Below are 56,307 nucleotides of genomic sequence, written 5' to 3'. Positions count from 1 at the left end.
TGTAGAAGAATAGATTTGGATGTTTGATCAGTAACAACAAATTCTCTTCTATTTTCCCTTGCCTACGACAAATGTCACAAAGGTCTAATCTCGGGAATTATGTACATAAACTTCTAAGGAAAATCAATAAACTCTTCTATTGTGTGTTTCAAATAAACAAACATGGCAATGATGGTAATGATGCATCACATATAAACATCAGAGTTCTTACTTCTTGGTGAAAAATCAGAACCAGGAAAGCTTTCAATTAGACGTCTCAACACTTGCTCATTCAGAGGTCTCACATGTTTGGATATAGAAGCATTGGAATCCAGCAACTAAAACTAGGCCGACCTTTGTATTTCTAATAGGTACTAACATTACTTGGTTCACAATCAGAGGAAGCTGCAGCCTGCAACTATAGGAGGATGACCTGATCAACGCATTGCCATCTTTTTCGTCCTAATGTTTGGAAGGGTAGAAACTTTCTCCGACGAGCTTATGACACTACGTTGAGATAGCTTTGATCTAGAGTTTGAGTTGAGTGTTGAGTTTGAAATCCCAAGAATTAGAGATTCTAGGTCAAACTCAAATCTCATTTTAACGTTTTTAGCTTATTAGATTCCATCCCTCCCTGTTTTACAAGTAAAATAAAATATAACTTAGTTTGAGAAATATTTATGTACCAAGCAACTAAATGCAGCACCATGAAAGCCAAAACCATATTAAGAATACAATTTGGAAATTTGAAAGCTGAAGCTTGATAAAATTTACTATGTATCTAACAGCTAATTTTTTTCCCCTCCTCTTCTAATAACTAATCATATCAGGGACCCTCAAAGTATCTTCTTTGTATATGAGCACTTAAATTTCAATTACTGGTTTTGGTAATTGCATTCTCTAAATTTTGTTGTTTTGGATTTGTTATGCTTTATTTTTTTTTATTCCTTTTTGGTATTTTCTTATGCTTTGATGCTTCTTGCAAATCCTTGTGCATATGACGTATAATTTGCCAAAGGTACAAAAGTGTTCTAAATAAAAATTTGTGTATCCTATCAATTTTGAGCAAGAAACTTGAGAACTCGTCCCACAAAAACAAAAAGTTTAACAAACAAAAAAAATAAAAAAGAAAAGCGAAAAAGAACATCTCAAATGGTCCAATCAATATCTTATGCATTTGTTTTGTGAATTGTCAATTACTTGAACCTAAATGAGATCAATCTTATCAAGAAATGATACTTAGTCAAATTCCTCACTTATATTAATTGGAAACTCTGGCATATATAGACACACACATATCTATCTATTACTTTATAAAAAACACGATGAGTCTTTAGTGTGAGTGCAAGTAAAAACTGATCTTAATCTTTGTAATACTAATATTGCCCCTAACACTAATAAATGGACAGATTACATTGCATTTCGTTAATAATAATTAATAAGAATTATGCTAACAGTTACAAAGAATATTCCTTGAATTGTGGTGATTCTGGTGAATTAAACTAAAACAAGAACAATCAATTCATTGCATTTCATCAATAATTAATATCAATTATGCCAACAATTACAAGAATGAAAAACGTTCCCGTGAGTTATAGTAAATTAAATTGAAAAAGAGAACAAATTTAATTTATAAATTATTAAAAAAATGGTGAATCGTAGTTGTTAATAGTGTAAGCAAAAAATGATATTAGTTTTTATGATGCCAAAACTACACTCCTCTCTAATAAATGGACGAATTGCATTGCATTGTCATTAATAAATAATATCAAACATGCTAGCACAAGTTTAGATTTCTTTCTTTTTTAAACATGAAAGATTTTTAAATAATATCAAACATGAAAGATTTCTTACTTTTTAATTTACCAAAAGAAAGAAGAACAAATTTTATTTACAAAATCCAAGTTTAGAGAGTACATCAAACATGAATCAAAACATAATAAATTGGTACTATGAGCCTTTTAAAAAGTACCAAGAGTCTTTTTGTTTTTTGAATACAAGTAAATTAAGCCTTAAGAGCACCTTTTTAATATGTGTGTATTAGTATTGAGTAAAAAAACCTTTAATTAAAAATATTATAGGAAAGAGGTATCGAGGTAGGCAAAGAGTTTTATGTTGAAAATTTATTTATTTAAATTGCAATACAGATTAAATTTAATGAGCATTATCAATCATGTTCTTGTAACAACTAACAGTATTAAACTACAACTAATGAATAATATTATATTCATCAATGCCAATCATAATACTAATTACAAAGGTGAAACATCCTTTTGAATTAAGGTGAATTAAGCCAAAAAACATTTTTTTTATAAAATATCAATTTCAAGGAGTACTTCAAAGGTGAATAAAAATATATCCAAGTTCAGTTTGACTATTATATAATGAATAATCTTAATATCTTACAATTCTTAATCATATAAACGCTATAATCATAAAGCATGTCATCAGTCAGAAATAAAAATAAATTTCTCCAAATGAAAACAATTCTTTTCAAAGTTAAGCTATTTAATTTTGAACAATGGAATTTCAATATATTTAGATACTATTATGATTACAATAACACTATAGATCATTTTACAATTCACCATTAGCAAAAAATAATAATAATAATTAGAAAATTTCACTAAAACTAATAAACAATTCATAGAATGACTTAAAAAGGAGCAACAAATTATTCAAAAAGTTAAAAATTTAAACTCAAATGGCATAAAAAAGAACATTTAGGTCATCTAAATTTAACCAAAAGATGCAAATATTGATATTGTTATAAAATAAAAGTACTCTTGGAATAAAAAATAATTTGTTGCTTGTGCATTTATATTGGTTAGGGCAAACTAAGTTCAAAAAAATATAAAATAATATAACTATTAAATATCACATTTTTTGTCTCAATTACATTTATTCCTTCAAAATAATTGATTTTCTAAAAATTTTAAAGAAAAAAATCTAAAAGCATCATGTTCATGTGCAAAATACGTGCTCCATTACTAGTGTGTGTATATGTATATATATGTACACACACATTATATATACTTTTCTTTGGGGACCTATTCTGAAAGTATCGGGATGGATAAAAACAAAATTCTAGTGGAATTCCATCTTTCATGTAATAATACCCTTACCAATCAAATTCTACAATCTTGTAGGAGAATTGAGCAGAGGTTGACTACCATTTTCTCAGTCATAATCAGCTTTCGAGTTCCACTACTGACGAAATTGGGCATCTCACTTTCCTTGTAGACCTGTATTTTAATTTGTCACGTAGCAATGATTTAATGTTTTAGGACCCATTCCTGAAGAAGTTGGAATGCTTGCATCAGTTGTGCACCTCAAACTGTCAAGTACCATCAACTTTTGACGATCAAATTCCTCATTGCATTTCGAACTTGATCAGCCACTTGACCATTCATACCTATATGGCATAACTTCCTCCACTGGATACTCAATGAATAGCGTTTTCATGAAAGCCAAATCAACGAAGCTCTCCCTCGGGATTCAAATCTCGGTAGCTTCATTGATTTTCCTGAGTTGGAATTTATCTAAGATTAATTTCTATAATAAGTGTGATCTGGTCTTTCTTTCCCCTGCCTTATAGCAAGAACAATCATTTGTCTCTATAAATACATATTTAGTTTCTGAATGGCTGACAATATTAGGAGTTAAGGTAGGAAGGGGCATCCGAATGCAAGTATTTTGCACGGCAAGAGAACATGTTGAAGTAATTAAGATATCTTGGAAGAAGAAAACGAGAGGAGTGCAAAGAAAGAAAGAAAAAAAAAACTGTGGAAAAGTTGACACGCTCAAGTGTTTGGCTGTTCGGCCCTTCAACTTAATTGAAACGTCAGGGCTCAGAACTTGACTTTGGTTGGCTTGACTCTTGATGTTGAGACTTTAGTCTTGTGTAGAAAAGAACCAGTAACATATAAATTCCATGGAAATTGACGCCATCTCGATTGATTGCCGTGGTAGAAGGGATAAAGTCCTGTTTAATTGAGCTTTTTATTTTTCTAAAACACGAGTAGTGTATAGGTCTATCTGTTGTTGCAGTAAATGAATGAGTTTGAGGCCCGTTCTTTTAGTGTTTCCGATTCATCGTACGACTGCTAACCAAAACAACACGCACAAAACATAAACATGGAAAATCCTATCTACATCACCTTGTGAATTTGTCTGTAGTTGTTCTAGAAAGGGGAAGGAAAACAACGACTGTAATTGCACTGCTGTTCTAAACCAAGCACTAAGAAAAATCAAGCAAAATGAACAGGTATTATCGCAAAATACCCTCCAGAAAACAACAGAAAGCAATATGCCTGGAGTAATGACACAGAATTTACTTCCCTCCCAACATGAGTGCATGTGTTAGTGTGTATAAACATACATAGTCAAAAATTATCCCTTAAAACCAACTCTCGATTGCAACTTCATTACTGAATCATAAAGGAAAACATGAAGAATAGTGCCTTGCAAAGTTTTCCTCAGAAATAGGCCATTTCCAAAGACTTACGAGTGTTCATTTGGAAACTTATTAGGAGGGCAGATCCAACCAAATATAAACATGGTGACACATCACCAACTTAACGCACTAATTCTCAGGCCCCAATCCGACATCGTCCTGCACGGAAGTGGGGTAAAGAATGGAACCTAAATATGGTCCACGGCTTACTAAATAACTTAGATTTAAATATTTTCAACTCGTGATTCTACTCAAAAGTTAGTGGGCAATCCTTGAATCTGAGACGTTGCATTTGGTATCAAAGTGAATCTTGTGTGTAGTTTTTGTACAAGGTGAATTTGGACCAATGGTGTAATGGTTCATATTATATAAAGGAGTGCATGAGATAATTCAGGATCGATGATGTTATGATTCTGAATAAGCAAAAAAGTGCAGGAGCTAAGTGTTGTGCAGGACAAAGTATTAACATTTAGTGACAGCCACTTCTAGAACCAAATGATTGTAAATATTTAATGGTTTTCTTATTTATTTATTTATTTTGTATTTCACTTCCTTCTTCTTTATATTTGAAAAAATTTAAGATTTATTAAGATTTAGTAGGTCAAAGTACAATTTTTTAAAATCATCTCTTCTCTTCCTAAAGGAATAAGAAAAAGAGAAAGAAAATTATGAAAATGTGAGTTTGAAAATTTATTAGTTTGATTTTGACTTGTTAATACTTTAGCCCTAAACCATAAACTGGTTATACATAGATTTTTAAATTGTAAGGGAACCAAATTACAGAAAGGTAATTTACCCAAGATTTTATCCAGACAAGAAGGCCAAAGCCAAAGACTTCAAGTCTTCTTACCAAAATGTAAAGACTTCCAAGTCTGCAATCATATCCATATACTTCTCAAGAGATGGTGAATCTGGTCAAAGTATATACATAGTCAACAATTACCACTTGAGGATTAACTGTTGATCAAAAATCAATTACTGCATTATATTTAATGGAAAACAGTGATATCTGAAACCTATAATGCACTAATTCTTTCTTCCAAATTTCCAACTAGTTAACAATATAATTACCACTTAAGCACTATCGGAAACTCATGAAGCACTTATCTTTCTTCCAAATAACCGAACAAGTGAACAGTATAATTACTACTTAAGCCCTAACTGTTAATTGCAAGTTAATTATTCCATTGTAAAAGGAAACCGTGGAAGCTTAAACTTATGCGTTAATACTTCCTCTCCCCCCCCCCCCCAAAACAACACCAAAACAAAAGAAATTTCTTTTTGTTAATGCTTTAGTATCCAAAAGCACTGCCAAAAAAATTTCTAAAAAACCTTTCCAGATATCTTCCTTCCTTTTAGTCCTCAAGAAAATTAATGAAATTAAAATATATTCCTAAAACAAAATGTCAATGTCAAGCATTAAATAAATAGTCTCAACAATTACAAAAAATGCATTCAATGTTTGGAAAGAAAATGTAAACATGCCCATGTCAAGTTAATTGATTAAGCAGGACTTGAGTCATTATCCAAGCAACTTCATTGCAATCCATTTTTGGATCTACAGCTCTATAAATACTTGCATATGGGCGATGAAGGCCGTCAGCTTCTCAGCAACAAGTTTCTCTCGAGGATTTTGCGGTGACATATATATCCAGTAAATATGTTAATCGTGAACAATTCCATCGTTCAACTTCGTTTATCTTTTGCATCCATGGCCATCCTCCTGCTACTCTTCACTTCTGGGATAAATGCTGCATCTTATCAAATGCATGCAGTATTCGGTAATGGAAGTGAAGGGAGAGCCCTCTTAACATGGAAAGCCAGTCTTGACAATCACAGCCAAACCCAGTTGTCATCATGGTCGTCCTCTGCCAATCCTTGCAGCAGTTGGGTTGGAATTCGATGCAACAAAGCTGGAAGAATATCGGCTATGAACATCACCAGTTCAGGCATCAAAGGTACACTTGATCATCTCAATTTCTCCTCTCTACCCCATCTAACTAGCATTGATCTTATTGATAATGCACTCTATGGGACCATCCCACCCAACATTGGGAACCTTTCCAGGCTTACCTTTCTTCGCTTGGAGTCAAATCATTTCTCTGGTTCCATCCTAACTCAAATCAGCCAACTAGCCCATCTTAGGTTCTTGTACCTTTACAATAACTCATTCCATGGCTCCATCCCTGAAGAACTTATGTCTCTCAGGTCTCTTGTTGAACTCGATTTGGTACAGAATGAGTTTACAGGCTCAATCCCGACTGCTGTGAGAAATTTAACCAACCTAAACCTTCTAGCCCTACGCGCCAACAAACTTTCAGGACGTATTCCTGTGGGGATTGGAAACTTGACAAAACTCAATCTATTATCTCTTGAAACTAACCAGCTATCAGGTTCCATTCCAGAAGAAATTCTGAAACTCGGGTCTCTTAGTGCATTCACTGTAGCCAAGAACATGCTCACTGGTCCCATTTCGCAGTCTATTGGAAACTTAGGAAACTTGACTTTGCTCTATCTCTACAATAATTTTCTGTCTGGACCTATTCCTGAAGAGATTGGAAATCTCACATCTCTTGAGGATCTTGCACTTGATAATAACAAGCTCACGGGTAATATTCCCAATTCCATTGCTAATTTGAAAAAGTTAACTTCTTTATCCCTTCTTGGAAACAATCTTACAGGACATATTCCATCCTCCATTGGAAATTTAACCAATCTCATTGAATTGCTACTTTATGAAAACTACTTAGAGGGGACCATCCCTCCTGAATTGGGAAAGTTGAAGTTGCTAGTTGACATTTTTCTTTTCACAAACCAACTAAGCGGTGTTCTTCCAGATGTTTTTACTAATCTCACCCATTTAAAAATGCTAGCAGTATCTCAAAACCGTCTTACTGGTCATTTACCACAAAGTCTTTGCAGTGGTGGCTCACTAACATGGTTAGTGATATATGAGAATGACTTTGTAGGTGCTATGCCTAGAAGCCTAAAAAACTGTTCTAGCCTACAAGCTATCGATGCCCAAAGAAACCAACTATCAGGAAACATAACTGAAGATTTTGGTGATTACCAACATGTGGACCATATTGATTTAAGCGATAATTTGTTTTATGGCACGCTGTCTTGGAATTGGAGCGCCTTTCTGAATTTGACAAAGCTGAAGATCTCCAACAATAATCTTTCTGGCAGAATACCAACAGGGCTTGGCAAAGTATCTCGCCTACAACAACTTCACCTTTTTTCTAATCGCTTACATGGGAACATTCCAAGAAGTCTGGGGAAGTTGAATTTGTTGCTTGAGCTTAAGCTGGACAACAACCATCTATCAGGCAATATACCATCAGAAATTGGTCAGATGTCTAGACTTTTAAATCTAAGTTTGTCGGCCAATAATCTTAGTGGCTCCATTCCAGAAAAATTAGGCCATTGCACACAGCTATTGGAACTGAATTTGAGCCACAATGCACTCATTGAAGGCATACCTTCTCAAGTAGGAATTCTTCCCTCGCTAGAAACTCTTGATCTCAGTCAAAACATGTTGGAATCCAAAATGCCACCAGAACTAGGAGATTTGAAAAGCATCGAGAAGATGAACCTTTCACATAATAGGATACCATCCTCCAGCTTTGATCATTGCTTCAGTCTGATATCTATTGATATATCCTACAATCAAATGGAAGGTCCTCTTCCCAACATTACTGCATTTCAAAAAGCTCCATTTGATGCCCTGAGAAACAATAAAGGTTTATGTGGCAGAGTTGTCGGATTGAAGCCTTGCCCTCAATCAACTCAAAACGAAACCAGTAGAAGGACAAATAAAAGGATTATTTTCCTAATTGTGCTTCCAATATTAGGAACCATGTTTCTTTTGACAGTGGTTGTGGGCATTTTAATCCTTTCACGGTCACATACTAGACATGTGGAGAATAAACCTCTGGAATTAACAGAAAATTTATTCACTATCTGGAGCTTTGATGGGAAAATGGTCTATGAAAACATCATTGATGCAACAGAAAATTTTGACGCCAAGTATTGCATTGGAGTGGGTGGATGTGGAAGGGTTTTTAGAGCAGAGCTGCCAAATGGTCAAGTTGTTGCTGTCAAGAAACTTCATGCAACAGATGGTGATGCCTTGAGAAGGTTGAAAGATTTCACCAATGAGATCCAGGCGCTAACAAATATTAGGCATCGTAACATTGTGAAGCTCTATGGCTTCTGTTCACATACACAACACACTTTCTTGGTGTATGAATTCTTGGAAGGTGGAAGCTTGATGCAGTTATTGAGCAATGATGAAACAGCATCCATGTTCGATTGGATCAAGAGGGTAAACATGGTCAAAGATGTGGCAAAAGCATTGTCCTACATTCATCAAGATTGTTTGCCTTCTATTGTTCATCGAGATATATCTAGCAAAAACATTTTGTTAGATTCCGAGTATCAAGCTCGCATCTCTGACTTTGGCACTGCAAGACTCATCAGGCCTGATTCATCTTGTTGGACGTCATTTGCAGGAACTTATGGATATGCTGCTCCAGGTATACTACTCTTTGCTCAAAGGAATCTAGCTTTTATCTTTAGATTCCCTTTTTCAATTAATCGATATGTACTTAAAACTAAAATCAGCTAAACAGTTTTGCTTCTTGAATATAATTAAAATATTTGAAGGGGTTCATCTTCACAATAGTCTGAAGTGATTTCTGATTTGGTGAATTGCAGAACTTGCTTATACCTTGGAAGTAAATGAAAAATGTGATGTTTATAGTTTTGGAGTATTGGCTTTAGAAGTGATCATGGGCAAGCATCCAGGTGATTTCATATCAGCACCATTATCAACAGCATATAATGTATTACTGAAAGATCTTGTGGACCCTCGACTTTCTTTTCCAAGTAATCAAGAGTCAAAACAATTGGTGTTGGTGGCAAAGCTGGCATTGTCATGTATAAAACCAAATCCCCAGTTAAGGCCAACCATGAAACAAGTGTCTGTCCAACTATTGAAGGAAACACCATCTCAATTCGACATATTCCCAATGGTCACAATCGGACAACTTCTTGATCTGAAAATCACGAATTTTAGAGCTTCTGCGTGTACGTATCTTTCCTTTTCTTTATCCAAAATTTCTTGTTCTTGTGGTTTGCAACTGATTACGTTTTGGCTAAATTTTGCTTGGACCCGTTGGTTTAAGTATGTAATGAAATGTAAGTGCAAAAGCAGGGATAAATATCTAGTTAGAGTGTTACTGCGCACGAATTTCACTCTCAAAACTTGACTCCAAGGTACACGCATCCCTATGACTGCTAATCTTCTAATTTTTGGATCTGATACTTTGAACAGCTTGAGCCAGGGTCTTGGAAATGGAGCACTAAAGAAAGTACCTGCGTTACCCGGTCCGTGGTAGAAAAGTTTAGTAGAGTTTTGTGCATCAGGAAAGGAGTAATGTTAAAGATGTGACTTGGCTGAGCATATGCTTGTAGGGATATAGATTTGGATATCCCATCAGTTACACCAAATTTTCTTGTCCTTCGCTTGGGACAAACGTCACAAAGGTTCAATAGCGGGAAGTATGTATATAAACTTCTAAGGAAAATCAATAAAGTTTTGTGTTGTGTGTGTCAAAAAATCAAACATGGCAACGATAATAATGATGCATCATATATATACAGTGTTCTTGCTTCTTGGTTAAAAATCAGAATTAGGAAAGCTTTCAACTAGATTTCTCAACACACATTCATCATTCAAATGTCTCACACGTTTGGATCTGGAAGCATTAGAGCCTCCAGCAACTAAAACTAGAACGATCTTTCTTCTTTATAGCAAGTATTAAAGCACTAAAATTAATTGGTCCACAATCGGAAGAGGCTACAAATATAGGAGGATAACCTGATTAGCAATACCTGATGGAAGCAACTAAATGCTGCACAATGAATAACCAAAAGCATATTAACAGCACAATTTGGAAATCGTTGTGTGACGAGTAATTTGCTCTAAAGTAAAGAAACGTTTTACAATACAGCTTTTTGTTTCCTATTGATCTTGAGCAAGAAATTTAAGAACTCAGACGATGAAATTCGAAAACAAAAATAAGCAAACCAACAAGCATACGAAGGTGGGGTGGGGGAGGAGGACTTCTCCGGGCAAATTTAGGCCACTGGATATTATTTTCAGCGAGAATTATGTACCAAAGTCCAGACTTATGCATGTGTTTAGTGAATTGTTGAAAACCCGAATTTATCAAAACACTAATGAGAAGCAGAGAATTCCTGTGGATCAATCTATCAGGAAACAATCTCCTCAGTCAAATTCCTCACTTGTTTTAATTGGAAACTCTGGCGACTTCACTTTGTTGCTGCTTTCTTTTTTTTAAATGACTTTCTTTGGGGACCTGTTCTGTAGAAATCGAGATGGTTAAAATTCTTGTGGAATTTGATCTTTCACACAATACCTTACCAATCAAATTCCACAATCTGTTGCAGAATTGAGCAACTCGACCACCTTTTTTTCCCTTTAGTCAAAATCAGCCTTCAAGTTTCACTACTGACGAAATTGGGAACCCACGTCTCTTGACCAACTTGGCATTCAACTTTAAGCTCAAATCTCTGTTAAATTAATATAATGACAACCTTACCAATTATTCAAGTTCCCGATTTTATTCGGAGGTGGGGCAAAAGAAGTGAATTATATGCCTTTAGATAAAGTAAATTCAACAGGACGTATTCCTGCCACCATTGGAAACTTAACAGGACTCAATGAATAGATATTTCATGAAAATCAAATAAGTGAAGCTTTCCCTCAGGATTCAAATCCTGGTAGCTTCATTGCTTTTCCTAATTTGGAATTCATGTAGATTAATTTCTATAATCATTTATCATAAATATATGTTTAGTTTCTTGATGGTCGATAAAATCAGGAGTTAAAGGTGGGGAGGGACATCCAAATGCGTGTATTTTGCCATTTTTTTTTTTATAGTAGAGAAGAAATAACTAATTAGAACTTTACAAATTTATCTACGAAAAGGAGTGGTCCTAATCCAACAAGACGTTGGTCACATTAACAAAGTGATGGCCGAATTTCACTTTCAAATTTGCCAAAAAAATTAGCACATTTGTTTCTCCCTCTATAACTGTGTTAGATCAGTACTTGCATATTCTGGCATAATGGCCGACAATCTTTCACCAAGGCATTAGTGTACGGTGGAGCCTCATACTTAGAGTTCATGATGTCTACAACAATGTTCAGAGGCGGATTCAACAAATGACGCGGCAAGAGAATGTTGAACTAATTAAGATGGAGTATCTTAGAAGAAGAAAAAGAAAGGAGCACAAAAGAAAGAAAAACTATGGAACTGAACTATTTGGCTATTTGCCCTTCAACTTAATCGAAACCTCAGACTTGACTTTGGTTGACTTGATCACGTCTGAAGCCCAAACACTGTGACTTTTTGATATTGCTTGTGTTTTAGTTCTAGAACAGTAATGTTTTTACAACTGGTTCTGTACTAAGAGGAAGGGGAGTAAATTGAAGTAAAAGATACCATCTCAATTGTCATCATAATAGGGATAAAGACCTATGCAATTGAGCATGTTATTTTTATATGAATTCAGTAAATACGGGCTATCTGTAGTAGTAAGTTAATGAGATTGAGACCTGTTCTGTTATTTTTGATTCATCTATTACCCCAAAATACCCGTACCGAGAAAGTATTGATTTAGTGATTAAGGTTGAAATTTTAAGACTTTAAGGTATTAAGTTTAAATTCCTTCCTTGTTCTTCTACACTTCTTAAATCCCATCCCTTTGCTACTAGGAAAAAAATTAAAAAGAAAACTGACATAAATACAGGCACAAAACAAAAACACGAAAGACAAGTAAGGTACTGCTTAGTGCGCTAGATAATGTGATGAAAGAATTTGTAAGGTACTGCTAATCTTCTCTTAATTTTAATTTTTTTTTTTTCCCGAAACGATATATGGTTGTATTCCTTTTCAAAAGATGTACAAGTACGAGCAAAGGTTCGATGAAACTTTACAAACGGTCATTTAACCACTAAGGAAACAAAATTTCCTCATCAAAAGTAATGCCTAAAGCATAAGAACTAAGCTTGGAGCTTAGATGATAGTTATCATTTTGAACTAGACAAAAGGAGCACATATGAAACAAAAGTCTAAGTTGGTCAATATCCTCCACCACAGTTGCTAATCTGATATCCCGTGGTTGTTTGGATTGAATAAGGTTGAGAAGCTGCTGATTCTGCACTTGGTGGATTTGTAACTTGATGGATTTGTACGTCTCTGATTCATAATTTGATCATATCTTCTTCTTCAAAACCCTGCTTTATAATGATTTCATCAGGAACTGGATGTCCTAGCACCAATACGTATGTTTACCAAATTAGAAGACATGGAAATGCAAATATAATACTTTGACTGGACTTGGAATTCCCCCCACACGAATGCACGCATTAGTGGGTATAGACAGAGTCAAAAGTTACAATTTTTCTTTTTGTCAATAATTACCGTGTAATCACTAATTTTCATTAACTATTATTGTCCTCCTCCTTTGTATTTAGACACTTTCTCAATTTAACTTTATTTTTCAAGACAATTAACACATGAATGACCCTACAATAATAACTTCAGTTCAACCACTATTGATATCTTACTTGCAAAATTTCAACAATTAATGCATTAGAAAGAAAGAACAAGAATAGTCATTTACGCCAAGTCCACTCATAGGTGGTGGCAATCTAATCAATTATAAACATGGACTAATTCCACTTTGCATTCACTTGTATCACTTTTCTACTTTGCACCTTAAATTTTAATTTTGAACACTTTATACCTTAAACTCTTAAATTTGGATACTTTACACGTTAGATTTTTAGTTTATCCTATTTAAATCTAATCAATTACAATGTCATCAAGATTAACAAGATAAATGGTAGTGCAAATTATTGAAAATATATCATTTTGTTGTAGCTAGTTGCGATTGCTTGGCTCCTTTGACTGTTTTGAGCACATTTTTCTTGATATCTATGATCCAAATCGCTATTATTGTTAGCAAAATGAATGAAATAAAATACGCAAATTAACAGCAATGTATTGTTTCATTCTAGTTAAGATACCTTAACTCCTTTTCACCACTTTCAGCAAATTATCACTAATTTGCAGGGTACCTTATGATGTTAATTTTGCTAATGTTATCATTGATTAGACTTAAATATGACAAACTTGAGAATTTATAGCACAAAGTGTCCAAAATTAAAATTTAGAGCGCAAAGTAGAAAAATAGTATAAGTTTAAAAGCGCAAAGTGGAGTTAATTATTATAAACATATTCAAGAATTACCATCTAAGCAGTAATTCTTAATTACAACTTAATCACTCCATTATGAAGTAAAACATGGATCAGCTTAAAGTTTCGCACCAACCATATCTTCCAACTAAATTATTCCAACTATTCCAATTGAATAACATTTACACGGAACGGAAGGGCCAAATCCAAAGACTTCAATTGAAACTTCGTAGGCGATGATGTATCCAATCAACTTCCAAGCTTAGCATCAAGCCTAGGATTTAGAGATCTTGAATTTCAATCTTCCTACCCTTTCCTGCTTCTTAAATCATACCCTTTCCTTGTTAGGAAAAAATAAATAAACTGAACATATCATCAAATGGATTGTTGAACTCAACATGTAGATTGATTTTGAACTGCAACGGATCTTCTATCTTATTTTCTGTGTCACTTTCTATCTCACTTTTATTATATTGTTATTTCTCCTTCATATTTTAGTTCTTTTTTTTTCCTTAAGATCCAATGACTATTAATTGAATAAAAAATAAATACAACAGTTTCAAAAAGGTAATATATAATAAAAAATTAAAAATGCAGCAGAAAATTCATAAAAAATCTCATTTTTTATTCATTTTGATATTTTGAGTTTGTTAAATTTTGTATATTACTCAGTTAATAGTTAATGGATCTCAAGGAAACAAAAAAGAACTAAAATATAATGTTTATAAAGGAGAAATAGCAATATAATAAAAAATAGGTAAAGAGTGTGCCACAGGAGGTGGGACAAAAAATCCGTTGTGGTTTTGAACCATCTAGTTTTCTTTTTCAAATTATTTTATTTTTAGGGATAATATCAGAAACCTCCCTTGAGGTTTCTCTTAATATCACTTAGCACCCTTGAGATTTTAGAAATATCACTTACCTCCCCTAATAATTGTAAAAAGACTATACTAACCCTCACTTAACACATAATTTACAACATATTAAATAAATGAAGCTCAAAATTTAAAAAAAAAAGAAAAGAAATGGAAGTCACTTTCTTCTTTTTTTCCCTTTTCTCCATCATTCTCTCTTACTCATATTTTTTGGATGAATATGCAATATTACATTATAAATTATAATAAATTAAATTTTATTTATCTTTTACTTTTTGTGATTGTGATAAAGTGGGGTACTATTTATTTGCTTATTTTGAGTTGATTTTTATAATAATTGGTATAATTTAATGGTTTGAGCAAGGGTTAAGAAGATGGTGGAAAAAATGTAAATTCATAAGAAATCGATTTTGAGCATATCGAATTAAATTGATACGAATGTATTTCTTTTCAAATATCATTTTTATTTTTCAAATTTATATTTTTATGGGGCATAGCATTGTGATGTAGTAGTACTACAAGAGATTGCTTTTGAAGTGATGGTTTTCTTGAAGTGAACAAAGTGACTTAGGAACATTTTTATTTAGTAAGTGAAAGGATAGTTTAGGGTTTTTAAAAATTTTGTTACACAAATAACTAAAGTAAGGGAGGTAAGTGATATTTTTGAAACCTTAGGGGTATCAGGTGATATTAAAAGAAACCTAAGGGGAGGTTTCTGATATTATCCCTTATTTTTATCTTCTTTGGATACAAGCCCCAATTTTTTCTTGCTAAATACTTTTATTCTTTAACCATTAACTTAAGAAATAATGCAAAAATCCTTTAACTAAAGCAATATTTGGAGAAATTTCTTTTTCTATTATTCTTCTAAAAACCCTTCCCAAATATTTTAATCGCAATTCAAATTTATTCTACAAGCAATTTAAGGAAATTAAATTTAATGAAAACGATATTGCTAAAGTAAAATTTCAATGTTAGTTATTCCATAACCTCATCAATTATAAGAAAGCCATTCCTTTTTGGATTTATAACATAGCAATTAAATTTTTTAATTAGGTTAATTTCAACAAGACAACGTAAATCATATGTAAGAATATAAGAAATGCAATGATTATACATGTGTTCCGTGTCTATACCAAGTAATTGATTAACCAGGAATTTTCAACATAAATGAGGACACGAGTTGATGTTTGACGATAAGAAACGACTCAAGTAAACGACTCTATGTAAAATCTAAGTACTTGCATACGTTCGATGAAGTCCAACAGCTTCTCAGCAGAAATTTTATTACTCCTGATAATTTGTTCATTTGAGATATCCAGTAAATATGTTAATTCAACTTTGCTTACTTTCTGTATGCATGGCAATGCTACAATTGCTTTCTACTTCTCCAACGAATGCTGCATCTGAAATATTAAATAATGGAGATGAAGGGAAAACTCTTTTAACATGGAAAGCCCGTCTTGACAATTACAGCCAGTCCCAGTTGTCATCTTGGTCATCTTCTGCCAATCCTTGCAGCAACTGGATTGGAATTCGATGCAACAAGGCTGGAAGGATATCGATCATTAACATTACTAGGTCTGGCATTAAAGGTACACTTGATCATCTGAATTTCTCGTCTCTTCCCTATTTAACTAGAATTGATCTTTATTATAATGCATTCTATGGGGCCATTCCATCCCACATTGGCAACCTTTCTGGGCTAATCTATCTTGGCTTGGATTCAAATCATTTCAATGGTGCCATTCCAATTGAAATCAGCCAACTAACCAATCTTAGGTTCTTGTATTTGTCCAATAACTCATTCTATGGTCCCATCCCCAAAGAACTTATGTTTCTCACGACTCTTGTTGAACTCAGTTTGGTAGTGAATCAGTTTACAGGATCAATCCCTGCTTCAATTGGAAATTTGACCAACCTAAGCTATCTGAACCTTCGAGCCAACAGACTCTCAGGGCGCATTCCTTCAGGAATTGGAAACCTGACAAAACTCCAAGAATTGTCAATTGCTACGAACCAGCTATCAGGCCCCTTTCCGGAAGAGATTGTGGAACTGAGATCTCTTACTGATCTCTCTCTAGCGGATAACATGTTCACAGGTCCCATTCCACAGTCTATTGGGAACTTAGGCAACTTGACTTCGCTGTATCTTTTCACTAATTTTCTTTCTGGACCTGTCCCTCAAGAAATTGGAAAGCTAACATCTCTTGAACATCTTGAACTCAGCAATAACAATCTCAGCAGCAAGATACCCAATTCTGTTGGTAATTTGGGAAAGTTAACTTACTTATACCTTCCTGGGAACAATCTCACAGGATATATTCCCCCATCCATGGGAAATTTAACCAATCTCATGCAATTGGTACTCTATGAAAACCACTTACAGGGGGAAATCCCACTCGAATTGGGGAAATTGAAGTTTCTGGTTGATATTCGCCTCTTCAGAAACCAACTAATTGGCTTTCTTTCAGATGCATTCAATAATTTTACCCAGTTGCAAACGCTACAAGTATTTGAAAATAATCTTACTGGCCATTTACCCCAAAATATTTGCAAAGGCGGTTTATTAAAGCGGTTCTTGCTACATGACAATAACTTTGACGGTACCATGCCGAGAAGTTTGAAATTTTGTTCTAGCTTAGAAGTAATCTGTGTCCATAGAAACCAACTATCAGGAAACATATCTGAAGATTTTGGTGATTATCCACATGTTGATTGCATCGATTTAAGAGATAATAAATTTTATGGTGCCTTATCCTGGAATTGGGCAGCCTTTCTGAATTTGACGAGTTTGAGAATCTCCAACAACAACCTTTCTGGCGAAATACCGACTGGGCTTGGAGAAGTATCTCGTCTGCAAAGACTTCACCTCTCTTCAAATCGCTTACATGGGGAGATCCCCAGAAATTTGGGGAAGTTGACTTTGTTGCTTGACCTTAAGCTGGACAACAACAACCTTTCGGGCAATATACCTTCAGAAATTGGTCAGATGTCTAGACTTCTAAATCTAAGTTTGTCGGCCAATAATCTTACTGGCTCAATTCCAGATCAAATTGGCGACTGTACACAGTTGGTGGAATTGAATTTGAGCCAAAATGCACTGATTGAAAGTATTCCTTCTCAAATTGGAAATCTTCACTCACTTGAAACTCTTGATCTCAGCCAAAACATGTTGGAATCCAAATTGCCACCAGAGTTAGGGGAGTTGAAAAGCATTGAGGAGATGAATCTTTCACATAATAGGATAACGGGAACTATCCCCTCTAGCTTTGATCATTGCCTCAGTTTGATTTCTATTGATATATCCTTTAATGAGTTGGAAGGTCCTCTTCCCAACATTACTGCATTTCAAAAAGCTCCATTGGATGCGCTGAGACACAATGCAGCTTTATGCGGCCGCAGCATTGTTGGTTTGAGACCTTGCACCCAATCAACAAGAACTGCGACTCTTCGAAGGAAGACAAGCATGAAAATTATTTTTCTGATTGTTTTTCCAACTCTAGCAGCCGTGTTTCTTTTGATTATAGTTGTGGGGATTTTCTTTCGTGCTAGAAGATCACACACAGAATATGCTGAAAATGAGCCAAGAGAATCAAACAAAAATTTATTTGCCATTTCAAGCTTTGATGGGAAAACAGCCTTTGAAAATATTATTGATGCAACAGAAAATTTCAACCCCAAGCATTGCATCGGAGTGGGAGGATTTGGAAGTGTTTTTAGAGCAGAGTTGCTGAATGGTCAAGTTGTTGCTGTCAAGAAACTTCATTCAACAGATAGTGGCCTATTGAGCAGTCCAAAAGATTTTGCCAATGAGATCCGTGCACTAACAAATATTAGGCATCGTAACATCGTCAAGCTGTACGGATTCTGTTCACATACCAAATACACCTTCTTGGTGTATGAATTCATGAAAGGGGGAAACCTGATGCACTTGCTGAGCAATGATGAAACAGCAGCCAAGTTCGATTGGATCAAGAGGGTAAACGTTGTTAAAGATGTGGTAACAAGATGTGGCAAATGCATTATCTTATATGCATCATGGTTGTTCACATTCTATAGTTCATCGGGATATATCCAGCAAAAACATTCTGTTAGATTCCGAGTATCAAGCTCACATCTCTGACTTCGGCACGGCAAGACTCATGAGGCGTGATTCATCTAATTGGACTTCATTTGCAGGAACTTATGGTTATGCTGCTCCAGGTATTACTTTGCATATGGTGAAATTGCAGTTGGCATTTAGTGAGTTTGATTTAAATACAGAATTGGCATTCTGATCTTAACATGATTCAAACTTAGGGTGTGTTTGATAAAACTGAAATCTAAAATCTAAATCTAGAATCTGACATCTGAATTATTAATTTATTGAATTGTTAAGTATTAAATCTAATAAATTTGAGTGTATATCATATTCAGTTATAAGTGAGTAGCTTATCACTTTTTTTAGAGCAAGTTTTGTCTAAAAAATTCAATACTGCTTAATTAATTTAGGGGATAATATCAGAAACCTCCCCTGAGGTTTCTCTTAATATCACCTGGCACCCCTAAGGTTTTAAAAATATCACTTACCTCCCTTACTTTTGTTATTTGTGTAACAAAATTTTTAAAAACCCTAAACTACCCTTTCACTTGCTAAATAAAAATGTTCCTAAACCACTTTGTTCATTTCAAGAAAACCATCACCTCAAAAGCAATTTCTTGTAGTACCACTACATCACAATTCTATACCCTATAAAAATATAAATTTGAAAAATAAAAATGATATTTGAAAAGAAATACACTTGCATTAATTTAATTCTGTATGCTCAAAACCGATTTCCTATAAATTTACATTTTTTTCCAACATCTTCTCAACCCTTTACTCAAACCATTAAACTATACCAATCATTATAAAAATCAACCTAAAATAAGCAAATAAATCATACCCCACTTTATCACAATCACAAAAAGTAAAAGATAAACAAAATATAATTTATTATAATTTACAATAAAATATTGCATAATCATCCAAAAAATATGAGTAAGAAAGAATGATGGAGAAAAGGGAAAACGAAGAATGTGACTTTCGTTTCTTTTTTTTTTTTTTAATTTTGAGCTTCATTTATTTGATATGTTGTGAATTATGTGTCAAGTGAGGGTTAATATTGTCGTTTTACAATTACTAGGGGAGGTACATGATATTTCTAAAACCTCAGGGGTGCCAAGTGATATTAAGAGAAACCTCAAGGGAGGTTTCTGATATTATCCCTTAATTTAGATATTCAATTTTTTATTATCAAACGCATCTGAACATGTTAAGATCTGAATTTATTAAATTTAAGTGATAAATTGGGTTATTAAACAGGACCTTAATTTTCCTAAATGAAATGACTAAAGTAATCAAATTATACTTATAAATCAACAATTTATCTTTTCGACTGCAGAACTTGCTTACACTTTGGAAGTAAACGAAAAATGTGATGTTTATAGCTTTGGAGTCCTAGCTTTGGAAGTGATCATGGGGAAGCATCCGGGTGATTTGGTATTGTCAATGTTGTCAGCATCATCATCGATCCATGGCATTCTGCTGAAAGATATTGTGGATCCCCGACCTCGTTCTCTGACTAAGCAAATGGCTGAAAAAGTGGTGTTGGGGACAAAACTAGCATTGCTGTGTGTGGATCCCAATCCTCAGTTGAGGCCCGACATGCAACAAGTTTGTGTCCAACTATTAAAACAAAGGCCATATCTGGAAAGCATGTTTCCTGTCATCACAATTGGACAACTTCTGGCTATGGAATTGTCTGGCTTTTGAATTTCTGTTTGTTACAACAATACCATGTTCCAATGAATCCATCTCCTTTTCAGATTTTTCGTTTTCATCACAATATGTATTTGCAAAAGCTTAATCTCTAGCTAGTATTGTCTACAGCTTTTGAATTTCTGTATGTAACAACAATATGGTGTTCCAATAATTCCATCACCTTTTCAGACTTTATTATGGTTAGGCTGAAGATTGTAGAGCAAATTATTCGGATAGTCACTATACTTTTTGAATAATTGAATTTTGGCTACTCAACTATTAATAATATGTTTGTACCCACTAAATTATCAAAAGTGTAAATTTTGGATTATTCTGTCTAATTTTACTATTAATTCCGCCATATCTAACTATTAATAGTATGTCTCGTGAATCGTGCAGACCCTTATATTTAACGGTGGAATCAGACGGAATTATCCAAAATTTATACTTTTAATAGTTCAATAGGTAAAAACACAATATTAATAATTGAATGGTCAAATCTTAACTATTCAAAAAATTTAGTAGCTACTGAAGTAATTTGCTCAAGTTTAGGGGTGGCAATGCGCCGGTCACCCGCCCTGCGGGTGACTAGTGGGGCGGGGGGGGAATTTTTTTTCCCCCGTTTAGAAACGGGGCGGGGGAACGGAGGTATATTCCCCCGCCCTGCCCCGTCACCCGTTTGAAACAAAATATATATATATGTACATAATTATATATATAATGATATTATTAATTATACTACTAATTATACATGTTTATTAATAAAAATTATTAATTATTTATACTAAATTTAAAAATACATTTATATCAAATTCCTAACTACACTTAATACAATAACACTTTTTTCTAAAAAAACACAATAATAATTTAGTGATTGTATGTGTATCAAAAGTGAAATCTTGATTATTTTAGTTATATTTTTTTATCATATTAGATTGTATTCAAATAACTTTTGTTTAATTATTTTTATGAGTTTCAATTGTGAAGTTACAATGAATAATAATTTGGTGATGTGTTGATATTTTAGTACTTGATTATTTGCTCAAATTTAATTATAATAAATTATATAATAAAATATTTTTTAACCCCGCGGGGAAAAGGGGGCGGGACGAGGCGAGCGAAGTCGGGGGTGGGGGACGAGGGTAATTAATAGGCAATGGGGTGGGGGACGGGGGACACGCCCCATTGCCACCCCTACTCAAGATTGCATCATCTTGATGTTTCTTGGATTTTTCATATCTTAAAAACTTCATCCACTTGTGGGTAATAGTAACCGCAATGGAATTAAAAAAATTGTGAATCAACTTTCATCTAATTTAGATTTATTCTCTCACTTTAGGTAAATTTTTTGCCCCTTAGTTGTCACGTCTTTTCCAATATCTTGACGAGAACAGCCACTTTATAATTTCTCGGCACATTTCCTTGGAAAGGTGCGATTTAGTCACTTACGAAATTAATCTTTTCTTAAAGAGGGAAGAGATCCCACGACCTATCCCCTTTAATAAGCATTTCAAAATCATTGCAAATCTAGTGTGAAAGTCGAAAAGATTGATTTATAGGTTAATTGTGAGAAGTAATACAGTACCCAATTTAAACTAAATTAAAGGCTTTTGTTTCTAAGGAATATTCTATGTTCGTATCAATACTTGGAAAACGAGTGTGTTTGGATAAAAGAAATATTTGAAAATTTTTTTAAGATAATACTATAATATTTTTTGTAATGAAATGTATGTGAGAAAAAAAACATATTTATGATATAAGCAAAATAATATATGCTAAAACTTTGATATCCAAACAAACATGAAAGATAGAAGTTTAAAAAATTTTAAAAAAATTGCAAGGTTATAGAATTAGCGGCGTATCTAAGTTTAGTCTCTCTCTCTCTTTGTGTGTGTGTGTATTTTGTTTTCTTGATTTGGCAAGGAAGGGGAACATTACCCAGAAATGTAGAAATATTAGGAAGGAACAAATGAAATTGATGACCACAAGAGGGAAAAAATAGAAAAGTAAATGAGTACTCCGCCCATGAGAAGAAAACATACGTAGCAATTTACACACACCAAAATAAATAAATAAAATAAGATATACCCAAAAATTAAAAGTTAAAGGAAACATTTTCTCCTTCAACACACCAAGCCAGAAGCGGACCGACTCTAAATTGACTTGACTCATTAGTCTTTTTTTTTTTTTTGTCAAAACGATAACATTTGTATTGATTTAAAACTTGATAATACAAGTAAGCTTTACAAAAGGGGCAAGCTGTCCTCACAATCCTTTCTTGCTAAATCTTTTATCTAGCTCGGGAAATTTGATTCTCAATATACATCATTAACTAGTTTCAAAGCACCAACAGGGGTTGGTCCGAGTGATAAGCGGCTCGGATTCGCTTAAGCAGGTCTAGTGTTAGAGTCCTAGTGTATGCAGACACCTCTGTTGGGAGACTCACCCACCATAGCCAGGTGCGCGACGCAGGTCAGGTCCGGATTAGTCGGGGCAAAAAGCTTCGGATACCGGGCGGGCAACCAAAAAAAAAAACTAGTTTCAAAGCAAATTTTGCTAGCCTATGACATACTTCATTTCCTTCCCTATATATAAAGGAGAAATTGCATTGATCAAAAAACTCCCTCAGCTTTCGTGTATCCTCCAATGTCACAGCATAGCTCTTAGACTTGACTCATTAGTCAGAGTCTCTATATTTGTGGACTGCAATAACACATGTTTAGACTTCGACTTGACGCATTTAGGTTGCCGTAGTAGAAGTGGAGAAGACCGGTCCATAGATTTCAGACTTTTTCCGGTCTTGCTGAACGGGGCGAAGCGTTTGAATTAGTTATTTTTGGAGATATTTTTGAAATATTTTACTATAATAATACATATAAAAAATTTTATTATAAATGTTTTTTGAAATATTTGATATTTATATGGATGAAATATTTTTTGAATATTACTGTAACATTGTATTTGAAAATTTTATTTTTAAAAAATAGATCTATTCAAATGGATCTATTGTTTGGTTAGTCCTAGAGGCATTAATAAAAAAGGCAAATCGAAACACATATAACTAGACATGGAAGATAAATAAGTGGTTAAATTGGATACATTAGTAAGAGGGTTTGGTAACGTACTGCAGTTGGTAATCTTCTATCATACCTATAGACACAGATATTTCTTCTTCCTGAGAGATTAGGCAAAACAGTGTGAATAATAATCATAGATGAATCAAGCTAACATTTTATCATCAAACAAGATTTACATGCTTATCTTGCCATTCATTTCATTTTCTTTCTTTCTAATAACAATTGAGAAAATTTGATGGAAGAACAGTTCAAACTTTGACGTCTTCTTGATGGAAGAACAGTTCAAACATAAAAAACTCATTTAATCATTTTGTATAGGAAAAAGATATTGAATTAAAAGCTTAAAATCAAGCATCAGTTACCATTGACCCCCACCCCAGCCAACCCCCCCCCCCCAACAAAAAAAAAGGGAAAAAAGTTAGAATCAGTTGCAGTCATCCTGGGAAATTTGGACCCTCTCTAATATCTTCTAAACAAATGGAAGTCTTCTTGCTGCTTTCCCCATCTATAAGCCATCTGGACCAAGCTTTAGTAGTAACAATTATTAGAGGCAGTGCCTGCACTTCTGCTATAGCCAATGATCAAGTCACCTGTGTGATTTCCAGAGAGGCCTCTTGAACCCTTTTTCAATAATTGAAAACAATTGCATTCGACTTGTCATATTTCAGACTACTTAATTGTATTCCATTTATTCAATCTGCAGGGGGTTCCAAATTTGATAAGAGCTGATTACACAACTCAAAATTAATTATGCACGGGGTAATTTTGCATTGACACTGTTACATATTCCGATGTTCGTTTGTGCTGTTATTGTATTTAGGATTCACTTGAGAAGCTAGCAGCTTAAAGGGAATAGCTACTGTTCTATCTATCTTGAAAGGTCCAAATAAATAATTTATATTAAGCGAGGAATCCACCTTTTTTTTCTCAGGGAGCGTTTGGTGAGTGGATCTTCTATTAAAGGATAGGTTTCAAAATTAATCATAGTAATATTTATTGTTTGGTTAATGGGTATGATAGACCCATTCTGTGAATTTTATGATATAGGGAACTCATGCATGTAACTTATATTTTTTTTTAATTAAAAAAAGTTACAAAATACTAGAGGAAGAGATTGAAAGAGTGAAAAATTTTAGATGAAAAAAGGAGTACAAAAGGGAAAAAATGTAAAAAATTTATACCTAAGATTTAATTACCAAACACTACACACACACACAAAAATCATTATCGTTAACTAATTATAACAGTTATTGATGGTGATGATAACAGTGATGGATGAATTTTACAAAACGATTCCTTTTGGATTGCATTTTCCGTCATTTTTCATGAAAAAATTACTATAGCGATTTGATGTATGTGAGAGAAAAAGATAATAGGGAAATATGATCACGGAAAACGACGCAATTTTCTGACAGAAAATGGCAATCCAAACAGGGTATAAAAGTTTTTTTTCATTGACTCTTATAGCGAGTTGCTTGACTGGAAACTTTGTTGCGGTTGACCGCCAAGGGCCAAGATCTTGGTATCAGCATTCCGAACTCCTGCATCGTTTTCTTCCACAGTAAAGAACTCAATCACGATTTCTCAGTTCCAGTAAGGTACAAATCGCTACAGATGCCTCGTCTCTTCTTGCTCTTGTTGTTCCTTTCTACCTTTCTCTTCTTTTTCAAGTGAATTCCTCTGAGGTAAGAAATTAGGACTAATTCCTATCCACGGACTTCTGACTTCTTCGGTACAGGAAAGTTGAGTCAATCACTTTTTTTTTTCTAATTTAGCCCTTGAATCCTGGTCACCAGTGGCAATCATTAGTTTGTAAGAGAAGGACTTGTTCTACCAAAATTAGGAAATTGAAAGTAACAAGCCCCAAATGAAGTTCTTTTGATTATGTAGCTTTATTGTTGTTTATATCAAAATATATGATGTGTATATCAAAATATCTCTGATCTTAAACCAGAGAAATTAGAAAACCATTACATGAAAATAGTAATTTTGCCTTCATGCTTTGCCCCTTTTGGACCCTTCCTCCTGATATCTCATCTGCAGGTTTTGATTTTACGGTCTTGAATCTTGTAATTCTTTGCCTGTGCGTTTAAATCTGAGTAGTTCTTTCAGAAACTTTTTGTATCACAGGTAGGAGAACAGTTGTGTATTTGGTGAATTGTGGAAAAAAAATGCTGTCATTCTTGAAAAGAAGATGCAAGGAAAGGAAAGTTTCATCATGGTTTCTGGAAAATGGAAGCAACCTGTTGGAAGGTCTTGCTGCAGCATCTAATTGTGCATATGATACTCCTTTTCGTAACTTCACAGCCAAACAGATCATTGGGGCGACAAGTAATTTCTCAGAGTGTGTGATGTCTGACGGAACGGGCTTTTTATTCCGGGGTTCATTCCAGCATCGCCTTATTTTAGTCAAGAAATTTCGCAATCGTTTATCTAGCAAAAGATTGTCTTTATTCATTAACCGTGACATTGTAATTTCGCTGACAATGTGCCACCACAAAAATGTTATGACGTTCATGGGTTGTTGTTTGGATTACGAAGCTCCAGTCCTTGTATATGAATATGCAGGAGGTAGGCTTCTGCATGACATTCTTTACAACGGCAGAGGACAAACGTCCATGACAGCTACTGAATCATTGCCCTGGAAAATTAGATTAAAAGTTGCCACTGACGTCGCTGGTGCTATTTTCTATCTCCATACTGCATTTGCAACGCCTGTTATCCACAAGGGTTTAAGTGCACATAACATTATCATCGATCAGTCAGGTATTGCTAAGTTGTTAGACTTCTCACTATGCACATGTCTTCCCCCTGGGGAATCACAAATACAAGAAGACATCGTTGTTGGAGTGACAGGGTACTTAGACCCTGAGTACGTGACCACGGGCATTGTTACAGAAAAGACTGATGTCTACATGTTGGGAGTTCTTCTGCTAGTACTTTTAACTGGTAAAAGATACCACAACCCTTATGATGGATGCCTTAATTTAGTGGATTCCATGCAAGATCACATTGAAAAAAATTGCCTGAATGAGATTCTCGACAACTTCATTGTTGAAGAGAAAGGAGAAAACATGGAAAAGCAACTGTTGGATGTTGCAAAGGTGGCCTTGAGATGCACCCAACCTAAAGGAGAAGATAGACCAAACATTGTTGAGGTGGCAAAAGAACTGAGGGACATTGAGAGGTCAAGTCGATTTGGTTAACATTGAGATGCATCTACAATGTTGCCTCTTCATTGCCTTTCAGCATTCATTTCTACAAGTGAAATCCTCAGTTCCAGGAAATCTTTTTTGTACAACTGATCAAGGAAAAAAGTAGACTGAGGAGGATCATTTGGACCAAATCATGAATGCAAGAATCTTGAGACATTGTGGGCGGGCGTCGAGAAGTAGCTGATAGACTCCTTGAAGCTTGCCTTACAATGCGTGCACTGGAAAGTGTCTACCCAACATTACTGCATTTCAAGAAGCTCCTTTTGATGCCCTGAGAAACAATACAAGGTTGTGTGGCAGTGTTGTTGGATTGAAAGCCTGCTCGCTGTCAACTCAAAAGAAGAATAGTAGGAGGACAAGTAAAAGGATTATTTTGGTAATTGTTCTTCCAATACTAGCAGCCGTGTTTCTTTTGATTATAGCTGTGGGAATTTTCATTTGTACAAGGTCACGCACTAACCATGCAGAGAATAAGCCTCAGGAATTAATTGGAAATTTGTTCGCCATTTGGAGCTCTGATGGGAAATTAGTCTGTGAGAATATCATTGATGCAACAGAAAATTTTGACCCCAAGTATTGCATTGGAGTCGGAGGATTTGGATGTGTTTTTAGAGCAGAGTTGCCAAATGATCAAGTTGTCAAGAAACTTCATACAACGGACAGTGGTTCATTGAGCAAGTCAAAATATTTTGCCAATTAGATCCGTGCACTAACAAATATATATAAGGCATCGTGACATCGCGAAGCTGTAAGGATTTTGTTCACATACACAATACACTTTCTTGGTGTATGAATTCTTGGAAGGGGGAAGCTTGATGCACCTGTTGAGCAATGATGAAACAGCAGCCAAGTTTGAATGGATAAAGAGGGCAAACACGATCAATGATGTTGCAAATGCACTGTCTTATATGCATCACGATTGTTGGCCTTCTATAGTTCATCGAGATATATCTAGCAAAAACATTTTGTTAGATTCCGAGTATCAAGCTCACATTTCTGACTTTGGCGCTGCAAGATTCCTGAGGCCTGATTCATCTAACTGGACTTCATTCGCAGGAACTTATGGATATGCTGCCCCAGGTATGTTTTTTATTAGGTGCAATTTCGCTTGACTTTCAATCAACTTGATAATTTTCCTTGCCAATTGCAGAACTTGCTTATACTATGGAAGTAAATGAAAAATGTGATGTTTATAGCTTTGGAGTCTTAGTTTTGGAAGTGATTATGGGGAAGCATCCGGGTGATTTCCTAATGGCAATTTTGCCAGCATCATCATCGGCCCATGGCATTCTACTGAAAGATATTCTGGATTCTCGAATTCAATCTTTGACAAAGCAAATAGAAGAGCAATTGATGTTGGTGGCAAAATTAGCTTTGTTATGTGTGGATCCCAATCCTCAGTTGAGGCCTACCATGAAACAAGTTTCTGTTCATCTGTTGAAAAAAAGGCCATCTCTAGCAAGCATGTTTCCTGTCATCACAATTGCAGAACTTATGGCTCTTGACTTGTCTGATTTCTGAACTTCTTCTGTATATTACAGCAATTTTAGTGTCCCCATGAATCCATCTGTTTTTGACATTTCTCATTTTCATCACCAATATGTAACTGCAATCTTTTCCATCTCTAGCTAATATTGTCTACAGCTTTTGAATGACAATTAAAACTCTGGGGATTATGCAGTAACACCTGTTATATACCATATATTACCATAACCCACCAATAAAAAAAAAAAAGTATTTAAAACAAGAATCTATTCCAGCGGCCATTTGGCATGGCAAGAAAATAATTCCAGAAAAATAGAAATGGCAGGAAGAAAAAGATCAAATTTCATGACCACAAAAGACATGCAAATAAATACACCGTCCATGAAGAGAAAAAGTCTATGACTATTCACTTAAGATAAGCATCAAAAATTTAGAACATACCCAAAAGTTGAAATCAAAGGAAGCTTCTGCTCCACCAATATGAAAAGCCAGACTTGACTCTAAACTGAGTTTCAACTAACTCCTAAATATTTCCCCCATTGACTTGAGCTTGTGGACAGATTTAACTATAGCTTTCTGTTGGAGTCTCTACATTGATGGAGAGTAATAAGACCTAAAAAATACGCACCTAGGTTGCCGTAGACAATCATAATTTCAAACAAATATTTTACAACAAAACAATTCTTACAAACTGCAAACTTGCGGGATCCCTCTCTAAACAATCACAAAACCCACAACATACATATATAATAAGGCTCAACCTTAACAGGATAAGTGGCTGACTCGAGTGGGAAATAAATCCCTCAAACCCATAACCTACTACTACTGAGTTTGATTATAATTCTAATTCCAAAGTAAATCTTAACAGGATAAGTGGCTGACTCGAGTGGGAAATAAATCCCTCAAACGCATAACTATTAATCCAAATACCAACGCAATGCTACTAGAATTTAATTAGTCGTCAATGGGATTTCGGCTACTTACTTCTTGACTTATTAAAGTTTATTTATCGTGGAGAAATGAATAGAAAACCGCACAAGAAAACGTCGAATTGGATAAAGGTTTAAAAATATGACTTAGGTATCACATTTTCAAGATTTTGTAACATTATTAACCCAATTTAAAATATGTAATACCATTAAAAAATTAGTTTTGAGAGAACAAAGATAACTTCTCATTCTAAAGCTGCCCTCTTCGACCATGCAAATGGTGGCAGAGAAAGCGGCGTTGGTGACACAAATAGCATTGATGTGTGTGGATCCCTGTCCTCAAACGAGGCCTACCATGAAACAAGCTTCTGCCCTCCTCCTGTTGGTTCAGACGCAGGCCATCTCTACAGAGCAATTTCCCTGTCATCATCACAATAGGATGACTTCTGGTTCTTGAATTGCCATGTATTGGAAAATATATCAACCAAAACTTACCAAAGTACTTTGGCTATCTCATATCATCTTAACTTAATTTCTCACTCCATGCTCTTCTAGTCAAAAAATAATAATAACAATAACTTATTTTAAGCCCAAAAAGAAAAAAAAAACTGATCACTGATTTACTTGTCCCTTGTGCAATATTTATACATAGAACCAGATTTCCACTTAAGCCGCCAATGCTAGTAAGACTTTCATTAGAGTCAAGAAGTTTGTTTGCCATTCCATTCCACATCATCAGTGACGGTTGCCATCAAATCACTAATCCTCAAGTCCAACATAATAATTGCACACGTCTCGGATAAACTTGAACATACAAGGAAAAGGTCAAAGCCGAAGACTTCAATCCGAAACTCCTTAGGAGATAAAGTTTATGCTGGTTTGATAACGTCTGATAACGAGATATGAATCAAGTCATCTCCAAGCAGCTTCAGGCAGCAGAATTTTTTTTTTTTTTTTGGTGTGATTCAATGTTTTAAAAGGCGAGGGCTTGCATAGGCGTTATATGTTTGCGGAACCGGGACGAAAGCCCCGAGGCATGGGGCGAGCGTAAGTCCCACATATTTTGATTTTTTAAATATGTAAAAACTAAAATATAAAATCATACTACAAAATTATAATATTCATACGCCTATGTGTATATATATATTACTAATAAATATACAAAAATTGATAAATTTAAGAAATTACAAAAATATATATTGTTGTCTAACAAGTAAACTCACAGCAAAATTCTAACTCATATATCAGCCATCTGGAATCATGTTAATAAAAAGTAGTTATACATTGGGATCAAAGAAAAAAAAAAATAGGATACAAAGTCATGGATGCTTTTATTTTGTATTTCTTCCAAACTATTTCCAAAGACAAAATAAATGGAATCATTCTTCAAAATTATTAAACAATAATAACGACAGGAAACAAAGCTAAGGAAGTTAAAATAGTAAAATCAAAGTTCAAAATTTTTTTTTTAAAAAAAAAAGAAATTATTTTTTTCGTTTTTGGTGTGTCATTTTCAGAATTATGGATTGCATGTTAACTATTTCTTTGAACCTTCTTTATCCGGTCCAAATATCTAAATGCAACTTGGAGAAAAGTATTTTTAATTTGAATTTTATATTAACAAGTTCTTTTTTGGCACTGGGCTTTTTGAAAAAATAATAATAATAATTAATTTAATGAAACATAATAAGGTAGCTATATGTTGTGCAATAAATCAAAATTTGCATTAATATATTAATTAAATATAACTACTCAGTTCTCCATCTTTTTATTCTCACAATATTCAGTGGACAAAATATAACTTGAATATTATGCAATATCAAACTTTGGAGAGCAATCCTGTCTCAAAGTGCAGAAAAGAAGTAAAGAGATAACACCACTAATTAGCTATAATAGTTGGATTTAAATGATTAGGAAGAGAATTTCTAAAATGTGCGTCTTATTAGTTTTCTTGTTTTACACATAAAAGATCACATTAATGTAGAATGAAGTACTTAATTTTGAAATGGTTAATTGAAAGGTGCACACATAAAAGATCACATCAATAATAAAAAATCAAATAAAATGGTTAATTGAAAGGTGCACACAATTTAACTAATAAGATTTTTTTTTAATACAACGATAAAATGTTAACAATGCAAAATGTAATACTTTACAATAATTAATAAGAAGCAATCAACTAATAATAATGCAACGTCAAAAATATTCAAAGACAAATAAAAGTTCAACACTTTTATACAACAAAAGCTAGGTGGAAGGAGGCAATGGAATTTTTTCATAATTTTACAGAAAGCAAAGATTTTTTTTTTTTTACCAACAGGGGTTGGTCCGAGTGATAAGCGGCTCGGATTCGCTTAAGCAGGTCTCGTGTTCGAGTCTTAGTGTACGCAGACACCCCTGTTGGGAGACTCACCCACCATAGTCAGGTGCGCGACGCGGGTCGGGTCCGGATTAGTCGGGGCAAAGTTTCGGATACTGGGCGGGTAACCAAAAAAAAAAAGAAAAGATTTTTAATGAATATTGTTAAAATTTTCTAAAGCCTAAAAAAGAAATCTCAAAACTTAGGGGGCGAGGGATGCTGGGCGCAGCTGTCCCTGGGCCCCCTATTCCGTCAGCCCCTGGCTTCAGGCAGGCAATTCTTGGATGCATAAAACTCTGTCAAGTTCTCTTGCGTACGTACTTGCGGCAAAACTCAAAAAGGTCCTCATCTTCTCATCATGAAATACCCCACAGACATATTAGTCCTGAACAATTCCGTCTGCCTACCTTATCTTCTAATGCTTGAATGCTTGGCTCTCCTGCAGTTGCTTTTTGCTCCTCCAATAACAGCTGCTCCTAAATTGCAGCATGCAGCAGCATTAAGTACTGCAAATGAAGGGAAAGCTCTTTTAACATGGAAATCCAGTCTTGACAATCATAGCCAATCCCAGTTGTCATCGTGGTCGTCTTCTGCAAATCCTTGCAGCAATTGGGTTGGAATCCGATGTAACAAAGCTGGAAGGATATCAGGCATTAACATCACAAGTTCTGGGATCAGAGGTACACTTGGTCATCTCAATTTCTCATCCCTGCCTCATTTGACTACCATTGATCTTTCTCAAAACGCACTCTATGGGACCATTCCATCCAACATTGGTAACCTTTCTAGACTTGTCCTTCTTAACTTGGAATCAAATAATTTCTCTGGTGTCATTCCAATTCAAATCAGCCATCTAACCAATCTGAGGTACTTGTCCCTTTCCAATAACTCATTGCATGGCTCTATCCCAAAGGAAGTTACGTTTCTCAAGTCTCTTGTTGAACTGTCTTTGATGCTGAATGACCTTACTGGATCAATCCCTACTTCTATTGGTAATCTAACCAATTTAACCTTTCTATACTTACGAGACAACAAACTTTCAGGACATATTCCTTCAGGAATTGGAAACTTGACAAAACTTGCCGAATTATCTCTTGAAACGAACCAGCTATCAGGTACCTTTCCAGAAGAGATTGGGAAACTCCGTTCTCTTACACTCCTCTCTCTGGCTGATAACAAGCTTACGGGTTCCATTCCAAAGTCTATTGGAAACTTAGGTGACTTGAGTTTGTTGTATCTCCACCAAAATTTTCTTTCTGGACCTATTCCCAAGGAGTTAGGAAATTTGAAGTTATTAACCGATATTCGTATTTTCACAAACAAACTGGGTGGTGCCCTGCCAGAAGATGCATTTAGTAATCTTACATATTTACAATTCCTAGCACTATCTGACAACTATTTTACTGGCCATTTGCCCCAAAACATTTGCAGTGGCGGCTCACTTGTGAGGTTGTCAATATTTGACAATAATTTTGTGGGCACCATGCCGAGAAGTTTGAAAAACTGTTCCAGTTTAGAAAATTTGGCTGCCGGAGGAAATCAACTATCAGGAAAGTTTTCTGAAGATTTTGGCGTTTATCCAAATGCGGATTACATTGACTTGAGCGATAATGAATTTTATGGTGAGTTGTCTTGGAATTGGAGTGCCTTTCAGAAGTTGACGAGTTTGGTACTCTCCAACAATAATCTTTCTGGCGAAATACCAACTGAGCTCGGAGAGGCATCTCATCTGCAAAGACTTCATCTCTTCTCAAATCGCTTACATGGGAAGATCCCACTAGGTTTGGGGAAGTTGTCTTTGTTGCTTGACCTTAAGCTGGACAGCAACAAGCTTTCGGGCAGTATACCACCAGAAATTGGTCGAATGTCTAAACTTTTGAATATAAGCTTGTCAGCCAATAATCTTGTTGGTGCAATCCCTGAACAAATAGGCGATTGCACCCAACTATTGGAATTAAAGTTCAGCCACAATGCGCTAAACGGAAGTATCCCTTCTCGAATAGGAAATCTTCACTCACTCGCAACTCTTGACCTCAGCCAAAACATGTTGGATTCCGAATTGCCAAAAGAGCTGGGAGAGTTGAAAGCCATTGAAAAGATTAATCTTTCCCACAATAGGATATCAGGTTCCATCCCCAGCAGCTTTGATCATTGCTTGAGTTTGATTTCTATTGACATATCTTATAATCAATTAGAAGGTCCTATCCCCAACACTACTGCATTTCAAAAAGCTTCTTTTGATGCCTTGAGAAACAATAAAGGTTTATGTGGCAGTGTTGTCGGATTGAAGCCTTGCCCTCAATCAACTGAAAAGAAAACCAGTAGGAGGAGGAGTAAAAGAATTATTTTTCTAACTGTCCTTCCAATACTTGGAACAACGGTCCTTTTGATTGTGGTTTTGGGCATTTTCATTCGTGCAAGGTCACATACGCCACATGTGGAGAGCAAGCCTCGGGAATTAACCGGAAATTTGTTCACTTTCTGGAGCTTTGATGGGAAAATGGTCTATGAGAACATCATTGATGCAACAGAAAATTTCGACCCCAAGTATTGCATTGGAGCGGGTGGATTTGGAAGAGTTTTTAGAGCGGAGTTGCCAAATGGTCAAATTGTTGCCGTCAAGAAACTTCATGCAACAGATGGTGATGCTTTGAGAAGTCCAAAAGATTTCACCAGCGAGATCCGTGCACTAACAAATATAAGGCATCGCAACATTGTGAAGCTCTACGGATTCTGTTCACATACACAACACGCCTTCTTGGTGTATGAATTCTTGGAAGGGGGAAGCTTGATGCAGTTATTGAATACTGATGAAACAGCAGCCAAGTTTGAATGGATCAAGAGAACCAACATGGTTAATGATATTGCAAATGCATTGTCTTATATGCATCATGATTGTGCACCTTCTATAGTTCATCGAGACATATCGAGCAAAAACATTTTGTTGGATTCCGAGTATCAAGCTCACATTTCTGATTTTGGCGCTGCTAGACTACTGAAGCCTGATTCATCTAATTGGACTTCATTTGCAGGAACTTATGGATACGCTGCTCCAGGTATGTTTCTCATGCGATGCAATTCCACTTGGTTCTAGTCAATTTCATAATTTACCCTTTTTTCATTTGCAGAACTTGCTTTTACCATGGAAGTGAACGAAAAGTGTGATGTTTATAGCTTTGGAGTCCTAGTTTTGGAAGTGATTATGGGGAAGCATCCTGGTGATCTCATAATGTCAGTGTTGTCAGCATCATCATCAACCCATGCTATTCTACTGAAAGAAATTTTGGATTCTCGACCCCAATCTTTGACTAAGCAAATGGCAGCAAATGTGGTGTCGTTGGCAAAACTAGCTTTGCTATGTGTGGATCCCAATCCTCAGTTGAGGCCTACCATGAAACAAGTTTCTGTCCATCTGCTGAAAGAAAAGCCATCTCTAGAAAGCTTGTTTCCTGTCATCACAATTGGAGAACTTATGGCACTTGATTTGTCTGATTTCTGAACTTCACTTCTATATGCTACAGCAATATTATGTTCCCATCAATCCATCTGTTTTACAAATTTCTAATATGTAATTGCAATCTTTTCAAATTTCTGGATTATATAGTAACACCGTTGTATACTTGAAACTTCATCTGATTGTGCATTATACTAACTATTATCAAATTAAAGATTTTGTGAATCAATTTTGATCTAATAAGGATTTATACCAAGAAACCGCATCCTGGAATACGCTGCAATGAAATAGAAATGGCAAGGAAAAAATTCTAGAAAAATAGAAATGGCAGGAAGAAAAAGATCAATTTCATGACCACAAAAGACATGCGAATAAATATACGGTCCATAAAACTTTAGAACATACCCAAAAGTTGAAATCAAAGGAAGGATAAATTAGTGAAAACAGCACATGAAAACATTGAATTGGATCAATTAGTGAAATGATTTAATATACATTGCAATGACCAATCCTCTGCCATGTGTATGGAAATGGAATATAGATAACTACTTTTTGCTACTCAAGATATTTGACAAGAGGGTGTATGCATAATGTTAGCACAAAAAAGCACGCAGCAAAACTAATCAAGAACTCAACAATATATAATAATCAAAATTGCTGAAAGAATTTGGAAAGAGGATAGACAATTATAATTTCAAACAATATTTCATAACAAAACAATTCTTACAAACTGCAAACTTGCAGGATCCCTCTCTAAATAATCACAAAACCCACGAATACATACATAAGACTCAAGTAGGACAAAGCTATTCCAAGTCCTCAGCCTACTCTACCACCGAATTTGATTACAATTCTTAATCCAAACTAACTCTAAACAGAATGAGGTCATGTTTGATAATCTAATTCAGCACTTAAATTTAATGGATTCATATCTTAATATATTCAGACCGTTTGATAACCAAAAATTGAATATCTGAATTAATTAAATGGCACTAAATTTCCTAGGCAAAACTTGCTCTCAAAATTAAATGATAAGTTATTCACTTATTACTGAATGTGATATGCACTCAAATGGATAAGATTTAATACTTAACAATTCAATAATTTAATGAATTTAGACTTCAGATTTCAAATTTCAAACTTTAGCTTTATGAAATGCACCCTAAGTGTAATACTCGAGTGGGAAATAAATCCCTCAAACACATAACTATTAATCCAAATATAAAACTAGAATTTAATTAGTTGTCAATGGGATTGAGCCTTCTAGATTTCGGCTACTTACATTTTGACTTATTAAAGTTCTTTGACGCAGAGAAATGAATAGAAAACATCGAATTGGATGAAGGTTTGAAAATGTCACTTACATCTCATATTCTCAAAATTTTGAAATATTATTAACCCAACTTAAAAGATATCATATCCTTAAAAAAAAATTAGTTTTGGGAGGATAAAGATAACTTCATTCTGTAGTTGCCCCCTTTGACTAAGCAAATGGTAGACAAAGCGGTGTTGATGACAAAAGTAGCATTGTTATGTGTGGATCCCAGTCCTCAAATGACGCCTACCATGAAACAAGTTCAAACACAGGCCATCTCTACAAAAGCAACTTGCCTGTCATCACAATAGGAGGACTTCTGGGTCTTGAATTGTCTGATTTCTGAGTTTCAGTATGTTCAAGATTCTTCCGTTCCAATGATTCCATTTTTTGGGCTCTACATTTCTCATTTTCATCTCAGTATGTACATCAATTTCACTTGGCTTTTAGTACTGTTTTGCAGTTTCCGAATGACAATTGCAACCCCGTGGATTGTATGCTTGAATATGCTACATTGAAAATTATGCAATCTTGAAATCTCTTGGAATCAGATAGTGGAAACTTCTTCTTGTGGAATAGAGTTAAAAGAAAAAAAGACATTGTGAATGGGCATTATAATGGGGATTCTGTAATCAGTTTACGTACCCTAATTGTTTTTTTATTTCCATGTCTTTTCCAATACATCAACCAAACTTTAGTTGATGACTATTGGACACATTTAGAAGTTTGATGCATACATTTCTTGCATTGTTCTGATTTGAAGAATGATGTCTTATAAACAAAAGTGGTATTTCAGAGCTCATATTAGTAATTTCGTCAATGTGACAATTCTATCAGGACCAAACATCATATGTAAACAACAACTTATTTTAATCCAAAAAAATACTAGTCACTGATTTACTTGTCTCTTGCATGTTACTCCTTGATACTAGAGGTGTCAAAATAGATTACTCAGAATGGATTTGGACGGATCATAATTGGGTAATGGGTATAATTGCATCAATGCATTTATACTCATTTAATAAATGAGTTAAAATGAATCAACTCATTTATACCAATTCAATAAATAGGTATGAGGATATCCAATTACTCATTTATGACTCACTTAAAATTTGACTTTTTTTTCATATATTGTTTAACAAGAAATAATGACAGTTTATTATTATTATTAGATTGGTATGAAATTCAAATTTATCTACTTTAACACCCAAAAAAATTGGGTTTAAATGATATTCTGCTCTTGCTTCTGCTTTCTTGCAGCTCGGTCTTGTTTTTCCTATTGGCCAATGTAGTTGTCTCACTCACTCCATCTTAATTTTCTAAGATTTTGCCTCATGATGTTTCGATCTTTTATTGTATGAAACTTTGTTAAGACTAATGTTCCAATAATTCCATCTTCTTTTTCTTGTCTTATTGCTCAGTTTTTATCTCAGTTTGATGTTTGCAATCTTTTCGTCTCTTGTGTGAGTCCGGTTCGGAGTATAAATTCATCTTAAATGAAGAAGGATATCCTATTCCTGTCCAATATATCACGATTCTCATAGATAGAATTTGGATTTGTTTGATGGAAGATTCTATTGTGCTCACTCTAAATGTTTTCATGTGTGTTTGTGAAATTCTTCTAAAACAGATGGATAAACAAGCCCATCAAGATTGCAAACATACATGGTGCTTTGATAGCACTGTGCGCTTGAACCCAGGGGTCACCCCGTTCAAGTCTTGTGCAAGTTACCAGCGGAAGAATTTCAACTCTAGCCTAACAGGTTGATCAAATGCCAATCAATCAAATGCCAAACGCTTTCTTAATCTTGAAATTTAACAAAGTCTTGACGCTAGAAGAAATGAGTTGTTTGGGCTAGCATAGCACAAGGGTGTCGCATTATTCAACTTAGCCCATTAATTACTATTTTTCTGCTTTACGTTGCTAAACCCAAAGGAAAAAAATTTCAATTCACACTCTGTGAGGATGTAGCTTTCATTTTTCAAGACTATAAAATATTTTTTTTTTTGGTGATAAAAAGTTTGAGTGACTTAGTTCCTGATCACCACCATGAATAGACATGCTTTGACACTATAAGTCGCTTAAAAAAGTACTTACAGACTCTACTGTGAGAAAATGATCTCTTATTACCAACTCATTCAACATGTCTTGGCAAGACTATAAAATGTAGGGTAAATTACCCATAACCACTTTATACTTTTGCATGATGCCTCATATGACGATCCTCATAAGCTTTCAAAATAATCCCATAACTCCCTTGCAATTTTATGTAAAATGCAAATTTGACAAAAAAAAAAAAATAATCTCAATAACATCGTTGGTTGAAATGCCAATATCGGCCTTACTTAAGTACAAAATTGAATAAGGGTCTAATCACTTTGCATAAAACAGTAGGGAAATTATGTGAATAAATGCAAAACTACAAGGAGATTAAGTGGATATTTATGCAAAACTGCAAAACACTAAGTGGATATTATAATTTCATCATGCAAACTTTTGGAGCTCGTCCCAATCAATCATGCGCAACCAAAAGATCATTTCTATACATTTACCACTTCACATGAAATCATAGAAGAGTTATGTGAATATTTTGAAACCCTAAAAGGATCATATGGTATTAAGCAAAAGTACAGGGCAGTTATGAGTAATTTATCCTAAAATGAATGAAATGGTAATTTTCCCCGTATTTCCAAGTTAGTGGCTGTGTTACTTTACCTGCTCGTTCAGTACAGAGCATCATATCCAGTACCTACTTCTGTTGGCATACTTTCCACTTCCAGTATAAATTCTACCAATTGTCCCATTCCATGTCTGTCTAGAGGCCTTCGGTTCCACCACCGGAATAGACAGAATACTACAAAATACAAGACCTACCCCATCAACACATGTTTCTTCAGTTCAACACTTAGAAAACTAAATGAACTGTCTCTTGTTTTCAATTTCAAAGTTGTGTCTTTTGCCTTCAAATAATGTGGACACCTTATCAGAGCTTCGGGCTGTGCTAATTACATGGCATGCAAATTACGGTAGCTCCGTTTTTGCCCCCATTGGCAGTTAGCAGACAACAAAGTACAAGCAATATGTGGCCACTGCTGCCTATTTTCTGGTGTTATGTAAGAATTCAAAGAACAACTGTTAGTGAAGAGGAACAAACGGACCCAAGTGTGTCCGTCCACTCCCAAAGGCCTGGACCGAGCCCCATCATTTTGTATAGTTTGTGTCAAGATTAGCATGGAAATTTTCTTCGTACTATTTTCATTCTTTTCTCTCGAGTGGTTTTTTTCCACTATAAGCTTGAAAGTAATCCCCTTTTAGTCAAGTGTGGATACCAAAAGTCTAAACTTAGCTGTTTATCATCCGAGAATTGGACACCATTTTCAAGTAAATTTTAAGTAGTTTAACACTAACAGCAGTAACTATCGCACTATTTATGAATAGTGGGTGAGGCGCATCCTATGGGTGTGTATATTTTAGGAAAAAAATAAATAATAAAAAAATAGTTGCAGCAAAGAAATTAATTATGAGATTTTCTGATTTTTTTTAATTAAATTTGGTAGGAATACTTAGGATAAATATCTACACAATATATAAAACCAGAGGAGTGACGGTTGGTGTAAATAATTTTGGTCATTTTTGGAACTTCCAACTTCATCCTTACTAAAAAGTAATTTTTACTTTCATGACCTAATGACATTTTGCATTTATAACTATTCATAACTACCAAATTACTATAACATTATAAACCAAAGTTCTTTAGTCAAAAATCTATATTAATTTGATTTATGTAATAAACAAAAATATTGTATAAAATTAATTCATTTTAATTATTTCTAAATTGTACACATGCGTGCTTTCTTCCTTCAATATCTGTTGGTTTATTGATAATATTATTGAGTTGTAATTCCCACCATTCAACGCCTAGGCTAATTTCCTTACTTGTCATGGTTCCTTCCATGCCTTTTTGGCTAAACTTGGGTTGAAAAGGTAAAGAAGGAAGAACGTATCCAAAAGAATACATCAATTAGTTTATTGATTGTATTACTCCCATAAATGTGGATTACTCGTAATCTTATGCATGTTTTAAAAAAAGGAGGGTAGAATCTCGAAATCACGATATTTTCTAGCATCATGGCCCGTAGGTGTCTCATGCTTGTGAGTTGTGAACAATTTTGTTTGAGGTGACGAGTCCGTGGCTAACCAACCAAGCCCAGACGACGGGCCCTCCGTGCATGATTGATTGGGCCTCACTTTGCCAACCCCATCGCCTTTAATAACTCACTTTGCCATTCCTTTACAGTACAATCTCTCTTTTCTTTTCTTTTTCTTTTTGGCACTTGGGATTGTAGAAATAACACGTGTTTTGATGTAGTATCGTACACTACAGAAATGTTAAATAAAAATTCAAATAATTTCAATTTTTCTTAAAAAAAAAAAGAAAGATGAAAAAAAAATAACTACATCAAAACATGGAAGCACTAATCTTTCTTATTCAGCTCATGTTTTTCTTTAATTAACCCTTCCCTTAAAACCAAAGCACCAAGAATAATCATAGCGCTTACGACTGCCGAGAACCATCATGCCTTAATAAAATATCATCATTATGAATTAACCTTAACTTCCACAAAAAGGAAAACACAACCAAACAAAAATTATTATTGTAATCTATTACTATATCAATCGAGTGCATATGGCCTATAGACTAGACTACCCTTTTTTGCACTTGGGTTAATTTTTATTTTTACCATTAAACAAAGCTTATGGGAATTGAACAAATCATTCCCTAAACTCAGTGCCAGGGGTGTTTACTCCTTTCCAATGTTTTGATGCACGTGAATACCATTATAATTTTGTAGTACTTCCGTCCACTCTTTCTTTGTTTTTACCATGAATCGTAAAAATTCCACCTGGGCATTGGAGAACAAGCTTGCAAGAAAATGCAATGGATTTTCCTTTTTTTCTAATCCTTTTCCTTCTTGAAATAGTGCAGTGTCTGAAAATTTTTTGGTTGGATCATAGTTCAAGCCATGGTTTAAATGCATCGCTAGTTTAAAATCATTATTCAACTATAATTGTCTGTATATGTTCACATGAATCTTTTTATTGCTTTTAGATCAACTGCTATATATGTCTAATAGTTGCTCCTAGTTTAATCATAACGGTCATGGAGAATCATGTTTGGATTGCATTTTTTTGGATTTTTTTGTAGAAAAAATACTGTAAAGATTTGATATACGTAAAATAATTGAAAAATATGTTTACGGAAAACGTAGCAATTTTTCCTTTCCAAATAAGACATGAGTGGTACAATAATTTAAATGGGCTGTAATTGCTACGTAACAGTTACCATTAATAGAAATTTGCAAGAATGTTTATGTTGCTGTGGCTCCCAACTATTGAAACACCCCCTTTGAGACCTTAATAGGGCAGCTGGCTGGATCTCTCTCTTTTTTTCTTTTTCTTTTTTACCAGGATTTGATGTTGTTTTGTTTGTATGATGAATTGTTACCTAAGAAATTAGAAGTCATGTGTCCTTCTTGCTTGAACTTTTTGGGGTAATGAGTGCCATGCCCATTACCATTACTCTTTTTATGTAAATTTTTTTTTTCCTCTTTCAGTTTCTCTTCTCCCACTTAGCAAAGGATTGTGCTCAATCAAACCTTCCACAAAAGAAAGCCCTTCCTTTCTTTCATTGGCTCCGTTTGGATTAGCTGTTTTTGGGTTTGTTTTTCAAAAACATCACTGTAGCATTTTGAATCTGAAAAACAAGTCCGTTTGGATTAGTTGTTTTTGGGGTTGTTTTTCAAAAACTATATGAAAAACTTTTACTGTAGATTTTTTTGGATTATTTTTAGAGGTATTTTTGAAACATATTTTTGAGTATTTTTAGAATATTATAATTTTTATATTTTTATATAAATATACATTTATGCATTTATAATACATTTATATTTACAAATGTATAGATGTATATTATTATAAATGAATAAATTATAAATGAATATTAGATAAATGTATAAATTATAAATTATAAATTATATATTTTTATACAAATATGCATTTATAATACATTTATAGATATTTATAAATACATATATTTATATATTCATATAAAAATATATAAATGTATTATATTATATATAATACATAATATAAATATATTTATAAATGTATAAGTGTATATTATTTATTATAAATGTATAAATTATAAATGAATATTATAAATATATTATAAATTATAAGTGTATATTATTATAAATGTATAAATTAATATATTATAAATATATATTAATATTATGTAGAAATGTATTTATATAATTAATATAAATGTATATATGTATTGATATTATGTATAAATGTAAAATTAATATTATGTATATTAATATAAATGTATAAATGTATTATATTATATATAATACATAATATAAATGTATATTTAAATGTATAAGTGTATATTATTAAAAATGTACAAATTATAAATGAATATTATATAAATGTATAAATTAATAAATTAATAAATTATAAATATATATTAATATTATGTAGAAATGTATTAATATAATTAATATAAATATATACATGTATTAATATTATGTATAAATGTAAAATTAATATTATGTATATTAATATAAATGTATAAATGTATTATATTATATATTATACATAATATAAATGTATATTATAAATATACATAAATATTTATATATTATGTATAAATGTACATTTATATAAATGTATAATATATTATATATTATATTATATATAATTTATATAACATATAATATTTATAATATGTATGTATAAATATATAATATTAGAAATGTATAATATATATAATATACATTATTATTAATATAATTTATGTATAATATACATAATTGAAATATACATATTAATATATATTAATATATATTATAAAACAAAATTGAATAAATATATTTATAAATTTATATATAAATAAATGTATTTATATAAATATATAATATTTATTTCAATTGATATAATATATATAATATTATACATAATTGAAATAAATATATTTATATTAATATAATATATATAATATACATAATTGAAATATACATATTAAAATACATAATTGAAATATACATATTAAAATATATTAAAATATAATTGAAATATTCATATTAAAATACATAATTAAAATATACAAATTGAAATATACTTATTAAAATATACAAATTAAATATACATAATTGAAATATATTTGGAGTTGTTTTTGATATATTGTTTGGATATGGTGTTTTTTAAGTTGTTTTTGAAATACACATTACTGTAGCATTTGGAATGTGAAAAACAGTTTTTCAAAAACAGGTGCAAAAACACTCAATCCAAACGCAGCCATTATTATTGGTCCGTAGTCTACTGATTCTTGCATTAACTGGAAAAGGTTGGGAAGTAACATTCCTGGTTATATTCCATGGCCACCTTAGGCACTCTACTTGGACTAATTGTTTTGGACATGAATCATGATTTACTAGCCAATTTGCTCTTTCATTTTTTTTTCTTCCTTTTTTCCTTCTTTCTTTTTGGGTTAAACAAGAAAGCAATTACATTCTAGATGATTGGGACTACATAAAATAAGTTCACTTCAAATCACATACTATCTATTCAAGAAATCAAAAGGATGATTTGCCTTTCATAAATGATGAGAGATTTTGCGTAAAGATGATTGCTGTGCTGTGGCTGCAATTTCCTGACTCATGCCATTGTGTCGGTGATACAGACATATAATATAGGAACAAAATTAAAACGAAGAAAAACTTGAAAAAGAAAAAGGGAAAAAGGTAATGTCAATGATTTTTTATTATTGAAGATAACACTTTGAAAGCATGGTTCAAGTGAGTGTCGGCAGCATGCAATCCAAGGCCTAGACTAGGAAGAATTTTCTTTAGTCATCTTTTGGCTTCCTCCCTGTCCACAGAGGGGCTCCTTCATCTACCATAGGAAAATAATTCCATGATTTCTATTGTTCTGTCATCTTGTAGGAAAATAAATACGACAATCATGACAATGAAAGTGGGCTGTCTCACACACAAAGTATCAAATTATATATATATATATATATATATATATATATATTTCTCACTCCCTCTCTTTCGAGTCGAAAAAAATAATGACCTGTTTATTATAAGCAGAAAAAAAATATTAATCATCGATATACTTGTTGCATGAGTATTTCTAAATAATCTAGGTGGAACCATTTGCTTGTTTCAACATTAGGTACTTCCAAATTTCTAAACCATGAAAGATCAGTGACATAAACGTTGTTAAAAAATTTTTACCTTTTTTTGAACATGTTTTTTTAATCATTTTTTATTTTATATACATTAAATCATTACAATATATTTTTTTTACAAAGACTTCAAAATACGAGCGAGTTCTATATTTATGTCGAATTTCAATGGACAAAAAGGGAAATAAACAAGACTAATAAACAATTATCAAACTGCCAATTACTGTGTCTGTGGCATTATTGTAACAGGAAACTTGGTCGAGCGTCAGCAGTCCCGAGGAAAGTATTTGACTCAGCTTTTTATAATGATTCCTTTGCTTTACTAATTACTTCTTCTATTCACTGAAACACTAGAAAAGTTTGCAACTCTTGACCCAAAAGAGAAGAACAGAAGAAGAGTTAAAAACAAGGTGAAAACAGATAGAGAGTTGTTGATTCCTACTACCGCGCAGGTGTCCAGCCATGGCTTTGTCTTTTTCCACTTGCTAATCTTGGAGGGATTAATAAGGGGAATTACAAATTAATCTTGGTACTATCAAATTGACAACTCACCAACTTTAGTAGAAAGATCACTTGATTTATAACTGTTGACGTTATGGGGGGACATAACAAGAAACTTAACAGCAATTAATTGTAATAGCTTCACTTTGAATTTTATTGACTCGGTTTCATTTGATATTTGACTATTTTTAGCGATGCCTTATCTTCCGATTATGGATAGCAATAATTGTTTAAGTATATAACGAGCCACACATTATTGTAAGACCAAATTAACGCACAAACTATTAGTAATATTTAATTTGATTAACTTAGCTCCGTTTGGCAAGTGAGTCTATTGGGTGTTTGTCTAAAATCTTACTGTAATTTACTGTAGAAATTTTTAAAATTTTTTTTTGAAATATATAGTTTAAAAACTTTGAGAAGTTTTTTGAAGTTATTGTAGGTAAAGTTTTTAAAAAACTTGTGACAGATAAACTTGGCAAAAAACTTGTCTGCCAAACAAGGCCAAAGTATTAATAATCAGAATTCTAATTGGTGACTTCAAGTTTCATTATCGACATCTTAACCTGTTGACACAAATCTTTTTTGAAAAAGGTTATATTAATTACCTGAGTTAATCCATCAGCACTTGATGAAAAGGAATTTTTAAGCACTTTGTCAAAAAAAATTTAAGCACTTTGCCAGAAAAGTTTTCCTAATGGATACCCATAGGGTATTTATTAACATATCTAACATTCAACTAATTTATTATGTATATACATATACTAACAATTACTATCGTCTGTTGAATTTATATATTTTTTTCTATTTAATTTTACCTATTTTTTTGTATTTATTTATTTTGTTTAATTAATTTTATATTTTAAAAAATATAATACATAAAATATATTTTACTGACCACTCAAGGCGCCCATTAGACAGACACAGACCCTTGTCAAAATGGTCAAAATGGTCCTCTATCCATGAAAACGCTTGGAGCTTTCACCAAGATGGAACTAATAACCTAATTGGGCTGCCCCATGCTTAGGCAATTCTTCTTGCTACATGTTTCTATCCAGAAGAGAGGAACTATTTTCTTGGCTTTCTTTTTCAGGAAATACGTAGGATAGGAACTGCTAGAAACTTAGTAAAAGGCAAACACAGAATAAAGTCCCAGAAAAATTTACCCGCCACCATTTCCCCTCGAATTTTTCTCGTACAAAATATGATTTTTTTTTTCTCGAACTCATAAAAAATTACAGACCAAGACAAGAGCTAGTAGACCTCCATGTCACCATCTCACCATTCCCAATTGTTCTAATCATAGCGCAAAGCTAGAAAAAGGAATTTTTTTTGAAAAAATAAAAATCAAAATTAGGAAAACAAAAGAATTAAAAAAAGGAAAAAAACAACAAAAATAATCCTGCTAGAGATTTTTCACAGCGTCGTCAAATAATTCTAAATCAGACAAGAACTAATGTAGCAATTGCTTGACAGCACATGAAAGCGACAGACCAACATTGCTTGAGGTCACTGAGCTGTCTTAAAGGCCCCCGATCTTGACACGTGGATCTCCTCGTCACCGTTCGATGAATCCAATGGTTTCTGTCGGTGAGAGGTTTGTCGTCGTACATTTCGCATTGGAAAAAAGTACTCAATATTCAGACACGGCTATCTATCACGCGGGTCCCACGTGATATAAAAACTTTTCCCATTTGGGATTTTTGGGTTGTTTTAACTTCCACCGACGAAAACAGTGGAGGAGTGTGAAATAGTGCCAGCTGTCAATTGTCTGTCGGAAAGTTCATGTGGGACCCGCTACGACGCCCCTCGTGCTATCTCTGATGGGACCTACCGCTTACGGGGTTGTACTTTTCATTACATGCATTGACAAACGTGGGTTGCTATTTTTTAATGTTTCACTAATCTTCTTTGAGTACTTATAAAAGTAGGGTTCTTCGTCCTTTTTCTTTTTCTTTTCTTTTTTTGATCAATCGATAAAATTAATGATGATGAGGGTTTTCACCTGATTCTCATTGGCGGCACCAATTGCTTGCTGTTAACAACTTCGCTACAGTAATGGTTGCAATCATTAGTTAGGATAATCTTTTCAACTTTGACCATTACATGTTAGAAAAATCAAAAAGGCTAAATGAATTTTCTACTCCGACTAATCTGCGATACAATGTTGAGAAGTAGGTAGTTTTAGAATAAAGGATGCAATTGTATTGAAAAAAAAAGAGAGAGAGAAGAAGGGTTTTACATGATATGAGAAATATTGCAACAGTGTGTTGTTTGGATCGCAATTTTTCAAGATTTTTTGTAGACAAATTACTGCAGCACTCTTTAATGATGCAAAAAGATAATTAAAAAATGTGTTCAGAAAATTGAGCCTTGAGTGCTAGCCATAAATGGAGTCTCGGGTGGATAGGGGACATGTGGTACAAAGAATTACTCCATCTTATACATTTTGACGGAGAAAGTGTAGCAAGATTTTACAGCTTCTTTTTGTGCAATTAGTTCTAAGAAAATTCTATGGGAGATTTCGAGATTATAGAACCATTCGGGCATGGCAATTATGACATATAGTTGTGCTATTTTCTTATAGTGGTAGACATTTTAATATTGAATAAGAAAGCATTTTGTATTTGCATTTGATTCTTGTCAACAAAAAAAAAACATATCAAAGATTTTTCAAGATTTTATGAGCTCATTGTGTACATGGAATGCCATGCAGATCAAGAAAAACTCATAGTAGTCATGAATGATTCATCAATTGCAAATAATAATCCACGTGGACTAATGGATAAATTAAGGAAGTGGCTGAGATTAATTAACTAAGAACAAATTAGAAAGTGGATTGATTGGCAATTGATGTGACTAGTGAACAACAGAGTTTGATATTGACAACCTTGAGAAAGCTGTGGTAAATCCAATGTTTAATCTGTTCCGAACCATGTAATGAATGACACGTGTAAGACGTAGGAGGGGTCCTCAATCATGGATCATCACTTTCCAATTCGCTAATGATGACAAGCATCAAAATTGGTGACACATTAAGCATCCAATGCCACGGTAAAAAGCTACCGCTAAAGGTTCGTAGCCAGCTTCCCAACTCAGTAAATTAATGGAGCTTCTCGGCCTTAGCAGTCAATTAAAGACTTGCTGTAGAAGTCCAACAATAATTGTCCAGCATTTATATTATTATTACTGATTAGATAGTGATTAGATACTGGAGTAAAATTTTATGTCTTAAGTATGGTGGAGCTTTTTACTAATAGTGACTTGCAAATCTTTCAATTACGCTTATTTCAAGTTAATAAGATTTATCTAGCAGTGAAAAGACAGATTTGATTTCACTGTTAAAGATTTTACGAATTTGGTTAGTAGGTAAATTGTAGTTCAATGAGGTGTTAATTCAAGTTATGACTTTAAAGTAATTAAGAATGCTTAAGGTTCTAAGGATGACGTAATTAAGAATGTTTTGTTTTGGTTCAAGTCAAGGAATTTCAAAAACAGAAAATGTACACAAAAGTAAAAGAATAAGCTGAATTCTGGTTCGATGCCCATTTTAGATACAATTTTTTTTAAAAATATTATTTTACTTGCATGATAAATATATTTTATAATTACTTTTTATACTTTTAACACTATTTTTTTAATTATACACATACCACATCACAAAAAATGATACGGTAATTTTTTAAAATAAATTTTCAAATAATACTCTAATAGCATGCATACAATACGGTATTGTATAAGTATATACACTTTTCTTGAACTGTCCACGAAGTATTTTAAGTAGATTGTGCAGCCTTGTCCACGATTAGTGCCATCATTTGGTTTCTTTTGCTTTAGCTTGTTTCCTTTTACTTTAAACTTCCTAGTCTTTTACTTTGTATATGGAAAGATGATGATACATTAAATCTAAAGCAAAACTCCTAATAAAGTCATCCGATGCACTACTGATTTTAATCATGTTGGAGGAAGTGGATATGCTTCATCTTTGTGAAACAATTGGTAATCATGGTGTGGTTATTCAGAAGTTAGCTTAAAAAGGCCTTTTGTCTATTTATAGGATTCTGTCGTCTCTTTTCCTTCTTCTCATCCCTGCTAAATAAGGTATTGTTTAGACTTGACGGGAAATTTTTTTTTGCTGATCGATGGTAGTAATGCAATGGTTAGTCATTGACATAATGACTTGTTCAACTAAACACTTCAGTTTTTAATTTTTGTGAGAATATATCAGTGCTCTTCGATGATGATATTACCTCCGACTAATCCAGAATCGAGCACTGCTGTTAGAATCTTTTCAGGGATGGTTCTATCAATGCTTTTTTCTTCCATCTGAACACTTCATAAACACAAGAAAAATGTAAAGTTAATTTATTTGGACGTTATTTAATTGGTAGTGGAACTAACACAAAATAAAAGGCAAAGGAAAAAAATATCTAGATGGAAATGACATTTATATACTCTAAAATGTTTCTAGTATTTCCTTACTATATATGTACTTGTCAATTGCTCTAAAAAATCTTGAAAAATCTGCAAGACATTAAATACGGTCTTTGTGTTGCTTATGGGACAGGGAAAAAAAAGAAGAAGGAATTCAGAAGTGGATTTTGATTTCGTATGGCAATTTTCAGCGTCATGCATAAGTGTTCTAGAGTAAAACATGCAATTAATATATAGATTTCCAGTCCATTTTCTGTCTCGTGTAAAACAAAACCAAGCAATAAATTACCACAAAAAAAAAAATCTAAACTCTAGAGCACATTCGATTTTCGACCAAACTCCAGTGCATTCTGGAATCATCAATATGAAGAAATGAAAAAGCCATTGTTGACAAAACGTGGAAAGAGGATAGGCATAATTGATGTTCGAACTTATTTTCAAGAATTAAGAAGATATGGAAAAGTTGTGAAGCCTTAGAAAATTGGTCTGATTAATAAATTGTTAACTTTTTACAAAAAAAATAAATGAATTTCCACTGTTGAAATTTCTCTGCAATTCAGATTAACATTATTGTCTATTTTTTTTTCAAACATATTGAACACTTGCGAAAAATAGATCTTAAAACAAAAGTGATAAATATTAGTTTTTATTTTTTAATTTTCCAAAACAACTAACCAATTCTAGATTGTTAAAGCTTTTTTCTGATATCCCAGTAAATGAATTGAAAGAAAACTTTTGTCTGCTTTTTCCATTTCGTTAAGGAATCAATTAGAAGGGTTATAAAATCAATTTCTCATTGAAAAGTTGATGGTTGTTTGGATACATTATTTTTTCAAATAATATTTCGCTTACATCATAAACATATTTTTCAATTTATCATTTTATATTCCCAACCATCTTTTTATCTTACATACATCACATCACAAAAAATACTATAGTAATTATTTCAAATAATATTCTATCCAAACAGAAACATTCTCAAAATGATCCACCAAATTATCTGCATCTTTGTTCCCCTACCAAGTGGATTCGTTGGAAATACAGGAGGACCATTATATTGTGGCGAAACGCCTACAATCAAAAGTGGAAAGTTCCTACCAGTTTGGGAATATATGATTTTTGTCTCCCCTCAATTTTTACATACTCAAAACTTTCTTCGAAATCAATCAACTTTCTCAGAAGATACTTTCAGAACCACATTGGGTCCGTTTGGCAAACAAGTTTTTGACCAAATTTGTCTGCTATAAATTTTTTTAAGAACTTTAACTACAGCAATTTCAAAAAATTTCTTAAAATTTTTAAACTATACACATCAAAATATCCAAAAATTTACACATTTCAAAAAGTTTTCGTACAACTTCTACAGTAAAATTTTAGACAAATGCCCAAAAAATGCATTTGCTAAATGGGGCCATGTCTACTTACTATGCAATACTATACAATTGATAAACAATCATGATCATGATCTTCCAAAACAATTCTGAAACTTTTCCTGACCCTACAGTGTCTGGTATACCAAGAAGGGCAATAAAGTAAAAACAATTCCTAGCCAAAATCAGAAAATTTGAGACTTAAAAAGAGTGGATTTTGACTCGAGAACTGAAGTAATTTCCGATACACGATAAACAGTGTACTATATTCCTTCTATATGGGGGAAAATTACTATTTGGAATGATGATTCCAGTTGGTAATCTCAAATGCCCATCCATGTTCATTAATTACCAGCCTGGTTGCAAGTCATGTGCAAAAGCAAATTGAGATTATTTAAGTAAATCTTTCTTGCAGAGAAGGTCCATGACATGTGTGGTCCCTGAACACAGAGGTTAATTTCGTTAATTGCAAAGTGGAATTACATAAATATTTTTTATGAATGGATTAACACCCTCCTCAATCATTCCTTCTTTTTTTTTTTTTTTTTTTTGCCCCTTAAATGCAACATCTATTTATAATAAAGTATTGCGCGTGAAATTGTGAAGAATTAGAAAATGCAGAAAGTGGTTAGAACATGTTCCATTGCCATCTTTATATATTCTTACCACATGAATCTATTTGATATAATGCATTTTGCTCTCTTTAATATTGTTGATATATGGTCAAGGATTGATTATTCATCCCCGTTATCACACAGAAGACAAAATTGAAGCCACCAAACCTCGAATTAATAATATGTCATTTCACTCATTTGTGTGGACGGCAATGAGATCTGAACTTGAACAAAGAATTGGTATTTGGAAGAGGAAGATAGGCTTGTTGTCAACACATTTATTCCACTCTAAATTATGCTCTCTATACAGCCAATTTTGGTGCACATTTCTTCATATTCTCACATATCTCATAACCTATTTGCACACACACACACACACTCATTTTATCTCGAATGACTGCCCTCCTGCAAACTGTTCATGATATCATAAATATTTTTTTTTTTATTGATATAGGACTTGCTCTCGATTGATTATTTTAATTGATTATAAATTTTGATATCAGTTTTTGTGATATTCTCGATTGTTTTTGTATTCTGATTATAAATGTTTTTAATAATGAAAAAATAAAATCTATAATCACCTAAAGCGCAGCCTTTGTTGATTCTGATTATTCTCTATAATCAGCTTTTATAATCAAATTTTGTAAAATCTAAAACAACCGAGAACAATGCCATAATGCATCTAGTTAGTAAGATTTGTTAGAACGGTATCAAATACACGACCTCGAAAAGCATTTTTTGGAACAAAAAATACACATGATTATTTTTTGAACACGTTGTTTAATCAGGCTTTTATTTTACTTATATTACATTAGGAAAAGTGCTGCAGTAACTAATGAACAAGATATTTCAAATTAATCTTCAATCTAAACGAAGATTATAAAAACTACACTTAAGTATGTATCTGTGAACTGTAATAATCATGTTCTAGTATTACAGCTACACACTAGAAAAAAGAGAACTCGACCTTCTAACAACTTTTGACTTAATGTGAAGTGTAATTCGATGGAAGATCAACAACAATAAAGCAATAAAAAATTTTGAGGTTGTCGCAGGCAATGTGTATTGTAGCACCTCATTCTAGGGCTACAAACAAACATCAAAACACAATTCTGTTATCGAGTGTTCTTAAGGCTGTGTCACCGTCTTGGAGTTGGGGGTGTAGCTGATCCACATAAATACTGGGACATAAATGGACTGCCTGCCTGTATGAAGAAGAACCAGAGAAGAAGATGATGAAGAAGGAACATCCAGAGGGTCCGCTCTCGCTGCTTACAAGAGCTGTCACAATCTTCAAGCAACCCCATGGGGCATGTGGATGCATTCCTGTACACATGCCTTTTTTTCTTTATTTTCTTTTCTCAAATATCTCTATACCTAAAATATTTACATATTATTATTTCCCTTAAGAATTTCATGCAAGAGCAGTTAATTTTATATGCCCCATCCTAACTTAATATATACCTTTAATATATTGATGATAACTTGTATAATCATCATTGTGGTAGATTCAACAGGCAGAAGAGAGCTCTTAAGTCCTTCAAAATTAGATTTAAAACAGAAGAGGCTGGAATTAGACCTTGTTTGATAATCTAATGCAGCATTTAAATTTAATGGATTCAAATCTTAATATGTTCAGACGCGTTTGATAATAAAAAAAATTCAACATCTCAATTAATTAAGTGACACTGAATTTTTTAGGCAAAACTTATTCCTAAAATTAAGTAATAAGCTACTCACTTATCACTTAATACAATATACACTCAAATATATCAAATTTGGTATTTAACAATTCATTAACTTAATGAATTCAAGCTTTCAAACTTCAATTTTATCAAATGTCCCTTTCTCATGTACATAACTTCGAAAATTCCCCCCTATCCCTCCTCAAAAAAGGGAAAAAAAAAATTTCTTTTTTCTTTTTCCAGTATCCTTCCACTTGCGTAGAGATTTACTGAGAATGGTAAGTTTTTAGGCAAGCATTTTTATATCCAAGGGTAATGTCTCAAGGACTGAAAGTGTGAACTTACACTTCTTTGAAAAAAAAAAAAAGAAAAAAAGAAGAGAAAAGGTGAATTGACTACACATGATATGATGTACCTTATCTTAACGGCAACCATTGGAGTATTGGACCGAGTCGACCGACACCATTTAACATGATTTATTTTTTGGCAGAAAAGGCAGAGAGAGCCAGCGATTGTTAGCAAACTTACAGAAGAATATTTAATGCTGCAGCTTTAAATTTCAATACGGAATTGCTTTTTTTTTTATTATTATTTTACTAAAATACATTTAAAAAAGAAATAGCACTTCCAATTTTTGGATCATTGTTCAGATTGAAACATTTCTTCTGATTTTTTTTTTTTGGGATAATAGTTGAGATACATACTTATAACTTTTGCCGTGGATGATGTTTTATATGTCTTTGGAGGTGTCAAAGAAGTTTGACTTTGGGAAAGGGAAGTTGTATGATGTAAACAAATTGGGCGGAGTAGCCAAAAGAATATTGGAAGAATCTCTTTGGATTTTTTAATCATGTGGGGTGCTCTATAGCGACTTTAAAATAAAAACAAGATCACATTTTATAAGGACAGAATAACAACTTTAGAAATTATTATGAATTTCCAGCGGCCGACCTGACTATGCATCCAAGATGGTACATAGCGTATTCTAGTTGGTTTCCTTCTTTTTTTTTCGTGTCTTCTAAAGAAAAAGAAAGAAAGTTTTCCTATTTTGAAAATCTTTTAAAGATTACAATTACAGTAAAATTTTTTAAAAACACTAATAAAAATATTCCGTCGAAACATACCTATACATTCTTTCTTTATACCACATCAGTTTTGGAGTTTTTGTAGAAAAATGTAGTATAATGATTTCATGTCTATGAGTTAAAAAAGTGATGGAAAAATGTGTTTACGGGAAACATAATTTTTTTTTTTTTGAAAGAAATGGCAATCCAAACAAGGTTTTTGATACTTCAAAAAGTAGATGCCAAGCATTAATTAAGCATTCCATTAGGTAACAGTTAATTGTCATTTTCTTTCAGGCTTTTTCAGTGGGTACTGTTAATTTTTGGATGTTATTAAGTACCATCGTAGCTAATTTACTCCCAAATTTTCATTGTTGGGTATTGCAAATCCATTAGATCTTTAAAATTTAACGAAGGAAAAGTCATGTTGTGCATTATATTAAAGCATTTACCCCCATTTTTTTTAACGTTCTTCCTAATCCAAGTACATTTTCGTATCATCTAATGAACAAGGACAGATAATAGCATGCACTCCATTATTTAAGCTGAAATTAAAGAGAAATCTTTCCTAACTTTGGTATTAATTTCTGTAATGTATAAAACCTAAATTAAAATTTTAATTCCACGAGGAGAATGGCACTTTCATATAGCTGCAAAATCAACAAAATTTTGAATAATCGACGAAAGCAATAATATTGTCTTGTGAACTGATATACATATATGTGCAATCAAGAAAGATCAATACAATTTTGTGTTGTACAAAATTTAATCGTAGAAAGTCTCACACATCACAAATAATAATATCAATGATCTGTTCATTTTTAACTGTTAACAAACAAACAGAAAAAGTAAAAGTAGATAAATACTAATTCAAATACTTTTTTCTTGAACCCCTTCTATCCTTTCCCACGCTCTTCTCATTCCCGACTATTAGGTATAGGATTCAAATCCTGAATCTGATAGTGCGGAAAATCTTAAGAATTCTTTCCCGATCACAGGGCTGACCTAGTGGTTCTAAACCAAATACTAGTAATTGTCAAAAAGGCAACCAAGGGGCAAAGAAGTAGCAGAATAAGGTGGTACCACCTCATTATAATCTAGTATTGTGAATTTCAGCACAATATATCTAGCTCTTCATGTTCATGATAATAGACAAGTCATGTCGGCATCATTTATTATTTATCTAAATTGTCCAAAAGAGGTAGTGGATGCCCTGCAAAAAATTGATCGAAAAAGAAGGGCTTAAATGGAAATGGTGGTTCTTTAGTTTGTGACTCCAAGCTATTTCAGAGTCTTAAAAAGGGACTTAATTGGAGCAAAAAAAACCTCTCACTATAATTACAACGACAATATATTTTTTGTCTCCTGCTTAAAAAGAGTCACAAAAGTAGACTACACAAATTGGTTCATAACGAGCTTTGTACCCACACATTACTCTTGTGATAGAGGCATTACTTGTCTCGTCTAGCCTTTTGCATTATACTACTATTTTCTTCCTGTTGTTTTTGTTTTTCCTCCAATGATTATCCATTTTCTTCTCTTGGCTAACTCAATTTTTGCTTATCTAGTCAGTTGGAGGTGTGATTCTTAGCCTTAGGACATTATTGTCCTACAACATTATGAAAAGTTTCTTAGCCAAATCATACATCTGCTATTGATTTTCCCTCGCAATACTACTATTAACTTTCTTCTATTACATTAATCACATTTGTAAACCTTTTGAACTACCTAGTGAATTTGTTTGTAATTCTTCGACAAAAATGTGATCTCACGCTCAATTACGTAGATTATGAAAATCAAAACGAACAATTTTTCACTTTTACAACATCCTAACAACTTCGTTTAATGAAAATTTTAAACTTTTGTATTGTTGCGCATGACCGACAAAAAAAAAATTCATGATGATCGAATATTATATTCGGCAACTCATCAATCCAAGCCACGTGAGAACTTTAATTCGTTATTATTTTATCATCGTTTACGTTAAATTTATATAGTCTTAATATGATCGATACGTGACAACTATTTACGTCTTAATTAACCACTTTATTTGTTAGTATTAGCAAGTCAAGTTCCAAATAAATATAAATCTTGTAATTTCTCTTTCAAATTGGATTTACCATCTCCATCCTCCTACTCCTCTCTCTCTCTCTCATTTGACA

The 56,307-nt window shown here is 33.3% G+C and overlaps 4 protein-coding genes and 2 pseudogenes across 7 annotated transcripts; all 6 read left to right on the top strand.

Moving 5' to 3' along the window:
• Nucleotides 1–6,085: 6,085 nt before the first annotated feature.
• Nucleotides 6,086–9,791, top strand: LOC113750691 (MDIS1-interacting receptor like kinase 2-like). The gene is made up of 4 exons (XM_027294640.1): nucleotides 6,086–6,393; nucleotides 7,405–8,973; nucleotides 9,155–9,244; nucleotides 9,774–9,791. Exons 1-4 carry the CDS (start codon nucleotides 6,096–6,098, stop codon nucleotides 9,776–9,778), a joined length of 1,962 nt encoding a protein of 653 aa, XP_027150441.1. The 5' UTR covers nucleotides 6,086–6,095; the 3' UTR covers nucleotides 9,779–9,791.
• A 6,172-nt stretch (nucleotides 9,792–15,963) lies between these two features.
• On the top strand, nucleotides 15,964–20,400 carry LOC113750690 (annotated as a pseudogene).
• Nucleotides 20,401–24,965: 4,565 nt separating this feature from the next.
• On the top strand, nucleotides 24,966–26,883 carry LOC113749832 (non-functional pseudokinase ZED1-like). 2 transcript variants are annotated; one of them, XM_027293700.1, is made up of 2 exons: nucleotides 24,966–25,063; nucleotides 25,596–26,883. In XM_027293700.1, the coding sequence occupies exon 2, from the start codon at nucleotides 25,637–25,639 to the stop codon at nucleotides 26,669–26,671; it is 1,035 nt and encodes a 344-aa protein (XP_027149501.1). In that variant the 5' UTR covers nucleotides 24,966–25,063; nucleotides 25,596–25,636; the 3' UTR covers nucleotides 26,672–26,883. The 2 variants fall into 2 exon arrangements, with proteins under 2 accessions (XP_027149501.1, XP_027149502.1); XM_027293701.1 differs by having other exon boundaries at nucleotides 25,578–26,883.
• LOC113750689 lies at nucleotides 26,690–28,307 on the top strand (annotated as a pseudogene).
• Nucleotides 28,308–31,669: 3,362 nt separating this feature from the next.
• On the top strand, nucleotides 31,670–32,406 carry LOC113750688 (probable leucine-rich repeat receptor-like protein kinase At1g35710). The gene is made up of 3 exons (XM_027294638.1): nucleotides 31,670–31,726; nucleotides 31,899–32,320; nucleotides 32,367–32,406. Exons 1-3 carry the CDS (start codon nucleotides 31,670–31,672, stop codon nucleotides 32,404–32,406), a joined length of 519 nt encoding a protein of 172 aa, XP_027150439.1.
• LOC113749612 (MDIS1-interacting receptor like kinase 2-like) lies at nucleotides 31,914–35,042 on the top strand. 3 transcript variants are annotated; one of them, XM_027293411.1, is made up of 3 exons: nucleotides 31,915–32,133; nucleotides 32,885–34,509; nucleotides 34,582–35,042. In XM_027293411.1, the coding sequence occupies exons 2-3, from the start codon at nucleotides 32,937–32,939 to the stop codon at nucleotides 34,950–34,952; spliced, it is 1,944 nt and encodes a 647-aa protein (XP_027149212.1). In that variant the 5' UTR covers nucleotides 31,915–32,133; nucleotides 32,885–32,936; the 3' UTR covers nucleotides 34,953–35,042. The 3 variants fall into 3 exon arrangements, with proteins under 3 accessions (XP_027149211.1, XP_027149212.1, XP_027149213.1); XM_027293412.1 differs by lacking the exon at nucleotides 31,915–32,133 and adding an exon at nucleotides 32,511–32,568; XM_027293410.1 differs by having other exon boundaries at nucleotides 31,914–34,509.
• The last annotated feature ends 21,265 nt before the right edge of the window (nucleotides 35,043–56,307 follow it).

Source organism: Coffea eugenioides, chromosome 10, assembly GCF_003713205.1.
Source record: "Coffea eugenioides isolate CCC68of chromosome 10, Ceug_1.0, whole genome shotgun sequence".
In the NCBI taxonomy this organism is placed as follows: Eukaryota; Viridiplantae; Streptophyta; class Magnoliopsida; order Gentianales; family Rubiaceae; genus Coffea; species Coffea eugenioides.
The sequence above is the reverse complement of the archived record's forward strand: the minus strand, read 5'-3'. Positions and strand labels throughout refer to the sequence as shown.

Bases quoted from the DNA above. Each gene is read 5' to 3' on its own strand.
- LOC113749832 (XM_027293700.1), top strand. From the start codon at position 25,637: ATGCTGTCATTCTTGAAAAGAAGATGCAAGGAAAGGAAAGTTTCATCA.
- LOC113750691 (XM_027294640.1), top strand. From the start codon at position 6,096: ATGTTAATCGTGAACAATTCCATCGTTCAACTTCGTTTATCTTTTGCA. The intron at 6,394-7,404 runs GTACACTTGATC...ATGACTTTGTAG, and splicing joins CACCAGTTCAGGCATCAAAG to GTGCTATGCCTAGAAGCCTA. The intron at 8,974-9,154 runs GTATACTACTCT...GGTGAATTGCAG, and splicing joins TTATGGATATGCTGCTCCAG to AACTTGCTTATACCTTGGAA.
- LOC113750688 (XM_027294638.1), top strand. From the start codon at position 31,670: ATGCTGGGCGCAGCTGTCCCTGGGCCCCCTATTCCGTCAGCCCCTGGC. The intron at 31,727-31,898 runs GCAATTCTTGGA...GCTCTCCTGCAG, and splicing joins CAGCCCCTGGCTTCAGGCAG to TTGCTTTTTGCTCCTCCAAT. The intron at 32,321-32,366 runs GTACTTGTCCCT...TCTATCCCAAAG, and splicing joins AGCCATCTAACCAATCTGAG to GAAGTTACGTTTCTCAAGTC.
- LOC113749612 (XM_027293410.1), top strand. From the start codon at position 32,406: ATGCTGAATGACCTTACTGGATCAATCCCTACTTCTATTGGTAATCTA. The intron at 34,510-34,581 runs GTATGTTTCTCA...TTTCATTTGCAG, and splicing joins TTATGGATACGCTGCTCCAG to AACTTGCTTTTACCATGGAA.